The sequence below is a fragment of the Antechinus flavipes genome, chromosome 3, assembly GCF_016432865.1.
Source record: "Antechinus flavipes isolate AdamAnt ecotype Samford, QLD, Australia chromosome 3, AdamAnt_v2, whole genome shotgun sequence".
NCBI lineage: Eukaryota > Metazoa > Chordata > Mammalia > Dasyuromorphia > Dasyuridae > Antechinus > Antechinus flavipes.
The window spans coordinates 170,958,845-171,030,933 of NC_067400.1; positions in this window are offsets into that span (position 1 = coordinate 170,958,845).

The window sequence follows — 72,089 nt, forward strand, 5'->3', positions numbered from 1 at the left end:
TAATTGAGCCAGAGTTCTTTTCAAAAGCACATTAGGATGTAGGCAATAGAATTCCAATTGCTATATAAATATCTTTGATCTCACCTTTGAAAATTAGGTCCATGGGTTACAATTCCTACTTATCTGATGAGGAGAGAATAATACCAGAAATCATATAACAGGCCAGTTACAAACTGGCTGATTTGGAAACTTTTTTGGGGGGAAAGATTTATACTTAGCAAGCTGCTCCCCCCAGTGATAGGGGCTAATTTTAGTACAAATGATACTCTGACAAATAGCTGATCATATTAATGTTATATTTTAGGTGATTGTTCTGGTGGATGGCTCTGTTTTACTACATGATTCCTGATCCCTTAAACTTGTTTCATTTTCTTATTTTTTAAATTTCTCTTTTCCTAATTCTATTTTCCATGTTCTTTTTTTAAGTTTAGAACTAAGCCAAAGGAACTAATTGGAGCAAAAGATATTAGAGAAATAGTTATTGAGTTCCTGTGTGCAGGAGAAATAAAGATATATAAGATATGTTCCATGTCCTCAAGAGTCTTGCAATATAGTTAAGAATATAAGACATACATGTATGAAGTGTTAAATAACAATATAAGAATTAGAAGTAACTATATAAGGTCACTGAATAAGTGAATGAATGAATGAAAAGGTATTTAAGTGCTTATTCTCTGTAGGGCACAGTGCCCAGAAAGCACCTGGGATACAAATAAAAGCAAGGAAGGTAGTCTCTGTCTTCAAAGATCATATATTCTAATGTAATGGGGTCTATGGAGTGTTCAGAGAGGATTAGCATCTCTGATGTGAAAGCTTGCTAATCCCTTTTCAAGGCTCTCCATCTCCTTTGGCGTATACCTGTCACCCAACTCACCCGTGCCTCCCAGAAGCTGTAGCATGTGCAGTAGTCACACCTTGGTTTAAAAAAAAAATCAGCAGAGGGGAAGATTTTGGGAAGATGGTGGAGTAGGTTTTCATATTTGACGTAGGGAGACGGCAGTGATTCTGAAGCCTTTTTGAGCTAAGAGTGCTCTTATTTGTCAATGATTGCAAAAGTCCTCTGGCCTAGAGTGTTAGAATGTGAGGGGAAAATAGAAATAAAAAAAAAAAAGTCACCAATCACCACCTCAACAAGATCCTGTGTGGAAAATACATAGGAATATTATTGCTAAAATCTGAAACCCCCAGATCAAAGAGAAAAATTTGGAAAAAAAAAAAAAACCAACAAGAAAAAAATTCAAATATACTGGAGCTACAATTAAAATTATACAGATTATGTGTATAGTAATAAAAGCCATAATAAAAGATCTTAGGCCTTATAATCACATCTACTGTAATCAAAAGAACTAGACCTGTGCTTAAAAATATCATATTCAGCAAAATTATATATAATATTGAATGAGGAAAAAATTTACATTTAACTAATTTGCAGATTTTCAGGACTTTCAATAAAATTTGAACTCAATAGAAAATTTATCATATAAGAATCAATATCAAAAATCAATTTCAAGGAATTTAATATGGACAAATTGTTTATTTTTTTTAACATTGGAAATGTAAACTTTATTTTAAGATTAACATCAGCAATAGATAATCTCAAAAGAAAGATTTGGGGCAGAGTTAAAGTTTAAAAAAAAGTAATTGTGTTATTCATATGAAGTGCTGAAGAAGAATAGACATAAAGGCATTAGAGAGAAGAGGGCTTGTAGTTTTGAAAACCTACTCACATTGGGAATGAGTTAAATAGGCAACACAATATGTATACCATAATGGGTAGTATCCTCCAAAATCCATAAGAGTGTAGGAATGATCAGACAGGGAAGCAACGGGTGAGGGAAGAAAACAAAGGAGGGATCCATGGGTGGGGGGGAGGTTAAGTAAATAGCAAGGCAAGTTAAGAAGCAGAATTAAAATAGAGTCAGCAGGGACGGGAAAAGATATGTATGGGGGTGTATGTATGTGTGTGTATATGTGTATCTATCTATCTATATCCTTAACTGTAACCTGCTTGGGGGACATAGGGGAATGAAAAGGAGGGAAAAAAGAATAAAGTAAAGCAGAGAACAGCAGCAGAGAACAAAAGAACAATTTATAAGGAAGTAAAGAAAAGATGGACACTCATAAATATAATTTTTTCTACTAATATATATTTTCTTGAACTTGTAATTCATTGTTATATATTTTGAATCCTCCTTTTTTTAAAATTATAACTTTTTATTGACAGAACATATGCCTGGGTAATTTTTTACATTATCCCTTGCACTCACTTCTGTTCTGACTTTTCTCTTCCCTCCTTCCACCCCCTCCCCTAGATGGCAAGCAGTCTTATACATGTTAAATATGTTATAGCATATTCTAGATACAATGTATGTGTGCAGAACCAAACAGTTCTCTTGTTACACAGGGAGAATTTTTTGAATCCTCCTTGATGTTCTGCTGGACACTTGGCAATGTTCTCTTTTGTTTTGTTTTATATTCCTTTTCAATTTTTCTTTTGTTCTTGTTTTGTTTTAAATAAAATAATTTTTAAAAAATTCAGCAGATGGACTAAAACAAGGTTGAAAGTAATCAATAGGTCTCAAACCCCTCAGTGAATTAGGGGGTGTCTACACAAGCATTTGAAGACTTCCTTTCAGAATGAGCAGAAAGGGCCATTTGTTTTAACCTCCATGAAGCAGTCTTAGACTACCTTGCCCAAAACATTCTTTTCTGGCAACCTGTCCCCTACATATGTGATCTTTTTTTCTATTAGATTAGAATTATTGTTTTGTCCTTTGTTTTTAGAGAACCAATGACATCATGGGGTGATGTCTTGATTGGTATGTCCAAAATCTATAAAGAAATAAGAGGGTAGAGATGGTCAGACAGGGGAGCAAAGGGTGAGTTTTTTTAGTTTTTTTTTTTTTTAAATAGAGGTTCTTTTGAAAAGTCTTGGGAAAATTGATTTGAGAGCATATGTAACATGAATTAGAATGGGAAAGAAGCTGGAAATCAGTGATGAGATTATTACACCAATGCTGATATGAAGAAATGTGGGCTTAAAATAAGACATTAATAGTGAAAATGGAAAAAAAAATGAAGATTAAAGACATCATGTATCAAGAATCCATAGGATTTGGTGACTGGATACGAGAAGAAAGGGAAGAGTCTAAAATGACCGTTTCCAGCTGAAGCATAGCTGACATACTCTAATTTAATTGCAAGGATGCTTGACAGGAGGAAACAAGACCACAGTGAAGGGGAAATCATGCCCCCATTCTCCATAATGTGTAGTGGGGGCAGCTGTCAAAACAAGCTCCTGTAAATTAGGAAAGAGTTTTTCATGAAACAGACACATCAGATCCTACTATCAAAACACTGCCCTTGGGTAGATGGGGAATAAATTGACAAGCTTACTGAAGAAGCAAACTGGGAAAGAGGAAGCAGTTATTATCGTGCAGCTAGAAAAGATGATTCACCTACTGATGCTTCCTCTCCCTGAGATGGCAGAGAGTCAATAAAGTCTAGTGGGAGGAAAGCCCAGATATTATTGACCCGATTTGATTTCTTAACTCTCCTCTTTTAGGGCAAGTTATTATTGAGAAATAAGGTTAATTGTTCAAGGAGAAATACTTGTAGGACTCAATCAATGACTTTTGTACTTGCATATTGTCTTCACTCATTTTGTTTGCTTAAGTCAGCCTGTGTCACTTCGTTGGAACTGGTCTATTCAAGTTGGGTCTCAGTCGCAACGTCTTGGCTTTGTGTTTCATGTCTTACCAGAGTATAGGTCAGAAATTTGTTTATCTGTAAGTCTGCAAATAGCCAGAGGAAACTAAAGAAAAGTCCTCAAAAAGTCATATCAACGGAAATTATTGCTCTTGAGAACTGGTCCCAAACTAAACTGGTTTGCCTCTTGCCTGAGTCCAAAAAGTTCACTTGTCCCTTTTCATGCTTCCATTGTCCCAAAGACCAAGCTCTACGTCCAACCCAGAACATAAGCTCCTACTATGACTCCTTTGGCTTCTGAGTGTTGGTCATTCACCTTATCTTACACAGAATCAAACCCACCACATTGCTTCCCAGGCAGTCTCATGTAATACCACTACTCATACCTCCTTCTTCCCTCCCAAACTCTACTTTTAAATTCTAGTTCTGAGACCAGTATGCTAATCAATACTGCCAGTCCTGGAAAGAATGAGTCAATCAATACCATGTGATCAACTACCAATTACCATCACTCTAACTTTCCTACGGAAAATACTTCTCACTGACCACCAGTCCTTTAAATGCATCATATTTCACTATTAGAATGAAAACTCCTTGAAAGCAGGAACTGTATTGCTCTCTTTTATCTGTATAGTTTTTCACCTATTCAGAGTTTTTAGCAAAACTTCCAGCACTACTAACATTTGTGCTCATATGAATCAATAGCAGATATCAGATGCATCGTATCCTAAAAGGTTCTTTGTTATGTTTCTAATCCATGCCTCAGGTATATAGTAAAAATCTTCAGGTTTATAAATAGCTGCCTTAGCAAATGTTTATTTCTAAGTGCCTACATTGATAAAAAAAAAAAAAAAGAAAATGGAAAACATAACAAATTAAGTTCACATCTAAAGGCTGTAAGAAAGGAACAAAATATCAATCCTAAAGAAAGTATGAAAATAAGATTATAAAAGAAGAGAAATAAATAGAATAGAAAAGGAATGGAAACTTAAATGATAGACAAAATCAGGAGCTTTTTCATTAAAGGATCAAGAAATTCAACAAACCATTAGGGAATTTAATTTTTAAAAATAAAAAAGAAAATGTAAATCAGCAAATAAAAATGAAAAAGGACAGCTCAGACAAGCACAAATGAAATTAAGAATGCTATTAGGGAATACTATATATAGTTATTAAATTAGATAACTTAAAGGAAATAGATGATTATCTCTAGAAATACAAATTTGAAACACTGACAGCAAAGGAAATTAATAATTTAAATGAATCCATTTCAAAGGAATAAATAAGGCAAAGAATTGCCCTACCAAAACAAAACAAACACCTGGCCCACCTAGATATATAACAGAGCTCTTTAAATTTTCCAAGAACAAATAATGCCTCTGTTAATGTGGGCCAATTAGAGAAAGCTGGAACATTATGGAACAATATGGTGTTAATTTTAAAGCCACATAAAGGTGGCAGGTAAAAAATTAGAATTCTAGATCAATCTCTTTCATGAACATAGATGCAAAAATACTTGATAAAGTATCAACCAAATGTTTGACACAATGACTCATTAAGAAAATCATTCATCAAGACCAGGCAGGGTTTGTACCATATATGACCAAGAAAATACACACACACACACGTAAAAACACATACAAACACACACACACTCACACACACACACACACACACACACACACACACACAAAAACAACAGTGAATCTAAAAATAAGTATATAATTCAAAACTTTAAGGAAAAAAAGATTTTAGAAATGAATTAGGAAAAAGCCTTCAATAAAATCAAAGATTTATTTATGCTTAAAAAAAAAAACAACTACTAACAAGAATAACTATAAAGAAATTTTTCTTAATGTAATAAAAAGGCAGGAGTCGACATAATATGTAATAGAGAAACAATTTTCTCTCAGTAAAATTAAGTTCAATTAAAACATGCCTATTCTCTCTGGTTTTATTTTATTTTAAATGGTGTTGGAAATTTTAGCAAGAAAGCTAGGAAGACCAAATTGAAGAAATTACAATAAGAAATGAGTTCAAAATAAAATTCTTTGCAGATGACTTCATAATATATCTAGAAAATCTGATCATTTCATCCAAAAAAAATTGCTAGAGATTAGTTCTGCCAGTTGCAGATTTCAGGATACAATATTAACCCAGAAAAATTTACATCCTTATTTACTACTAATAAGAAACAGAACATTTTCTTTTTTTAATTATTATTATTATAACTTTTTATTGACAGTACATACGTATGGGTAATTTTTTACAACATTATCCCTTGCACTCACTTCTGTTCTGACTTTTCCCTTCCCTCCCTTGACCCCTTCCCCTAGATGTCAGGCAGTCTTATACATGTTAAATATGTTATAGTATATCCTAAATACAACATATGTGTACAGAACCAAACAGTTCTCTTGTTGCATAGGAAGAATTGGATTCAGAAGGTTAAGATAACATGGGAAAAAGAACAAAACTCCAAACAGTTCACACTCATTTCCCAGTGTTCCTTCTCTGGGTATAGCTGATTCTGTCCATCATTGATCAATTGGAACTGAATTAGGTCTTCTCTTTGTTGAAGATATCCATTTCCATCAGAATATATCCTCATACAGTATTGTTGTTGAAGTGTATAATGATCTCCTAGTTCTGCTCATTTCACAATCATCAGTTCATCTAAGTCTTTCCAAGCCTCTCTGTATTCATCCTGCTGGTCATCAGAACATTTTCTTTATAAAAAAAACTTTTATAATAACAAAAAACTAAAATATATCTTAGAATTAGCTTATTTGTGAAATATAAAGGACCTATATAAGCTACTATAAAATTATGATGAACAAACTCAAGAAAAATCTTAAAGTGGACATTTAACATTCATCAATGGGTTGGTTAAATTGACATAGGAAAAATTACAATTCTTCACAAATTAACATATATATTTATTGTAATGCTAACAAGAAGCTTCTTTATAGAACTACACAAAATATAATGAAATTTATGTGGAAACACAAGTGGGCAAGAATGTCAAAGAGCATCCTGAGCAGAAAAACGGATGAAAATGATTTTGTACTCCTCTAAGTTTTAAGCTCTATACAAAGTAGTTGTGTTCAAAATTATCTGTTACTAGTAAGACAACAGAGAAATAAATCAAGAGAAAAGAATAAACATTCAATCAAATGTACTCAAAAGTTTGACATTAGATAAATATGTAGAAAATAAAAATTGAAGAAATAGTTCTCTAATTGATCAATAAATATTTTATTACTTCCAGTTACATGTTAGATACTGTGTTAAGTTTTGGGGATACAAAGATCAAGATAAAAAGAAGCAATACAAGGATACTCTCAAGGTTTTGCTAAAGAACTTTGAATCAATTGCGTGACATGGGAGACACTGGTAAAGGACAATCCAGTATTGTGTGCCCACATCAGAGAAGGCACTGTGCTCTATGAGTAAAGCAGAATTGCAGTCACTCAAAAGAAATATGAGACGCTCAAATTTAGAAACATCTCCACTTTCAAAATATCAACAATAAGGGGAATTTTTAGGGACAAGATAGTTGTGCTTGAGTGCACAAAAATAAAAATAAACAAGTTCTGAACAGCAAAAAAGTAAATGTGGTGTAGCAAGTAGAGCTATGGACTTAGAAACTTAGGAAGTTCTGATTTTAAATACTATTTCAAATACTTCCTAGATATGTGACCCTGAGTAAGTCACATTTAACCCCTGAAGTTCTTAGTTTCTTTATCTGTATAATTAAGAATTTGGACTTGATGTCATCTAAAGTCATTTTCAGTTCTAATTCTATGATATGTTTTTTTTTTTAATTCATGTTCTGAATTTTTAAAAAATATTTATGGATAATATGACTGATAAAAAATTGATATTAAATATACTTGAAGAACTGTTTAAAAGTCAATATATAAATGGCTCATAGTTCACAAATGGATAGTCAAAGATTTGAATAAATTTTAAAGAGCAACTATAAATTGATTAATAATAGCTTTTTATTTTCAAAATACATGCAAAGATAGTTTTCAACATTCATCCTTGCAAAACCTTGTGTTCCAAACTTTTTCCCCTCCTTTCATCCCCCTCCCCTAGACAAGTAATCAAATATATGTTAAATACATGTAGCTCCTCTCTATATATTTCCACATAGAAACAGAAATTGTTAATAATCACTTGTGAATATGTTCAAACTCATTAATAAAGAGATGTTAATTAAAACATCTTTTAAATTCTACTTCAGAACAATCAAATTGACAAAATAAATAGAAGATAAAAGCAATCAAACTCTGTTTTGGACTTCTGCAGGAACAGGTACCTTCATTCATTGCTGGTAAAATTGCAAATTTGTAGACTTAAGAGAACAAACTCATAATGGTACAAAAATAAACATATTTCACTCAGTAATTCCATTATTAGAAAGTTAACCTGAAAGTGGTTTCAAACACCTAAAAAAGCTATTTGTTCAAAGATTTCTCTCTCTCTCTCTCTTTGTCTCTATGTATGTATGTATTTGCAAGAAAAACTAAATCCTGAAAATAGATTAAATAAGCAGCAACAGTTAAATAATTTATGGCATATTGATGTAATGGAATACTGTCCTGCAATTAAGACAAGTATGAGAAATAAATTTGTAAATTAAGTCAGGATAATCGGCACAAGACTCTTCTCATTGATGAACTTGTCCTTACAATGCAGAAAATATATTTAATATGTTTACATAAAAACAAATGGGAATTAATGAATAAATTACTCTGGTGAAGATATAGAGATAGTGACTAAAATATTATTATGACACTTTAATTCAAATATAAATAATTACTATGCAAGTTTAGGCAGTCAAATTGTGTTCAATTTATATTTTAACATTATTATTGACTATAATAATAGTTAATATTCATATAGTGCTTCAAATTCTGTCAATAAGCATTTATTAAGAATTTGTTATGTACAAGGCACTGTGTTATGGTTTTACATTAGCTCTATCAGTTTCTTGGGGCAACTGGGTGGCACAATTGCTGGAGTGTCTGGCCTGGAATCAGGAAGAATCATCCTTAAGAGTTCAAATCTGGCCTGAGATATTTCCTAGTTGTATGACCCTAGACGAGTCACTTACCCCAATTTGCTTCAGTTGCTCATCTGGAAAATAAGCTGAAGAAGGAAATGGCAAACTTAAGAAAACCCTAAATGGGATCACAAAAAGTCAACAATGACAACAACAAAATAGCATTTTTTCCTATCCTTTATAAATCTGTCTTTATTACAGTCACATCATACACAATGTTACTGTACATCAAGATATATAGTGATGACAGGGGCGTGAAATTGTGTTCCCTTTAATCTGTAAAATTAACACTCTAAAATTGTGTACCCTTTGATCTGTAAAGAAGGGACATTCCAGGCTCAGGCCCTCCTGGAAAGCATATTTCCACAGACTCCGGAGAGTCTATGAGAGAGAACATATCCTCCTGACTGGCCTTTTCTAAGGCAAATCACTCCACTGATACCCTTTTCAGGAAATTCCAAATTCCAGAAGCCTTCAAAAGTGATTTCCCATTCAATTGGTAATCTAGGCCTGGGGACTTTGGCTTTCTTTTCAACCTGAAACCAGAGCCTCAAGACTCCCTATTAAAGGGCAATTTTAAACTCATTTCTTTGCAGAATGTCCAAAACAGGATTACGTCTTGTCCCTTGGTATAGCTGCCTGTCAGAACTCTGCCCTCTGAGAAGACATTCTCTTCTCAATGCCAGCCTCCATATCCCTAATAGAACTTTGCCACTAGAGAAGTCAGTTTTTCTAACAAAGCTGACTTCTCATTCAACAATAAACTTCCATTTTTGCAACCTAAAACTCTTTGGGTTCATGAATTCTTTCACAAAGAACCTGGAAAGGGGATTTCCACAACTCTCTGACTGTCACTAGAACCCCATCAGTGATACTGGCCTCTTAATTGTTCCACAAACAAGACACTGTTTTTTGGTTCCATCATTTTCTCTGACCCTCCTCCATGACTGGAATGATCTTAGTTCCTTATCTATGCACAGGCTTTCCTAGTTTCCTTTAAATCTCAATTAAAACACCATCTTTTCCAGAAAGCCTTTTCTGTTTCCTCTTAATTCTATTGCCTTCCCTCTCTAAACATTTTTTAAATCCTGTATGCAATTTGTTTGTATGTACTCATTTACTTGTCATCTTCCCCATTAGAAGTTACTAGAGAGCAGGAAATGCCTTTTACCTCTTTTTGTACCTGACACATAGTAGACACTTAATAAATATCTGTTAACCAACTAATACTGGGGATTCAAAGAAAAGCAAAAAACCTCATTCTGGCCCTCAAGGACTTCCCACTCTAATGGTGGAGGACCACACACACACAAAAAAAAATGGTAAATAAAGATAGATAGATAGATAGATATGGAAAGTTTGCAAAGTACTTTTCATAAATTATTTCATTTACAAATGTATTTTCTTTTAAAACCCCAATAATCACTTTTTAATTTAATTTAAACTACCTCAGCAGAGTCCATCATTTTCAGGACTTGGATCTCCAGTATTTTGGGCCAGGTAGCAGTATGACATTGAAGGAAAGAAGAGAAGAAGGAGACAATCTTCTTATCTGTTCTACTTCTCTTAATCTTTTTGCATTTTTCTCTCTTCCTCTTCCACTCCATTTTTTTGAGCTGCCAGATTCTCCATCACTGCTTTTGTTTTGTTTCCTTTTATAAATAGATTGGAAAGATGGGAGAAGTACTTTGATAAGTCTAATGCTTTCAAGAGCAGTTTGCTGAGTTTCTAGCATCAAGGTCACTTGCAATTAAAAAACAAACAAACAATCATCTCATCACTTCCTATCCTCTTATCCCCTTCTTGAAGGTCAGTATTCTCTTAGATTCTTGTGCCTTTATCCTATTACATCAACTAGAGTGGGCAATTAATACAAGTAATTTGTCTACCAGCTGAAAATTAGCATATATATATATATATATAAGAAATCTATTTTCCTTTGCTTTGTTGTTTTTATTTTTAGATTTGTAGTCTATCAGAGTCAACTATAATCTCTCTGTGTATGCATTGACATTTAAAAATAGTAACAAAATCTTTTCTGGTAATATTTTTGCTATTTGACCGGGTAAGTTGCTTTCTGATTTTTAAATTTTATTTGTCTTTTAATGATTTCAGCAATCTTAGAATCTTGGATACTATTTTTAATTTTTAAAAAAGGAAGAAAGAAAAATATGCCTAAAAATAAACTTTCTTCACCAAACCAAATCTGATTGCCCTCTAGAGGACTCTACCTCAGACTTCATCTGGCAATTAAATTCTTTAAAAAGATTGGAAACTGGACAAATGAAGAATAAAGGAAAATTTCAGGATCTTCCTTCCCCTAAATGTCTACTTTTTCAATATAATAGAAAATAATCCAGGGAAAATTAATTCAACTCACCTAAATATAAAAAAAGTATATAATTAATAGATTTTGTTTTCTTCCCCCTAAAATGAAAAAAAGAGGTGATCAGTTAAGATAAATTGAAGACAATGACAATAAACCAAAAAATGGAAAAGTTTCTTTGGTTCTTCTGATTCTAAGGTGCTTTGCTTTTTGATTTTTATTGACTTAAAATTGAAATCTCAAGATTTTATTTTACTAGCAGTTTACAAAAAGTCTGTTGCCTTTCTCTGTCCCTTTCTCTGGTTTAAAATTATATATCTCTATATATTTTAAATTTATTTTAATTTAATTAATCAATTAAATTAAAATTACATATAGCTCTCTAAAGACACATCTACATCTAAATTCTATGATATCTTATAATTTCTATTTAAAGGTCTTTGTAATCCATGGCTATGTTATTTCTCAAAACTATTCCTTGAGTTAGGTCAATATTCTCCACATTTGACAGAGAAAATAACAAAAAGGAATAATAATCACATAAAGGGCTATTAATGAGAATCAATGAGCAGAAATAACAGTCACAAAGAATAGAAAGGAATAACAGATAAAATGTTTGGAAAGATAAGTGGACTTTGGGTTAGCTAGGTGGCACAATGGATAGAGTACCAGCCCTGAAATCAGGAGGACCTGAGTTCAAATATGGTCAAATAGTGGGATTTATTAAGTTGAAGGAAGTGGGGAAATGGCTATCATGATCAGACCTACACTTTAAGAAGAGAGTGGATTGCAGTTTGTTATGTGGATTAATGGGTCATTGCCATGGTCTAAACAAGAAGTGGTGAGGGCCTGAATTAGGTTGGTGGCTATATGAATAAGGAGAAGGGGGCAGATACAAGAGACATGTAGAAGTAGAAATTATGATTTGGCATTTGCCTGGATATGTGGGATGAGGATGAGAAAGGAATTGAGCATGATACCCAAGTTGCAAAGATGATTGCGCTCTAAACAGAAGAGAGAAATGGGGGGGGGGGGCAGATCCCTCGCTGTGACCTACCCAAAACTAGCTCTTACTCACCAGTCACTGTCTCAGAGAATAAAGTTTGCAATCTAAGAGGCACCTATTTGGGTGATTTCAGGGATAGGGATGAGTAACTGGTGGTGAGAGGTTCCTGATGACATTTTCTCAGTTGCTATTGTGGATGCTTGGGTCCCTGTTAGTTTATAACTTCTTGAGGAACCCCCACCTGGTACCAAAGTGAGTAGGTTGGGAGCTTTGTGAAGGGAAATGAAGTGGGAGGGTGCTGAAGACTATTGCACAATTAATTATTAAGGAGGAGGATGTTATTAAATCCATCTTGCCAATTTCCAATTGTTTGATCACACACCCTTCCAGTCGTATCATGGTTTTCTTAGGGTTATGCCATAGCAGTTCCTCCCATGAGATTAGAGCCCTCATTTTGGAGATTTTTGCTTTGTAATATCAAGAGACTATTTCTACGTCGGCAAAATAAAATGGTTTGTTTGAATAATATTCCAAAAATTAAAAAATAACAGTTTTAAGGAGTTAGGAAGGAAGAGGAGAGGGTACAAAATAGAAAAAAAAAATAGGATAGAGCTGAAAGGGACTCTGAGAAGCCATCTAGTCCAATTCATTTTATTAAATAATCCATTGTAACTTTGGTCTCTCCATTGAATTTTTGTCAAGAGCAAGAACTATTCAAGCAGTCATGTTTTTGTTTGTTTCTCACTTTCCCCAACACTGTTTCTGTTCTAAAGGGATAGCACCAAATTGTAGGAACATCGATGCCCCTAAAGTCAAGAAAACTTCTCCCTTTCATGCTATGGCCTTCTCTCTGAGTATTTAGTCTGGACCTCATTCTTCAGGTCTATCTCTCACCCAGTGGCTACCAAAAGTATAAGCAGATGCTAATTATAAAGTAGCCTCCCTCTATATGTTAGTAAGGAATTATTCAAAAATGGAAAACTTTCATGATTCAAGGGATTAAACCCCAATATTCTGATACTTCTCTGGTGAGTGGTGGATATTTGGGGAAAGATCTTAGGCACCCTTCAAATGGCACACACAAGACAACTATCTACTCTATCTATCCATGGAGTCATTCCAAGAAAAGATTACAAAGAACAAACTGGAAATTTGAAATCTATATGAATAATTCTTTGCAATGTAAAAACCTTTTTTCCCCCCCTAGAAACTTCATCTAACTATGCTTTGGAGAGATGGGGGAAGAAGGTGAGGGGATTGAGTCACTACCTGTCTGGCTGGAATCCATACCACTACCCTAAAAGGGTTGGACTTTAAATCCCACTATAGTCTGCAGATATTTATAGTTTTAAGTGCTTCTTGGAATGTGCATTAGCACTGCTGAAACACTTACAAATATTTACTATTGACTTATTTGTGCCTGCATGATTAGAGCTTCCCAGGCTTCTGTGTGAATGCTTAATTTCACATGTTAAATAATTAAAAGTACTGGTAAACAATTTAAGAAACTTAATTTGAAAGTGCTTTTTTTTTTAACTCAAGTTTGAAGGAATAAAGTTTAAAAAAATTGTTTTCCCTTTAACTTTGCATCCATTCCTCCCCCACATAAATGAAGTATTTGTCACCAAGGTGGTTTGAAGGAAAAGTTTTGAGCAGATTCCAGAGGAAGAAATAGAAATTCTAAATTCTAAATTCCCAGTAATAGGAAAATTATTGAGTAATTGTAGATCCCATAAAAGCAAAGAAATATAAAAAATAGAGGTGATAGGATCAATATAAAAGAAAATTACTGCTATGTAATTAGGAATATTCAGATTGAAGAAAATACATTTAAAATTTAATTATCAGGGTCACTTGACAATTGTGTCAATATGTAGTTTTATCTTCTTATGTTAGTGTACATAGAAGGAGACCTGGAAAGTCATTGTGCTTAGTTCTACCATTTTAGTGGGTGATATCCATTATGGAGCCCATCACAATCTGAATAACTGTCTCCCATAAAGGAGGTAGTGGAAGTAAGTGAGCAAGAGCAGTCCATAGCTGTAGCCATCTGAAAACAAGCATACTCTCTTCCATTAAGCTAAAATATTGTGAGATTTTTTTTTCTGAAACCCAAGTCCTTCATCTGATATGTCTTTTATGTAGTGTTGTGAACTCTGACATTGACCTTGAATAGTTAATTCTACTCATTCTCTCACCTCCTACTGATTCTGTAAAGTCAGTTGTGTTACGGAATTAACATACTTCCTCCCTTCCCAGATGGTACATTTGATAACTTGATCTTTGATTTCAATGGATATGAAGATAGCTTACCTCTCTAACTCTGGTCCTTTATGAAAAAAATTTCCCTACTCACTTTCATCTGTTCTTATGTCAATATACTATACCCTGTCAAGGCTAAAAGAAACCCTTGCTTATTGTGAATAATATACTGAACTTGAATTCTCAGAAGTCTATAGGTGGATTCTACAGAGTGATGATATTACTCTGTACTATTCATTGGGCAGGTAGATCTCCAGCATAGTGAGTTTATAAAGCTGGAGATTTTTGTCAGTTGTAATAGAATAGGACTGGTACAACAAGAGCTGGAAAGAGATGGAGAATGAATGAAAATAATATCTAAACAATGCTGTTGGCCAAAGACCAGGCTGGCATGATGCAAAAAAGAGCCAACATTTTGAAATCTTGAAGTTCTGGTTCTTAAAAAGATAACCATCATCAATCACTATGCTGAGATAAAGAGAAATGTAACTAAAGATAAACTGTTCAAAAATATTCTTTTACACTTTGTCATGATGTCCTCCTAATATGTTGAGTGCACAAGGGAAATGAATAGGAATTTGCTTCAAAATTTCCTTTGAAAGAAACAGGATGGGCACTCATATAGGTATGGGAAGCAAAGTACCTTTGCTACCTAATTGAATTCCTTATTATTTTTCTGTTCCCTTTCACTAAATACTTTTTGCTCAGAAACTGGAAATTGAGTGGATTCCTATCAGTTGGGAAATGGCTGAATAAGTTATGATATATGAATGTAATGGAATATTATTGGTCTATAAGAAATGATGAGCAGGCTGATTTCAGAAAGGCCTGGAAAGACTTACATGAACTAACATAAGTGAAGTGAGCAGAACCAGGAGAACATTATACACAGTAGCAACAATATTATGTGATGATCAACTATGATGGAGTTGGCTCTTTTCAACAATGCAGCAATTCAAGAGAAGTACAGTTGGATTGGAAAATGCTATCCACATCCAAAGTGAGAATCATGGTGACTGAGTGTGAATAAAAGGATAGTATTTTCAACTTAAAAAAAAATTGTTGGCTTATTTGTTTTTTTCTTTCTCGTGTTTTTTTTCCCTCTTGTCTGAATTTTTTGCACAACATGACAAATATGGAAATATGTTTAAAAGGATTACACATATTTAACCTTTATCAAATTGTTTGCTCAGTCTTGGGGAGGAAGGAGATTAAGGATGAGGGAGAAAAATCTGGAACACAAAGTCTTACAAAAAAGGAAAACTATCTTTATATGTATTTGGAAAAAAAATACTATTAAGAAAAATAAAGTTATTGCTCTAAATTAATATGTCATCTGATTTCTCTTGGCATATGATTAGTCAGCCAATAAATATTTATCAAGTCTGTACTTTGTTCATCAATAGTTTTGAATACAGACTTATACCCACAAGAGTATCATGAATATAAGAGTTGCTAAGGAGAAGATCACATCACGAAAAGATCACATCAAGGGGACCCTGGGCTACGAATGTGATCATCATTGTCTCACTGGGATGAAATTAGGGAATCTTTCCATATTTTATATGGTAATCATCCAATAATATAAGAATTGATCAAGACTAATATGAGTTGGAATTGTAATACTATGTGATAAAGAATCGTCTTCTCTTTTATCCATCTAGTGAGCTGGTCATTCTCCACTTTACTTTTATAGTGGAGGACTAGTCTGGAGCAAGGCCTTCTCTAGATAAGGTTGCTTCATTAGTATACTGGTTTTTTGGTTCATTATTTCTCCCAAAAAGATTCCCCTGAAATTTGGTTTGCTGACATGGGATGTTTTCCTTTTGATTTCTATTAAAGCAATGTCCTTCTGGTAACAGCATCTACTGTTTTCTTTACAGAAGTAATAGTTTTTCTAGTCACTCCATGGCTGCTATTGTTGCTTCAGTAACTGCTTTCATACAGACTAAACAGGTGTCAAATCAAGAATAAAAAAATTATTCCTTATTCCTAAAGTATAATTTTTGAATCATGTACTCCAAACATTTATCTTTTTTTAAGTTTGAATTTTTTTTAACTATTCTGCTTGCTTTTAAACATTCCCAAGATCTTTGGTTACTAAATAAGATATTCAGTCCATAAAAATACAAATAAGATATTGCTATTCATAATGAGTTAACATTTATATAGCACTTTAAGGTTTGCAGAGAACTCTATAGATGTTATCACATGTGAACCTCAGATCCCTGTCAGGTAGATGTCATTTTTATCACCATTTTCCTTATTAAAGGATTATTAATTATTATTAATATTATTAATGATTCTGAGAGGTTAAGTAACTTGTCCATGACTACAGAGCTAGTAAATGTCTGAGGGAGGATTAAAATTCACTTCTTGATGCCAGGTTCAGAATTCTCTCACTTATATTATCTACACATCATTTCTATTTCACAAGACACACTATGGCTAATGTATAATTAAAATAGAGACTTGAATATCCATGAAAAAGAACAGAAATCTACAAAACATATTTGCCTAGAGCTATAATAGTAATATATTAGCTGTCCCCGTTCCTAAAATGATCTTTCAATTTTCCTCTCCCAATTTTCTTCTTTACTACTTACTTGTGTTAGTGATAGAGTTGGATTACTACTACTATTATTAATAATGATAGAATAATAACAATGATAACTGACATTTATATAGTGCTTTAAAGATTGTAGAAAGTTTTGTGTACACTATTTCATTTGAATCTGAAAACAACTCTTGTTAGGTTTTTACTACAAAGATTATTTCTATTTGACAAAGGAGGAAACTGAGATTCAGTGATGTGTACATGGTCATAAAGCTAGTTAATCAACCAGGAATGTGCTGGAGCCAGCTTGAACTGACTTTAATTGTTAAATTCTCATTATATGCATTTACACTTCAGAAATGGGCAGATGCTACAAATCAGGATTTGATTTATTGTTTTATTGTTATATGGACTTAATAAAGTGATGAAGAAAATGCTAATAGCTAGTTTAAGAGATTAAACTTAAAAATGTATCATAAACATGGGTGGAAAGGGGAGAGGAAATTTGGTTGTTAAATATTTACTAGTACATCCCTGAAGTCAACACTAGATCAGACTGTGCTACATATTCCATTCAGTCATACACTTGATCCATCTTATCAAATGCCCTGACCCCATCCAAGTAACCCCACTAACTCTTGTCCTTCCCATCACAGTAATAAAATTAATGTTGTTATTGTTTATTTCTTCTGGAAAGAACATATCAATCACTTGTCCTGTCAACCAACTAACCAATCCTTATTCCCTGGCTAAAACTTCTTTCCCTGGCAAACATTCCTCTACATCTGTATTTTCTCTCCTATTCAGTTCTAATCAAATCTAATCCCTCTGTTCAAATCCTTTAGGACAGGAATTATCTCAATTTTGTTTGTTTTTTGGACCTTGGCATAGTACCTGGAACAGAGTATATTTTTCATTCTTCAATGAAGTGTAATAAGAAGAACATGAACACAGGATTTTCTTATTGGCTATTCGACCAATTTTAGGTTCTATCCATTGTGACATTTTGCTTCATCAAAGAGCCTCTTCCCCTGTCCCAGTTCATGGATATGAGCTATATATCTTTTAAGTTGTTATTCTTATCTTTTTTTTAAGCTCCTGATTTATTATAGTGCAATAGACCAAAACCTACCTCTAACTGTGCACGTTTAGATTTAAGAAATTTTCAGTGCAGTAGTATTGGAACTATTCTGCATAGGCTTAGAGTATTTTTTGACTGAATAAAATTCTAAGCTAGTATACATACATTGTTTGAGAAATTCAGGTTAAACTGTTGCTAAATCTTTGATGTAATCTTTAATGCTAAATTTGAGGAAAGAGTTCCACACAAAACTTCCCCTCTTGTCTTAAAATTTTATTTCCATTTCCTCATTCACATCTATGAACTAGATTATAGCTTTATTTTAGTCTATTTAGGCCCTAGTAGCCTTAATACATTAAAGATGTTTTAATGACTTAAAAAAGAGAATTGCTTCCATAAATACTTAATTCTTTCTCAGAAAGAAAAAGGATCAATTATTAGCAGGATTCTTTCTATGAACACTTGCACAGATACCAAAAGTCTTTTGAGCTCAGATTGTTTGACCTTGTATATCTCCTAGACCTTTGAAACAAAAAGCTCATAAGCATTAGTCCATTAAATCTTCTACAGTCATTCTTTTAAGAGCAGGAAAATAGGAAGCATAATAGACATAAAAACAAAACAAAACAAAGCCAGATGCAGCACATGAAGGGCTCATGGCTTCATGGTGATCAGGTGAGAGGAAGGGCCCCGGGGGGACTTTATCTGGAAGCCCACAGCATTTCATCCTCCTCACTCAAAAATCACCAAAAAGAATGAAGTTGAGTTCTTCCTTGGAATCTTTTATATGTATACTCAGTTGTGGCTCAGCAGCCTGTAATATATAGGACTTGTTTTCATTGGTTGCAGAATATTTGCCCATAATCTGAAACAGTGATTACATACCATCACACATTTCCAAAAGCAGAATCCTAAACTTTCCTCATGAATTGACACTTCACAGAGATCATATATTCCAGGAGAACTGAGCTTTTGTTGGCCAGTTACCCATTATGGATACATTGAAACTTTAGTTCAAATACAAAGAAGAATATCCTTGTTCATTTTTTTTTTTTAGAGATGGGGGATTGGAAGGGAACAATTTTAATTTTCCTTCCCTGATCTCCTCCTTAGTAGCAAATAAGAGCTTGTGTTTCAGAGATTTGACATTCACAAAGGACATAGAAAACAGTTCACTGTGCATCCAGTTAATCAGATTATCAAAAGGTATTTATCAAGCAACTACTATGTGCCAGGATTATGCTAGGCATTGAAGAAGCAGAGAATAAAAGAATCCCTATTTACAATATCCTACTCTAATGAAGAAAGACAAATGTTATATGGACATATATTTATGTATCCGTGCACACAGTATGTATACATACACATATAAACATAAATATACATCTACCATAAATGTTGTTGTGCAGTTGTTTTCAGTCATGTCTGAGTCTTCAAGAGCCTAAACTATATATATATAGTTTAGGAGGGACAACCTTTAAAAATTGAGCAGAGGGTGAAGGGAAAGGAATCCTAAAAGACTTCATGTAGAAAACTCTGCATCTTGAAAGAAGGGACTCTCAAGTGAAATTGAGGAACTATACTCCAGGCAAGTGGAACAGACTGTGAAGGCAGAATGATCAAACAAGAGATGTCAGGTGTGAAGAACAGAGAAAAGGTCAGTTTGACTAGATGGCAGAGAGCAGGAATGGAAATAATGTCCTGTAAGGCTAAGAAGATAGACTGGGATCAGATTATTTAGGACTTTTTAAAAAAACTAAACAAAGCAGTTTGTATTTTATCCTCCAGGCAATAGGAAGCCACTAAGTTGACTAAATAGGGAAGTCATATGGTCAGATCTGCACTTAAGAAAAATAACCTTGGCAACGGTGTGTAGGATGAAGTAGAGTGGTAAAGTATTTGAGGCAGGAAAACCTATTAAGAAGCTGTTTTAATAACCTAGGCAAGAGGAAATGAGAGGTTGAATTAAGGTAGTAGTCATGTAAGTAGAGAGACAGGCTTAAAAAAACAACTAGCATCAAACATCTAAAACATTAGTGAGCTTGGAGAAGAAAAAAAAAGACCATTTAATATGGTTATTCCTTTCATTTCCTAGCTTGCATTATTTTCCCTCAATCACTGTTAAATTGACCCAATCTTAATCAGCATAAAGTAAAATGAACAGAACCAAGAGAACATTGTATACAGTAAGAGCAATATAACTTTAAGCATGACTTTGAGCAAATAAGTCATTTTCACTATTATTAATACCAAAATTAACTATAAAGGACATGTGAAGAAAGACACGATCTGCATACAGAGGAAGAACTGATAAATAGAAGTGTGTATAGAAAAATTTCACATACTTATATTTATTTGTGGCTAATTGTGAAGGGGGAAGGAAAGGGAAGAAAAGAATAAATTTACATGATAACTTTATTATTTTCTTTAAAAGGGATAGCAAGTTTTACACAATAATTTGTAATTTCATATGCAATTATCTTTTTATTAGACCGTTATAAAAATGCTTGTGTTATCCCATAAGTTTAAAAAAATATTTTTTAAAGAATTTTTTTTAAAAATAGAAGTGAATAAGACTTCATTCCAAAGCACTGATATCCAAAGGGGCCCAATTCCTCTCTGGAAGTCACTCTTGGGTCTTTGCAAGCCCTTATCAATTCACTACAGCTACTATCCCCCAGGATTCTCCCCTCAGTACCTACTGGGGAAAGTGCTAGACCTCCCCATCTCCTAGCATAACTGTACTCATGACACACCATTCTTCATTTTCCACTCAACTGTTTTTGTCCCAGGTTAAAACATTAGTGATACTAGGGTACATTTGAGAGACTTAATATAACACACAGATCGAAAACATCAGAAATAGAAAGCTCTGCTTTCATTATCCAATTTTACTCTGCCATAAAATGTCACACCACTCATGACATCACCTCTGGGGGGAAGGGGAAAAAGAAGGAAGATTTCTGTTTCACTCTACCAAAGTCCCATCTCTAATATAGAGTAGATGATTTGACCTTGGTCTGATATCCAAAGATTTTCACATAAGGAGTTTCAATTTTATTTAAATTTAGTGGCTCATTACATTTCCGTTTCTTATTATATATATATAGAATAGATGTTGTAGCAACTCAGTAAGCTTGAAATTGTTGTTCTTAAGCATGATATCTAACATGACACCTACATCCTCCTTTTTCTCTGGGCTGGTTTATTCATCCCAACATGAATTCATGTTTGTAGGTCTAGGGTATTTTCCAGGAAAGGAATTAGTACTCACTCTCAGAGTCCTAAAGGTAACCATGGTATGGTTAGATATATTTGGCTACTATACATCCCTATGTTCCTGAGTCCCCACTGATATGCTTCCCATTTTCACAAATTAGTCTTAATAGTATCAATAACTCCTAATTATGAAATATTACTAAAGAAAAAAGAAAGTAACATTTACTGAATAAAAGGCAAAAAAAAGCACAGATAATTAAAAATAAGAATCCTCTAATAAACCTAGGTCATACTCAACACCAAAGGACACAGTGTTGGTAGTGGGAAGAATGAGCACAAACTTAGAGAAATCTAAAAATCAGTCACATACATAAAGAAACCCATGGATCTAATACAAATTGACTTTGAACTTCAGGCCTGGAAACCCAGTGGTATGTTTTAGGAAATAGTTTTTATTACGCATTATATTCTCTTCTAAGACTCCTCTCTCCTGCTGAATTAAACCTCATCTGTTCATCTTGGACCACTAAAACAGCATACTTTTAATAAAATAATAGTTCTAAGCCTAGATCTGCTCCCTTGGCTGGGTATTAAGGTAGTCTTTGCCTATTTCACTGACAAACAGTTTCTATAAGCCAAAGGATTACAAAGCTCCTTGGTTATGCTTTCTGGGCTCTGGTCAGTTTCCTCTCTAACCAAAGAGAGAAGTAGGGGGAAACAGTCAAGCCCTTGAGGGACTTCTCCTTTTAAGTGGCAGGGGATAGTCTCCCTTCTACTTCTAGCTCTGTTTTTAGCTATTTTTCAGGTTTTTGTTATACTTTACCACTTTTCTGATCTCTTTTTATCTGGTTCCTTTTGTGAGCTTCTCCTAGCTAACTTCTCATGTTCCCTAATTGCCTCAAATCAGCAGTTTTTCCATGAATAGTGATCCACTTCTAAATCAATTGAGAGACCCCAGATCACAGTTCTATCAGGTATAACACAAACAATAACAGAATATATTTTCCCCAATGTCCCCAAGCCATTCCTTCATTTGTAATTTTCAGTTGTGTCCTTTAAATATCTGAAAATATCATTGTAGCCAATCCTGTTTTTAATAAGTACATATGTCTTTGAGAGGCATGCATTTACTCAAATCCTCCCAAAAAAAATCTATTTTTCTCTCCTCTTAAAGGAGATACAAATGGAGAATCTTAAAGACTGTGTTCTCTTCAAGTTATTTTTATTTATACTCCTCATGCAAATGCTCTTTTCTGTGCCTTTCAGTAAATAAACTATGTGTTTATACCCATTTCCTCTGATAGCCATTTCCCTCCTTTTTTGTGTGCTTTATTTAATAAATTTATTTTCCCCAGTAACATGTAAAACAATTTTTTACATTTGTTTTTAAAACTTTGAGTTCCAGGTTTTCTCTCTCTTCCCCCTCCCACCTTGAGAAGGCACATGTGAAACTACACAAAACATTTCCATCAAAATCATGTTGTGGGGCAGTGGATAGAGCACCAGCCCTGAATTTAGGAGGACCTGAGTTCAGATCTGATCTCAGACACTTAACACTTCTTAGCTGCATGACCTCGGGCAAGTCACTTAACCCCAATTGCCTCAGCAAATAAAATTAAAAAAAATTTTTTTAAAGTATGCTTCCATCTGTATTCAGACCCAATCAGTTCTTTCTCTGGGTATGAACAGCATTTTTCATCATAAGATCTTCAGAGTAGTCTTGGATTATATTATTGTTGAGAATAGCAAAGTCATTCACATCTGATCATTCCACAATAATGCTATTACTTTGTTCAAAGCACATTTCATTTTGTATGAGTTTTGTATGAGGACTTTCCAAATTTTTCTGATAGCATCCTGCTCATCATTTCCCATAGAACAATAATTTTCCATCATAATCACATGCCACAATTTATTCAGCCATTCCCCAACTGATAGTCATCCCTTCAATTTCCAACTCTTTCCCCTGAGAAAAGAACTGTTATAAAAATTTTTGTATGTATAAGTCCTTTTCCTTTTTCCCCTTCCCTTTTTAAGATTAGAATTGAGAAGAGGATTTCTGCTACACTCAGTCCTTTTCAACATCATATTTCTGATTGTGTTTCTGTAATTGTGTTTTAACTGATAAATTCTATATCTATTGATAAATGTAATCAGGTTAATATCTCTAGGTTAAATCTGAAATCCAGCTTCTCTGTTTTATTATTCTTCAAGGCAGTCAAATTAGCCTCAATGAATTAGTTTGTCATTCTGGGGTAGAGACAGACTTGTGATAAATAGATCAAGTTATCACTGTAATATTGATCAGGCCCAGATGGTGACAGCCCAGAATCCCAAACCCAAGAACTTTAGGAATGGCAATGTATCCATTCCAGTGCCCACAGCTGTCAACTCCTGGGGACAACACCCTTACAGGTGCTGTGAACATAGAAGACCCAGGAAGGAAAATTCTTGTCACTAAAGTCTTTGGCATTGTCAAATGGTTCAACATAAGAAATTGATGTGATTTTATTTTATCAATAGAAATGATTTTGAAGAAGAGACATCTGTTTCCCTACTGAACCCTAAGGTCCAAAGGACCTTACCTTCCATAAGTGTATTCTCAGCACTTTTCTACTTGTATTCTCAGTACAGTGTTTTACATATGCTAAACATTTAATAAATGCTGCATTCATTCATTCACTTATTTAAAAGCTGTTTCTGGATTCTGGAATAGAGACATGTGTTTCAAGAAACACAGATAGCATTCCTAGAAATGCCCAACAGAAAGAACACAGGATGGTAAAATGGAAAAAAAAAATGTTAGAAGACCAGGATTTGACTCTCAAGTTAATTAATACCTATGTATTATAAAGAGTGGGGGCAAAATCAGAACTATGGGTAGTGCTTGATTCCATTTAGTACCAAGGACCAGGCTATGTGTTGTAAAGTTTTCACCCCAGCAGTTGTATACTACCTAATACTGTAGGAGGCTCTGGGGTATCAGTCACAGTCCTAAGGGTCTCTTTTTAGGTTCTATGGTATTAGCTTTGATTTGCCCTTTTGGCTCTGCCTCTCATGATTGATAGCCTAGATTCTCTCTTGCTGACTAAGGTTAATATGAAAAATCCAAATAGATCATGACTCAGTTCAGTCATCATTCCATTCCTAAAAACATATTCCCTCTGTTTTCTACTTTGCTGCTTCATTAAGGGACTTTACAAAGGCATAAACATAAACAGTACTTTAATAATAATTTTAGATATTAATTATATGCCTAGGTGGAGCTTGGTGGTGCTGTGGATAAAGTGGTGGGTCTGGAGTGAAGAAGACTTTTCTGACTTCGTATACTTACTAACTCTGTGACACCTTGTTTGCCTCAGTTTCCTCATCTGTAAAATGAGCTGGAGAAAAAAATGGCAAACTACCTCAGTATCTTTGCCAAGAAAACTCCAAATAGGGTTACAAAAACGTAGGGCATGACTGAAAAAACAAGTGAATAACAACAAAAATATGTGAGACAAAGACAAACAGATACTAAGAGAGAGAGAAAGAAAGAGAGACAGCGACAGAGAGACAGAGACAGAGAAGGGAGGCAGAAAAGAGACAGGGAGAGAGAAAGAGAGAGAGAGAGACACACAGAGAGAGACAGAGGGAGAGAAAGAAACAGAAAGAGAGAGAGAAAAAGAGAGAAGGGAGGCAGAAAAGAGACAGAGAGAGAAAGAGAGAGAGAGAGAAGAGAGAGAGAGGAAGGCAGAAAAGAGACAGAGAGACAGAGACAGACAGAGAGAGAGAGAGAGAGAGCAGAAAAGAGACAGAGATAGAGGCGGAGAGACGGAAAGAGAGAAAGAGAGACAGAGACAGAGAAGGGAGTCAGAAGAGACAGTGAAAGAGAAAGAGAGAGAGAGAAACAGAAAGAGAGAGAGAGAAAGAAAGAAGGGAGACAGAAAAAAGACAGAAAGAGAAAGAGGGAGAGAGAGAGAAGGAGGCAGAGAGAGAGAGAAAGAGAAAGAGGGAGAGAGAGAAGGAAGGCAGAAAAGAGACAGAGAGACACAGAGAGAGAGACAGAGACAGACAGAGAGAAAAAGAAACAGAGAGACAGAGAGAGAAAGAAAGAAGGGAGACAGAAAAGAGACAGAGATAGAGGCAGAGAGACGGAGAGAGAGAAAGAGAGAGACAGAGACAGAGAAGGGAGTCAGAAAAGAGACAGTGAAAGAGAGAGAGAGAAAGAAAGAAGGGAGACAGAAAAGAGACAGAAAGAGAAAGAGGGAGAGAGAGAGAGAAGGAGGCAGAGAGAGAGAGAAAGAGAAAGAGGGAGAGAGAGAAGGAAGGCAGAAAAGAGACAGAGAGACACAGAGAGAGACAGAGACAGACAGAGAGAAAAAGAAACAGAGAGACAGAGAGAGAGAGAAAGAGAGAGAGAAGCAGAAAAGAGACAGAGAGAGAGGCAGAGACAAAGAGACAGAGAGCAGAGGGAGACTCTCTGCAGGAGCAGGAATTACAAGCCCAAAAAAACACAATTTGAGTGCCCAAATTCAAACTGTCACTGCTGATGGGAATATCAAGTATCAAACACTCATGAGGCCTTATGTGGCTCCTGTTTCATTGTTGTTTATTTGAATCATGTCTAACTCTTTATGATCTCATTTGGGGTTCTCTTGGCAAAGACAGAGAAGTGGTTTGCCATTTCCTTCTCCAGCTCATTTTACAGATGAGGAAACTGAGGCAAACAGGATTAAGTGACTTGCCCAGGATGATGCAGCTAGTAAGTATCTGTGACCAAATTTGTCCAACAAAGAAGAGTCTTCCTGCTAGCTGCCCCCCCCACACAAAAAAAAAAAAAAAAAAGGCCTGCAGCACCTGGTATTCTCAGTCAGTCTCCCAACCAAGTACTCTCCAGAACCAACCCCGCTCAGCTTCCGAGATCAGACGAGTACAATGTGGAACGGCCGTGTTACACTGCTTCTTCCCATTCATTCATCTCTGCTTTGATCCCAACTCTGCTCAATGCTGTACTTGTTAATAAAAGTAGATTGGGCTTGATCTAAGGGTCCATGGAGTGAAATAAACACACACACATATATGTACACCGTGTAGATGTGTGTGGTGTGAAGCCATATATATGTAAATGATATAAGTGTTTGCACACATGTGTATTTGTAATTTAGTTATGGTGGTTATATACAACCAACACATACAAAATACACCATGTATGAATGTATATACAAATATACACATACATATACAACACTATATATGTATGTATATATGCACTAATTTAAGCACATTTCCATGCTATTTTATAAATAAATTTCATGCTTTTATATAAAAATATATAAAAATAAATACAGTGAAATGTATTTTGGAATTCCTGAAAGTTTCAGGAATAGAATGAGTGAAGCCTGTAATTCATGTCTACCTTAGACTATAAGAATGACAGCATGAGGGGGCAGCTGGGTGGCGCAGTGGATAGAGCACCAGAGGCCCTGAGTTCAAATATGCCCTCAGACACTTAACACTTCCTAGTATGTGACCCTGGGAAAGTCACTTAATCCCAATTGCTTCAACAACAACAACAACAAAAAAAAGATGCCAACATGGGGATTAAATCACTATCTGGTTAGGCTATTCATGACAAACAGAGATTGCAAAACATAATCTAGGCTACCACTCATAAAGAGCAAAGGGACAAGTCACAATTGCTGACAAATCTAGGAGAGAGGCCTTGGAAACTGAGGCTGATAACCCAGATAATTTGAGGTGTTCAGTAGTTCACATAACAGCTGGGTGAGAACTTTGTTGCTTTCCCCACTGTCCCACACAAATATTAAGCAACAGAGTTGTGATTCAAAGCCAAGTCTCCTGACACCAAATTCAATGTTCTTTCAGTCACACTGTTGCCCGTGTACTTTGTGAAGTAAATAGGATCATTCCTAAGAATGGGGTATATGGGGAGGGGGGGGGGTGTCTGGGAAGCCATGTTTCAGTACAGAGCTTTGTAATTGGTCGTGTTGAATGAGCTCATTCTGCTTCCTGTCCCTCAGGAGAGATAAGCAGCCGAGAGCACCACAGCATGACAGGTAGGCAGAAAGACTGAAGAACAAGTGTGAAAACTGTGCTGGAAAGGACGGGAGCAAAGAGCATCAGAAATTCCCCTCTCCTGGCTTCCCACCTCCTCAAAGAGAGAAGCTCCCTAAGGGAGTTTCCTACTTGTGCTTGGGACACAACTTCCTCTCCTTCAGCTCCCTATGCCTTCACTGCTTGTCCCTGGACTTGGCTTATGCCCACAGGCATAACCTGGTTAGTACGGTTTATCAAAACAGTCGAGGGGCAGCCAGGTGGCGCAGTGGATAGAGCACTGGTCCTGAAGTCAGGAGGACCCAGGTTCAAATCTGGTCTCAGACACTTAACACTTCCTATGTGTGTGTGTGACCCTGGGGGGCAAGTCACTTATCCCCAATTACCTCAGCCAAAAAAAACAAAAAACGAAAACAGTGTAAAGACAAGAGGTAGGTTGCAATCACCGCTTGGTTTCTCCTCTAGTGCCCTTCAAAATACTAAGGCCAGCTCCGCCTCTCACCCTGCAGCTGACATCTCCTTGGTCATGCTTCCTTCTTGTCTCATGTGCCAAATTCCTCTTCCATTACAAAAAGCTACAGGCAAATTTCTGACCTCCTCCATCCTCTGTGTGAACAGGTAGGGGTGACAGAACAAGGAGTTATTATACCTGTGTGATTCGAGACAAATCCTAATTACCCCTTTAAATCTCAGTTTCTTCATCTACAAAATAAAATTATTGAATAAGATAAAGCCTAAGATTCTTCCAATTCTATGATATATATTACTTATATCCATACATATATGTACATATATCCATATATGTGTGTATGTATATGTGTATAAACATACACACACATATACAATATAGGAACAGCTAGGTTATACAATGAAGAGAGCATGAGGTTGAAGTCCAGAAGGGTCATCTTCATTGTTCAAATCTCGCTTCAGTCATTTGCTAGCTTTGTAACTTGGGCAAGTCATTTAACCCTGTTTGCCTCAGTTTCCTCATCTGTAAAACAAGCCAAAGAAGGAAATGGAAAAATATTGCAGTATCATCACCAAGAAAATCCCAAATAGGGTCATGAAGAGTCATCTAAAAACATCTAAACAACACTTATTTGTGTGTGTGTGTGTGTGTGTGTGTATAATTGTGTATGTGTGTATATGTACATATAAAAAACTTAATGACCATAAGATTTATATATATGGTCATTAAGCTCTTTCTTGGTCCAAACTTTATGATACTATACTAAATAAATACTAAAACTCAAGGTGAATAAATTCTGAAGTCTCATCCCTTCTCTAAGACTTAATTAGCTTCTATTCCCATTATCTCCCAACATACTCTTCCTGCTCACCACCCAAATCAATTTAATGGAAGATGGACTAACCTCATTTCTTCTGACTTTCCAGCTTCATTGTCAACCAGGACAGAAATATATGAACACTCCAACTGTTCCTTGAATCCTAAATGGGGATTGCAAATATTATTATCCCCATTTTACAGATGGAAAAACGGACACTGAAAGCGGTTAAGTGATTTGCCATGGATTACACAGCTAGTAAATGTATGAGGAAGATTGTGAATTCAGGTTTCTTGGACACCAAATGCAGCATACAATGCATTCCAACTTGTAGATGCCTCAGGAATGCAGCAGGACATTGGATTGGCTTATCCCAAGGCCAAGGACCAAGAAATTAGCTTTATTTTAATCCTCATTTCAGTGATGTAAAAATTAAGTGGATTTTAGCTTCCTTCTGGCACAGAATTTTTTAAAAATTTATTATCAAGAGTATAAGTTTTTCTGAGCAATTCAAGAAATAAACCAAGGAAATTATTTTCTTCTATTCTTCAAATTAGAATTAACCATGGTTTGCATAAAATTTAATCATTTATTACTTTATTTGTGTTTTGTAGTTTTCTTGTGCAACACCAGAGTACCCTTAAGGAAAAGAAACATCTGTCCATAATGTTTTATTTAAAAAATTAATAATTGTATGGTAATGTAGTTTATATTATTATAATGAAAAATTAAAATATGATTTAGGGGACTAGATAAAGTCAATATACACAAAATCTCAAGAAAAATAAATCATCTTATAATAATTAGTTCACTTAATTGTTCCTTCTAATTTTTAAAATTAAAAAAAATCCATTAGATGAAAAATTAGAAAAAAATTGGTTGCAAATTTTACAATTTCAAAAATAGCATAAGATATAATTTTGCTATCAGATGTGGGGCCCTCTCTTATTATCATATATAATTCTAGAAATATTAGTGATAGAAGAAACAAAAGAAAGTTCTAAACTTTAGCAAAGGAGACAATATTATATTTTCAGACAGCATGATGGCTTAATAAAAATCTGAGGAAATGATAGAAAAAATTCCATTTAAAAGTAAAATATATAGAATATCTGAGAGTCGATCTCCCAAGATACCTACAAGATTTAGATAAATACCATTTTAAATACTTTACTTAAATAAAGGAAGATCAGATTAGCAAGGATTACAAAAGACAAAAATAGTAGAAGGGTCTATAGAAAGACAGATATTTTAATGAACTGTTGGGTGATGCTCTGAGTTGGTCCAGCCATTCTGGAAAAGTTTGAAATTATTCTAGAAAATTCAATAAAGTGAACATAAACTTTTTGACCCAGAGTTACCACTACTGGGCATATATCCCAAGGAGATGAAAGACAGACAGAAAGTCATAAGTACAAAAATATTTATAGCAGCAATGCTTTTTGTGGTAACAAAGGACTGAAAGTAAAGTGGGTGCTCATCGATTTGGGGGTGGATTAACAAATTGTGGTATGTGAATGTAATGGAATATTATTTTACCACAAGAAATGATGAATATGAAGAATTCAGAAAAACTAAGGAAGGTTGAACAAAATCCAGTTAAAACCAAGAAAAAACAATAAATATATTATTATTCTTTATGAAAGTATATTACAAAACAATAAAATACCAAAGATATTATATATAAAATAAAATAATTTTAAAAATTAAAACAACAATAATGTAATACCATAAACATTTAAACAACACTGCAAAACACTTTGCAAAAAATAGGAAGAGAATGCACATCTATTAAGTACGTACTATATGGCAGGTACACTGTATTAATAGCCTTACACATATATTATTTCATTTTATCCTCATAACAACCCTGTGAGATAGGTGTTATAATGATTTCCATTTTACAGTGAAAGAAATTGATACAAAAAATAGTTAAATGACTTGCCCAGAGTCAAGCAGCTAGTTAGTCTGAGGTTAGATTTTTAAATTTTTTAATTCAGCTCTTCCTGATTTCTGACCCAGTGCTCTATCCTCTGTACCATAATAATATATTCTCAAAAATGGGAGGAATGCTACACTGAAAAATAATAGAATTCTGTTCAATACAATAACTAGTCTTGATTTCATAGGACTAGCAGCAAAATATGACAACTTTCCATTGGCAAAATTGTGGCGGATTACAGGTGAAGAATGTGATAAATATGGCCACTTTTTGTTTTGTTTCCTTAATTATAAGTCACAGTTACAAGGGAATATTCTATGAAGGTACAAGGAAGAGGATTTTGAATGTGACAATATTTTTATTTCAATAATTTTTTTAAAAAATGAAACAAGTAAGACAATTGGAAGAATATTCATTGCTCATATTTAGCCTATACCCAACATAGTAAAAATTATATAGCCTAAATTAATTTATGGTAGCTATATAGTATAATGGACAGAGTGCTGGCTATAGTTCAGACATGGCTGTAGATACTTACTAGCTATGTCACCCTGGGCAAGTCACTTAATTTGTTGAAGCAGCTTTCTGGTGGCTTCAGGACAACTAACTACTTGGTCATCTAAGGGCATAAACTTGACTACTGTCCTATGGTTATGCAAATTACTGCCCTATATCCTACCCTATCAAATACATTCATTTCCAGGGATGGGGTTGCTGGTTCATCTGATCTAAGTTCTGTCTTCTTGTTGAGTCTCTTTTTATCGATGGCTAAGTAAACCTCCTTTTATTAACTGTTGAATGCCCTATAAATGTTTCACTTTCTTCTATAATCAGACTTAAATTACCAGAAGCCCAGCCTGAATCAAGCTTTTCCTGTATACCTTGCTTCAAATTTTACTGTATTTGCATCCTTCTAGTTGCTCAGCTTGGAAACCTTAATCATCATTAACTGTTCTCTTTCCCTTAATTCTCATCTTTAAATGGCACTTAACCATGTCTAAACAATTCTATAGCCACAATATCTTTCACATCCATGTACTCACCTGTACTCACAGTTTCTATCCTAATTTAGACCCTCTTGCCTGGACTATAGCAATAGCTCCTAACTGGGAGACCAGTGCCTCTTCACTACAATCTATCCTCTATACCAAAGTTTCTTAACCTATACGTCACAGCCCCCTATGTGATCATGTAACTGAATGTGGGGGTCACAAAATTATGACTTATTATCAGTAAATGTTTGATTTATATACCTATTTTATATGCCTGTATACCCAGAATTGTATAAAATTTATTTGGGCTAAAAGGGATTGTAAGTGGAAAAACTTTTTTTTTTTCTCAATAGTGTTTTATTTTTCCAATTACTTGTAAAGACAATTTTCAAATTCACTTTTGTAATGTTTTGTATTCCATTTTTTCCTCCCTGCTTTACCCTCCCTCCAAGAGAGCAAGAAATCTGATTTACATTATACTCGTACAATCTCTTTAAACATATTTTCATCTTTATCATGTTGTGAAAGAAAAATCAGAACAAAAGGGAAAACCATAAGAAAGAAAAAGCAAATAAAAAATAGGTGAAAATAGTGTACTTTGATCCTACTTTTAACTCCATTGTTCTCTCTCTGGTTGCGGGGGCATTTTCCATTCCTGGTCTACTGAAATTGTCTTGGATAACTTCTACACAACTGCTAACTCATATTCTTAAAGCACATATCTAACCAAGTTACCTTCCTATTAAAATTTTTTCAGTGGATCCCTATTGACTCTAGGATAAAATTCACATTCATTAGCCTAGCACACAAAGCAAAGCCTTCTCTATCTGCTCGCATATTCCTTTCTAGTCTTACTTCATATTGTTGTCCTTCTATACCACACCACTTCTATACCCTATACCACAATAAAGTAGTGATATGTCACAATATTACTTCTTAAAAGTTTAAGAACTGATTGGCCTTCAAATCTGATTTGATAAATCTATGCCTTTTTAGCTCAATCTAGCAGAATTTTTAATGGTTTTATAAAAATAATAGAAAACTTGATTCTGATACATTCAACAAAGGCATTGTAATTATCTGGTCACTTCACTTTTGATTTTTTCAAATTTATTCTATCCAGTTGGAAAATGAGTTCTTCATAAAGTCAGGTATTGTATTCTTGATCAATACTATATGAGTTCATATTTATGCATTATTTTCCTCCTAAATTTTACTATTAGACATGCTATCTATTTTTCAATGTGTGACTTTTCCCCCTTCTTTTCCAAGGGATCTCATTTTAGGGTATATCTTATTTAGGGAGAACAAAATGATATTTGGTCAGTCATTTTAAAATTTGTGTTGTAATACTAAAAAAATGGTTGCTTACATGTAATTCTCTCCATTTCAGACCCTGGAATACTAAGCACTTTTTAAAAGTTTTTACTAAACATAACAAAATCAGTAAATGCAAACTTGGTTCTTAGGCTGATTGGTTATCAGTTTATATTTCTTCTTTCAATGAACCATTTTGGTAGATTTCATTTAAATTACAAGCCCCAGATCATGTTATTTCAACCTGGTAGATTTTGCTTCTTTTGAGTCTCCTTAGCTTTGGAAACAATGCGTAGGGGGACTATTAGACTGAGTTCCTTGAAAGCAGAGACTGTAGTTGCCTGTGTATCTCCAGTGCTTAGCTGAGTGTCTGGCACAGAGTAAGCACTAAGTAAATGTTGGCTAACTTGGCTCAACTTGACTTGAAGTCAGGGCTATATGAAGGAAATTCTAGAGATCAATTCATTGAAACTCCAGGTTTCCACAATCTTTCTCTGACACAAAGCCCAGGGCAAAAGATTTGCCCTTTTCTCTTATACACTCCCACTTAAATAATTGTTTCATTTATAACATTAGTATTGGAATTACTAGTAAGACCAAATTTAATTAGGTAATGGGAATTTGGGTTTGCCAGTGGAGGATTTGTCCTTTTCTCTTATACACTCCCACTTAAATAATTGTTTCATTTATAACATTAGTATTGGAATTACTAGTAAGACCAAATTTAATTAGGTAATGGGAATTTGGGTTTGCCAGTGGAGGAACACCCTGACATTCTGGGAAATCCCTAACTTTCCCATGGGTCTTCCCCAGCTCCTCCCAGACTCATAATGTCAACCTATGATTTGGACTACCTCCAGAAGACACAGACACTTTAGAGCTGCTGAATAGTTCCCTTCCCATCAGATTGATTATTGCCTGAATAAAAGAATAATAAACTTAGAGCTGGAATGACCTTAGGAGTTATCTAATCCAAGCCGAGACTCAGCGAGGCTAAATAATGTCTATTATTATTTTCATTGCATTACACAAACATTTTTAGTGGGGAGCAAAGTTGAGGTGTTATGTCCACCTCACCTCAGCCCCATTTCTTGATTTTTTTGGTTTAGTTTAGTTCTTATTAATCTTTGTGGAGATTTACTTGCACATAGTGTCCTCCTCATGGCTGCTTTGGAGCAAAAAAGCACAGGACTATATTCATTCACCCGTGCCCACTGTTTTATCACTCAGCCTAAGAGGAAAATTGTTTTGAGTGGATTTTCTCAGTCCAGGAGATGGAAGCAACCAAGACAGTGGAATAACCTGGAGAAGCACATAAAAATAATATTTCTCCATATAGCATAAAAATCAAGTTCAAGGACAATGTCTTGAACTCCTCTGCAAGTTTCTAACAGGTTAAGCCTGAGCAACAGTTCTGTGGGATTTTATCTTTTGGAGTTTCAGTAGAGTTAGACTCAACCATCATCAGCCAGCTAGAAAGCTCAGAATTATAGACTACTTTTTGATCTGGAATTTCTGCCTAAGGCAGAAGATGGAACTGAGGTTCTGCTCTGTTCCTCAAATAGCCACAAAAATACTGTTCATTTGAACTTGCTTCTTGTCTAGCTTCCTGGGAGTCAGAAGTCCTTGACTATCCCTTAATCCTGGAATGTCAGTCCTAGGCAAAAGTCCCTTCATCAATTAGTCCTGAATTTATTACCCAGAACTGGATGGTAAGCAACAGAATTGCCAATTGATACTGGTTCCAATAGCCTACACAGTTTCTTCTTTATTATGGATCTGGAACCTCCTCTTGTTCTGCAGCACAACTTTTCCCTATTTTTGAGGCATATTTCTTGGCCAGATTCTTTCTCTAGTATCCACAGACTTTTCTATCTCACTTTACCAGTCTGGGCTAGAAAAATGCTTCACTGTAATTTTTCCCCCTGGATTTCCTGTGCGGGATTTGATCTAGTGTGTTTTTTAGATCTCTGATCTGTTTGAAGGAATTCGGGGAGGAGGGCAGTTTGCTATATTTATTCCTGTTTTCTCACAATTTTGATTCTACCTTCTCCTTGGGACACTCTTGAGATAAAATTTAAAGGTGATACCCCACCCAATTTCTTATTCTTCCTAGACAAATTATAGAATCAGGAGAAAGATGCTATCTGTAACCATAGAAAGAAGTAATCAATAGAAGTTTATAGTAAAATATTGTTGTTGTCTTTCATTTTCAAATTTCTGCTCTCTCTATTTCTCTGTCTCTTTCCGATTCTTTCTTTGTCTTTGTGTGTGTGTGTGTGTGTTTGTGTGTGTCTCCTGTGTGTGTTTGTGTGTATGTGTATCTCCTTTTCTTGTTTGCTCATTCTTCCATCCTACTTGTTAACTTCAGACTTTATATTAGGATCAGAATCTACATACTTCTGAATGGAATGTCTGGGGTAGTCCTCCTGCTCCTTTTGGGGATATTGAGATGTTGTTTTATTCTATGACCTCAGGAACAACTTAGGCTGGGGACCTATAAGCATTCAGTGTTTCCAATTTGATTCAGGCAAAAGAACTAACCCCGACATTTCAGAGAGAGAGAGAGAGAGAGAGAGAGAGAGAGAGAGAGAGAGAGAGAGAGAAGAAGAGAGAGAGAGAGAAGAAGAGAAGGAGAGAGAGGGCAGGGGAAGGGAGAGATGGAGAGAGAAAGAGATGGAGAGAGAGAGAAAGAGAGAGAGAGAAAGAGAGCCCCTATATAGATATACAAACATATATGTATGTATGTATTATAAGAATAGGGATTCTCAGATACTAACTTGGAAGAAGAAAATGAGTCCAAAACATCCACAAAGCCTGAAAGAAAAACATGGTTTGGGCACAAATTCAAGTAGAAGAGTTGAAGTAAGAGTTTTTCAAAGCGAATTTAATGTTTTTTACACAACACTTTAAGGTTGCCAATGCACTGTACATACTCTATCTCATGAGAATGCTAGAAGAAAAAAGCTTGTCATAAGAGTCACAAATTGCCAAAGCAACAAACTCCCAGAAAATTAGAATAGACCAAATAAAAGTCAACAAGTCTATAAGATGCCAGTCTATATCAAAAGAGTGGGAAAGTAGAATAAAATGTATCTCATATTTCATAGCAAAAATAACTGACCTGGAAAACAGATCAAAGAGAAATAATTTAAGAAACATTGGGCTATGAAAGCCATAGCTAAAAAAGAAGAAGAATCTGTATATCTTATTTCAGCAAATCTTAAATGAAAACTGCCCAGAAAATTTCAGAACCAAAGGGAAAAATGGAAATGGAAAGAATATATTTACCTCCTGAGGAAAACTCTAAAATGAAAGCTCCCAGGAACATTGGAGCTAAAATCCAGAGCTGCTAAGTCAAAAAAAAAAAAAAAAAAAGTACTGTGAGCAGCCAGAAAGAAAGAATTCAAGTACTAAGAAACCATCTATGATCATATACTATTTAGCACCCACCATTATGAAGAAACTGGGGGGTAAAGTGAATAGAATGCCAAACCTGGAGTCAGGAAGAGTCATCTGGCTTCAGATGACTTCCTAGCTGTATGATCCTGGGTGAGTCACTTAGCCCTGTTTGCCTCAGTTTTCTTATCAGTAAAATGAGCTGAAGAAAATAGAAAACCACTCCAGTATCTTTGCCAAGAAATTCCCATATAATAGAACTATGACAATAGGCTATAAAACTGTGCATACCCTTTGATGCTGTAGTCTCATCACTGCTACTATATCCCAATGAAAACATAAAAGAGAGGAAAAGATCCACATATACAAAAATATTTGTAGCAGCTCTTTTTTTGGAGTGTCAAAGAATTGGAAATTGAGTGGATGGAGAATAGTTAAATGAGTTGTGGTATATGAATGTAATGAAATATTATTGTTCTACAAGAAATGATGAGCAGACTGATTTCAGAAAAGTCTCAAAAAATTTACAATAACTGATACTAAGTGAAGTGAGCAGAGCTAAGAGAACATTGTACACAACAACAAGATTATGTCATGATCAATTGTGACGGACTTGACTCTTTTCAACAATGTGATGATTAAAGGCAATTCCAATAGATTTGGAATGTTAAATGCTATCTGCATCCCCAGAGAGAACTATGAAGGCAGAATGTAGATTGAAGCAAAGTATTTTCACTTTTTGTTTGTTTTCTTTCAAGTTGTTTTTTCCTTCCTTTTGATCTGATTTTTCTTACACAACATGACAAATTGGATTGCTTATTGTCTTGGGGAGGTGGGAGGGAAGAGAGAGAAGAATAAAAATTTGAAACATAAAATCTTACATAAGTGAATGCTGAAAAATAATTTTCCTGTATCATTATAAAGGGTCATTTTTGCTATTGTTGCCCAATCTTTTCAGTCCCATTTGATATTTCTTGCCAGAAATATTGGAGTGGTTTGCCATTTCCTTCTCCAGTTCATTTTACTGATGAGAAAACTGAGGCAAACAGGGCTGAGTGACTCACCCAGGATTGTATAGTAAATGCCTGAGGTCATATTTGCATTGGGGATAAGTCTTTCTAGGCCCTTACCTATCCCAAAGCTATGATATGTAAATGTAACAGGTGGGGCAGGCTAGATGATATAGTAGATAAAGCACTGCCGGTTCAATCCAAAATATATAAGTAATCTAATTAGAAAGAAGACCTAAGAGTTCTTTTGCTGTGTTTTGATGATCCCAAAAGAAGAATAGAAAGGGAAGGGGAGAAGAATACACAAGGGGTGAGGAGGAAAAAGAGAGGAAAGTTAGGGGAAATTATTTCACATAAGCAGGATGCACAGAGACATCCATATAAACAAGAAGTAAAGAATAGGGGAGCAGCTGACATTTGAATCTCATTCTAATTTAAATTAATCAAAAAATATACAAAGATATAGAACTATATTCAACAGAGAAACAGGAGTGAAAGGAGAAAAGAGAGAAAGGAGAATAAAAGGGAGGATAGGTTAAGGGAGAGATTAGTCCTAAGCAAAACAATTCTAAACAAATAGAAAAAAAATCTATATATTTTTTGAGGTGGCAAAAAATTGGAAACTGGAAGGATGCCCATCAATTTGGGAATGGTTGGACGAGTTATGGTATAGAATGCTATGATGCTATAAGAAATGATAGAAAGATGGTTTCAGAGAATTCTAGGAAGCTTTTATTAACTGATGCAGAGTGAAGTGAGAATAACCAGCAGAACAAGTTATACAATGATATTTTTGAGATAAATAACTTTGAAAGACCTAGAAACTCCATTAAGTATAATAACCCACCATGATTCCAGAGAACTAATGATAAAATATGCTACCCATCTCCTGATAGGGAGTTGAATGACTCAGTGCAAACAGAAACATATTTGGAGAGGTGAAGGAGAGCATATAGAAAATTAAGAAATTTGTTTGTTTAATTATACATGTTTTCAATAAAAATGTTTTGTTTTACTTTCTTTCTCAATTGGGGTGGAGATGGTGGGAGGAATAGAAAATGGATTTTTGTTGAAAAGAAATTTAAAAAGAGTAACCCTAAGGTAAAAAAAAAAAATGAGTTCGAGCCTTGTAGAGAGAAGGTATTCCCTGAACAGCATATATTTGGGAGGGAGAAATAGATCATCCACATTCTGCTAGTTCTAATTAGATCCTAATACTTTAGTTTAGACTTTAAAATTATGTTTTGTGACCACATCATTTTCTAATTTCTTTCCATTGCAATCACAAAACATCTTTTTGCTTTTTACTCCGAAAATTTTGCTGCAGAGTTCTATAAAAGCTAATATGTTTAAGTCCCAGAGCACTGTTTCTACTCATACCATTATTCACATTTCTGACTAGTTAAAAAGGGGAGGGAAAAGGAGCTCAAAATACAATTTTGAGTATAACAATTAGATAATCTACCTGTTTCATAATAAATCTACCCTTCATGTGTCAGATAGATAATTCACTAGTTTACTGCTTCCCCTCCCACATAATTTTTCCTCATTCCATCACAGTCCATTATTCTAAACTAATTCATTGGCCCTTTGTCAGACAGACCAAGCCTGCATTATTCTGTGTTGATCTCTTTGACCTTCTATTTCATGTACTCTACCAAGATTAAATGCAATTGCTTATATCATTTATGATGCTTTTTAATTTCTTTGCTTTATGCTAGCTACAGGGCTGTATGATTCAGGAATTCAGGATTCAGGAATAAGATGTATGAAATGTTTCCTCCTCATTTAATCTTAGTAGAAAATCATAACTTTTTCAAGGTATTATGAAGATGAAAGCAGAATGTTGTAGATATTTTGCTGAACGTTGAATCAGGTATACCTGAGTTCAAATACCACATCTGACATTTGCTAGTTATGTGATCTTGAGTAGTCAGTTAATTTCTTCAAACTTAAGGTAACTCTCTAAGACTTCCTTCCTAAGTTAAAGAAGTTACAATATGTATTGTTCTATTAGAAATGATGAGAAGGTTGATTATAGAATACCCTGGAAAAACTTACATTCAGTGATGCTAAGCAAAGTGAGAATAACGAAAAGAACATTGTACACAGTAACAAAAAGATTATAATCAACTGTGATGGACGTGGCTCTTTTTCAACAGTGAAGTGATTCAAGGCAATTCCAAAAGACTTGAGATGGAAAATGTATTCCATATCCAGAGAGAGAACTATGAAGACTTACTATAGATGAAAGCATAGTATTTTCACCTTTATGTTGTTATTGTTTGTTTGTTTGTTTGTTTTCCCTTTCTCATGTTTTCTTTTCCTCTTTTTATCTAATCTTTCTTGCACAGCATGATGAACATGAAAATTTAGAATTTAGAAGAATTGTCTAAGGGAGAGGAGAAGGAGAGGAAAAATTTGGAGCTCAAAGTTTCCAAAAATGAATGTTAAACCTATCTTTGCATGTATTTGGAAAAATAAAAAGCTATTTTTAAAAGCGTGCATATTAGAAGCAGTTCCCTTGCTAAGTAAATAATAGATTCTTAATGTATTGAAATATATAAACAAATAGAATAGCATATCATTTATCCAGAGAGCAACATCATAGGACAGTAGTATTTAGAGTTTGTCCCATCCTCAGAGTCAAGAGGATCAGGGTCAAGTGCACTTCTGATCATAATAACCTTCCCGAAGTCATTTTTTAATGATTGACATACCTTTATCCTATCAAACCCTCACTATTCTGATGATTTGGAACCACAGTTTATTTCCATTTCTTTCAAACCAAATCCTTGCCCAGGGTCCCACTCTACAACTCACTTTTTCTACCATGCTCTTTGTAATGCCTGATCATTGGTAACAAATCTTAAACTTTTTTCATTTTTACCCCTTCCACATTTTTACGTTCTCTGAAACCCAGATCCTTCTTGATGATACAGCTTCCTTGGCCATGCTTTTTCTTTCTTTTTTTTCCTTTTTCTTAATAGCTTTTTATTTTCCAACATACAAAGATAGTTTTCAACATTTACCTTAGCAAAACCTTGTGTTCCAAATTTTTCTTAATCTCTTCTCCATTTCTCTCTCCCCACAACAGTAACCTGACACAGATTAAATATGTATAATTTTTCTAAGCATATTTCCATATTCTTCATGTTGCACAAGAAAAATCAGTTCAAAAGAAAAAAAACAAGAGGAAGAAAAAATAACCAAATAAAACAACAAAAATAAGGTGAAAACATTATGCTTTAATCCACATTCAATCTCCATAGTTCTCTCTCTGGCTGCAAATGGCACTTTCTACCACAAGTCTATTGGAATTTTGTCCACCCTTTTCCAACACTGTTAGCACTTTCCCTGGTACCCTCCAAATCACTGGGTCAGAATGTGGGAGACTCAGAATATTTTTTGCTTCCCATTTTTACTTCCAACTACTTTCTCTACAGGCATCATGATGCTTCCTCTTTCTTTGAGGTTCCATATTTAATAAATTCATATTTAAAATCTAATAAAGATCCTAGTAGTTGCTATCTACTTACTACCTCCAGGATATCCTCTTTTCTTTGTCAGTGAAGACACTACTTGGTTCAGTCTTCTCCTCCCCCAAGTCTTGCCTTCATACAAAAGTACTTCAACATCCCTAATGTTATTACCATAAACTCTCTAACTTCACAGTTCCTTAACTTACTCTTTTCCCTTGATCTACTCCTTCAGTCCACACTGGATCTTACCATTACCCATTTTCATGTTCATGAACTATGATATTCCTTTATTTGATCATAAGCTGATGTCATTTCTTGAGCAATATGTTTCTTGAAAGAAGTGGGAAAGAGAGAGATCTTTGCCTTAGACTAATTCTAATCCTGATACTATTCCTTATCCTCACTCTGACCTCCAAACCCTTCATTCTTTCCCATCCTGGCACTGGTAATATACTCTATGCTCTCTCATCATGACCCCTTGATGAATCACTTTAACTAATAGATATGCATGTATGTATCTAGACCTTGTGTGTATATGTATATATGTAATTGTATATATACTTGTATGTGTGCATTTATTAGAAAAAGGAGAAAAGATAGGGTTCTACAGCAGGAAAGAGAAGTTACAAATTCAGGAAATTTTTGTCAGAGTAAAATAATTTAAAATATAATTTAAAGGAAACTAACTATCTGAAACTGAGCAGTTCAGAAACTTTCTACTCTTACTTTTAACTAAAGTTCCCCAGGACTAGTTCAGTTCATCATGATTCTCTTTCAGTTTGGAGTACCCACTCTTTAATGAACTCCAAACATGAACTAATTTTCCTTCCCGATATACATCCATCAAGTTATTCTTTACCCATATGGATTATTTGCCGATTTATAACCCTAGACTTACTCTTTACCCTCCTTTGGAAAGGTAAAGGAGGTGTGGAGGAGGTTGAACCTTGATTTAATTATGTGGGAAGTCCCAATGAAGAAATTGCCTTTACTACCCACTCATTTAGTTTATTAAATATCTCCCCTCCTCCCGCTCTCTACCAATGCAAATCTGTAACTAATGCACCATTTATTGTCTTGGAGAGTTCCTTGGGGGGAACTGAAAGATTAAATAACTTATTTAGAGCCACACAGCAAATAAAAACTAAAGAGAGAACCTAATTGAGTCTATCTGCCCATCAGATCTATGCTTTTTAATGCCTAGGCTTTGTCAACTCTCATTCTCACCATATTACCCATAATCATTTCTTTAATTAAGAATCTTCCAGCTTACCTACACCAAAACCAAAACTAGGTTGGCATCCATGTTTGAGAAGGATTTTTTAAAACTAAACAGATAAATTTATATTTTATCCTAAAGACAATGGAGAGGCACTGGGATTTATTGAGTAGGAGACTGATGTGGTTAGATCTGTGCTTAAGAAAAATAATTTAGAAACTGTTTGGAGCATAGAATGAAAACAGACAAAGAAAGAAAAGCAATTAGTAGACTTGAAATAATCTAAGTGAGAAGTGGTAAGGATCTGAATTAAGGTAGTAATTATCTGAGTAGAGAAAAGAAGTCAGACGACCCATAGAAAATTGGTCAAAGGATATAAACATGTTATTTTCATAGGCAGGAAAGCAAGATGGCCATATGGGGGGAAAATTATCCTGATCACTGATACTCTGAGAAATACAAAATTAAAACAACTTTAAGATTCTATTTCCATTATATTTTTTTAGTTAAATTTATTTTTAATAGTATTTTATCATTCCAATTTCATTCAAAGATAGTTTTTAACCTTTTTTAATTGAGTTGTAAATTTTTCTCCCTCTTCTCTCCTTTCCCTAAAATGGTAAGCAATTTGATATAGGTTATATATATGCAAACATGTAAAACATATTTCCATATTAGTCATATTGTGAAAGAAGAAACAGATTCAAAAGAAAAAAAAGAAAATAATAAGGAAAGTGAAAATAACTTGTTTTGATCTGCATTCAGGGACAATCAATTCTTTCTCTGGATATGGATAGCATTTTCCATTGTAGTAATATTTCCATGTAGCACTACATTCCATCATTGTAGTAATGAGGAGAGTTGTCATTCATAATTGATCTTCACACAATGTTGTTGATACAGTGTATAATGCTCTCCTGGTTCTACTCATTTAAGTTTGCATCAGGTCATGTAAATCTTTCCAGGTTTTTTTTTTTTTTTTAATCTGCCTGATCATCATTTCTTATAGCATCATAATATTCTATTATATTCATCTACTATGGCTTGTTTAACCATTCCCCAATCAATGAGCATCCCCTCAATTTCCTTTTTTTTTTTTTTTTTTTTTTTTTTGCTATCACAAAATAAGCTGCTGTAAATATTTTGATACATGAAGGTTCTTTTTTCTTTTTTATGATTTCTTTGGGATAGTAGTACAAACCCATAATATTTAAAGAAATTAAATAAAGGAAAATTACAATTGTCAGAGAGGAGACATACTAAATGCACTATTGGTGAAGTTCTGAATTGATTCAGCCATTCTGAAAAATGCTTTGGGTCTATACCTCCAAAAGTCACTTTTTACCCGGTGGTATCACTACTAAGCCTACCTCAAAGAGATCAGAGTAGGAGAGAAAGGTGCCATCTGTACAAAAATATTTATAATATCATTTTTTATTATAGTAATGATTGGAAACTGAGAGATTATCAGTCGGGGCAAAGATTGACAAATTATAAAACATGGATGTAATCACATTTTTTTGTGTGTTGTAAGGACGAAAGTGATAGTTTCAGAAAAATCTGGAAAGAACTGTACAAACTGAGGCAGAATAAAGTGAGCTGAAGTAGGAAAAATATGCATATAAATATGTATACATATGCATACACACACATACATATATGTATATATATACAATGATTACAATTCCGTAAAGAAAAAACTTGAAATTTTTAAGAACTCTGATCTAAGCAGAGACCAACCATGATTAATGATTAATGAGAAAATATTCTTCCTAACTTTTAACAAAGAGGTGATGGACTATAGTTGCACAATGAGACATATGATTTCAGATATACCTGATGTGTAAGTTTGTTTTATTTGACTATACTTGTTTGTTACAAAGTAAAGCTTTTGAAGGAGGTTGAGTCTGGTAGAAAATAAGAGTGCTGGTGATAGTGGTACCCCCACAAAAAAGAGACATTAGATATGAGAGATGTTATGGGGGCAGCAAGAATTGGCAACTTTTTGCATATATAAAGTGAAACATTAAGCAGTTGAAGATGACTCTAAAGTAATAAACCTGGAAGACTAAAAGAGTAATGGTATTTGTTCAAGAAAATATATAATTTTGGAAGAGGAGAGGACTTGGAGAAGGATATAATGAGTTCTACAGTGGAAAACTTGAATTTGACATGTTTTCAAAACATACAGTTTGAAATGTCTAGTGCACATTTGTCATGTTTCCTGTACAATTTTTACTTTGTAACTTTACACTCTGCTCCAATCAACCATGTGTTTCTCTTTTGCCTTTTAGATAAATATCAACGTCAGTTGATATCAATCAATCAACCATTCAGAAATACTAGTATTCAAATAGGACTCAAAGTTCTATGATATTACCAGAGAAATTTTGATGCTTAAAAGAAGTACTCCATTTCCTAAAGATATCACAACCCTTTCACTTCTTGTTCAGTTATGGACCCAGCTCAAAATCTATCTGAGATATATGTACTGATGGATGTGTGTGTGTGTGAAATACATGTATATATATACGTGTGTGTGTGTGTGAAATATATATGTGTGAATTAATATGATGGGTACATTTTATAGATATCTGTGTATATATGTATGTATGTATTTTATATATGTACACATAGTGTGGATTATCTATGCAAATACATGTTATTGCCTGCACAAATCATTTTTCCATTCACTTGTTTTGACCTGTGTATAGCATTACTGTGAGTATGGATTTTAAGAGGATTTTAAGATTTTAAATGGTGTGGGGCTTGATAGAGCATGACACAGTGGAGAAAGCATTGATCCTGGAGTCAGAAAACCTTGTTTCCTACTATCAGTCTGACCTAGTCACAACCATCTTGGGTCTCAGTTTCCTCATCTGCAAAATGGGGGAGGAGATTGGACTGATGACCTCTGAGGTCCTTTTAAGCTCTATGTTTATGATCTTATGATGTAATCAGCATGAAACAGAAGTATTTAAGGAGATGTTATCATTCATAGGGAGGCTCTCTTTTATGTTTACTCAGTATTATCTCATTTATTTTATGTATATAGGAATTGTTTGATCTTTGCCTTTGTAGGCACAGTGTCTTGTGCCTATTACATAGTGCTTATGGATTTATCCATTGTTTGGCTAGTATCCTCTAAAATAGTGGGAAATACCGTCGGTAAATAAATGTTTCTCTGTTTCATGCCTCACTTGACATTAATATTCAGACAGTTGCTGAAGAAAGTTATCTTAGTTGTTACATCTATGAAGTAATCTTATATTATTTTGACATTTATGGAGATATCTTGTAGGAGGGATAAATTATGGGTAACATTTTCCTCTCCCAAATGAAATACTTTTTTTATAATCAACAATAAAAAAGTTCAGTAGAATTTTGTAATGTATACATCTTTCAGATAATTGTGAAAGATATAAAGTTGTAGTCTGATGTAGAATATTGTTTCCAAAGCCTTCTGTCCCCTCCTCAAATCCTTACAAATGTGCCTCCAAGGTATTTGTAAATTATTCTTATAAAATTTTTATAGATGAATAAGTATGCATATGACTTAATTTTTATTCATCTCTCATGTATTATAAAGGTTGAATTTTTTTCCCATGGCTTTCTCTTTCAGAAACCTTGAGAATTGATCACTCAAGCAGGGGTCCTCAAACTATGGCCCAGGCCAGATGCGACAGCTGAGGACGGTTATCCCCCATGGCTATGAAGTTTCTTTATTTAAAGGCCCACAAAACAAAGATTTTGTTTTTACTATCGTCTGGGCCTCCAACAATCTGAGGGACAGTGAACTGACTCGCTATTTAAAAAGTTTGAGGACCCTCCAATGCTCTCAAACCTGTATTATCTCTACCACAGATTTCTTCTGTATATACCTGGGCTAGTCCAGAAGTTTTACCACATTTTTTCTTCAGTAATATTTCTATTTTCTCATATGTAGCATCTGGATCTTTGGCATTCGAATCAAAATGTGGTGATTCTAGGAGTTTCTCATAAAGGAGTTTCTTAGAAAAATATTTACAGGCATTTTTCATTTTTCTTCCTTTTCTTCTTCCATTTTCATCTTTAAATACTTTTGAGATAACTCTTTTTATATCATTTCCTCTCTAGGTTTTCTTTAAACTGGCTTTTTAGTCATTGTATTTCATAGTTTTATGTATTGATATAATTCATCAACTTCTGCCAGATTCTTTCAAAAGTCTCTTTTTTTTGTCAATTCACAAAAATACTAGTTTGCTCTTTCCTTCTTCCAATGAAACAGAGGCAAATGACCCTTGCCTGGGGTCACACAGCTAGTAAGTCTTTACTAGCTTCAGGTCTTCCCAACTCCTCAGGACCAGCACTCAAACTTCTGAGTCATCTAGCTGTTCCTTCCATAAATAAGTCTTAAAATTAATTCATGTTATAAGCGGTGTTATTTTGGGGTGCAAACCCAAAGGCTGAAAACTGATTATTTGCTAAGTTATACCTGTTCCCCTAATATTTGATTTCCTTTGGTTCACTGTCTTTAGGAAATGTTTATAATCAGTGCTGTTCATTCCTCCATCTTTAGCATCTTTTCCCAAAAGATGGTGAGAATCGGAGGTTGGAAGTAGACAGGGTCTGGGTGCTTTCACTTGAAGAATGATAAAATTTCCCACTGGGAAGAGGAGCATAGGTGTTTCAGAGTGAAAGACAGCCAAGAGATATTGACTGAGATGTTTTGGATAGCCATCAAATTATGCACAGAGAAAGAAAGCAAATATGGATCTTCTAACCTTGTGATGGGAAATGGTAGAGGGCGGTAGCTGGTGCAAATTAACAGAGTATGACTTCTACAATGACACTAAGATGGGGTGGTGATGAGAGCAGAAAAAATAGGTGTCTTTCAGCTGTTTATGCCTACAGCTCTTGCCAAGCAAGAAAAGCCCTACTATTTCTTAGTTTTTGACTAAGTTATTGATGGTTGAAAATTGTATGCTTAAATTTTCTCTAATTCCTATGTTATTTTTGTTGTTGTGGAGCAATCAAGAGTTAAGTGACTTGGCCCAGAGTCACATGGCTAGTAAGTGTCAAGTGTATGAGGCCTTCAAGCTCAGGTCCTCCAGACACTAGGATCAGTGCTCTATCCACTGAATCACCTAGCTGCCTCTAATTCCTATTTACTAAGAGCATACTTAATCTTTAATCTGTATGATCCAGTGCTTAGACTATAGTGCTTAATGCTATCATTAAGGGTTGGCAATTAGGAACTCAAAAAGGAAAAGAGATTTCAATTCCTTCAGTATCTGCTATTTAGGAATTTATAGTCAAAGAAAAAGAGAGAATTTATTGATTACTGAGCAGAAAGAATACTTTCCTCAGAATGTCCTTGGGAATTAAAACAAATCACTAATGACAATGGCAAATGGCTGGGGTGAATTAAGTAATGCTGTTTCTGGATCTCTAAAGGGAAGTGGTCAGAGGAATGGTTAGAAAGCTGCACCCCAAAGGAGGGTTAAATGTCAATACATAATCAGCAATTGTTTCCATGATCATATTTTTGCAAATGTTCATCATGAATCCTTGCAAAATGAAATTATCAAATACATGTGATATGTTTCTTGTTAACTTTAGTCCCAAAAAAACAAATTAACTCTATTTCTTTATCACTAGAGAAGCAAATAAGAGGAAGTTTCTCTCTAAGGAGAACCTGTGAACCATCTTTCCATTTATTCACAACTTCCTTTTTCTGTTAATTTCATTTATAGTGAGAATATCAATAATTAATAACATATAGTCAGCAAATAAAATCTCACATTTAAACTACTAATAGTAGTTCATGTCTATAAATATTCTAAAAATTATTCTTAACACAATTTGCATTCTTTTCTGATTCTGTCTCCATCACTACAAGTGCCTAATGGAGATGCATAACACTGAGGGCATTCATTGCTATTGATAAAGTTATAATCAGTGGTCTTAAAATGATGCTTGAGGGCAAGAAGTGTTTTTCTTTATGCAGGTATCTGTATTTGCACAATGTCTGGCAGTAAGTGCTTAATAAATGTTCTATCTATTTATCTCCTTCTAACCTTTTCCCCAATAGTTCCTTTTTCTTTACCTGACAAACTGTTTCGCTCAGGAATTAGAAATTGAATGGATGTCCATCAGTTGGGAAATGGTTAAATAAATTATGGTATATTAATGTAATGGAATATTATTGTTCTATAAAAAATGATGAGCATACTGATTTCAGAAAAAGGTTAAAAAAATTTACATGAGCTAATGCTGAATGAAGTATGTAGAATAAGGAGAACATTGTACATAATAACAGCAAGATTATGTCATGATCAACTGTGATGGACTTGACCTTTCAGTGACTGAAGACAATTCAGATAGTTTTGTGATGAAAAATGCCATCTACAACCAGAAAGAGAACTTTGGAAACTTAATGTTGATCAAAGCATAATATTTTTACCTTTGTTTGTTATTTTTTCTTTCTCATAGTTTTTCCCCTTTTGGTCTAATTTTTCTTATACAATATGACAAACATGGAAATATGTTTTAAAATATTGCATATGTTTTACCTATATCTGCTTGCTTTCTTGGGGAGAAGAAAGGTAAGGGAGGAAAGGAGAAAAAATTGGAATACAGTATTACAAAAATGAATGTTGAAAATTATCTTTATATGTATTTGGAAAAATAAAATACTATTGAGGGAAAAAATGTGCTGCTTTTGGTTTTATTGTTTGGGTCATTGCTTCTTTCCCTTGTTATGTCTGAATCTTTGCAAAAGAATTTTTGTTATGGTTGATAATATCCTAACTACTTTTTCCTTGTTACTTCCTATTCATGTTAATTGTCTCATGGTCCTTGGGAATGAATTTCCTAGCTTTAAGTGTGACAATCTGCTTAAACCTCTGCAACTATTTCACACCTTTCTCTGACAATGTCCTATCCCAGTCTGATCCCCATTGTCTTATATAGGACAAGAGAATATGTCAAAGCCCACTAAAATTTGTCTGTAAGAAAGACTCTGCTGTCGCATCCTACTGATAAGGTCTAATAAGAAGAGCTGCAGTTTGCTCAGGGAGAGGCTTCATACCTCATAGTTCACCCAGAAACTATCAACAGAGCTGGGAATGTTGTTGTTGTTGTGAATATGTAGATAAAGTAGGAGGAAAAGGAGGAGGAAGAATGCAGTTGCCATAGATGGAAACCACCTGCTCTCTTATTAATGAGATGTTAACCCTTTGCCAAGCTTGCTAAAGGTAATTTCTTGTTAACAAAGTTCACACACACACACACACACACACACACATACACACACACACACACCCTTAACTGTTCCTTTGATAAATACCACAAGTTTGTCCTCCAAAGCCTATGAACATCAGATGCTGCTGATACTGATGCTTTCAAGGTACTGGAGAAGGAGGAACCCTAGGGAAGAAGTTTGAACTGGCCTGCAACTGTTAACATATTAATATAATTGTTGCTAAGTGTTAAACTCTGTTTTTATGGTGTTCTTTGCTAAAATTTGTTTCTATCTTGATAGATTGCAAATGCTGTCAATTTCCTCTAATTTAATATCCCCCATATTTGGCCATCTGGTTATGATTCAAACACAAACTAGGCATTTGTGATGGCATTGATAAGATAGGAGCACCTTGGTTTGGCTTCTTTGACTCATTTTTTACATTAAGGTCTCAGGCTTTCTTCCTGTGCCTGAACTCAGACTTCAATTGCATGAATTCTTCACCCAAGTCCAGATCCATAGGATTAGTTCAGCTGGGCCACAATCATTCCAATTTAACATTATCTTCATTAATATTAGTAATAAGTAGTTATATGTCTAAAGGTTTACAAAGCACTTTCCTTATAACCACCCTGGGAGATATCTTATCTTGATCCGATATGAGAAATCTTTCTCTAACCAATCTGTTAGATATTCAAGGTATTTTGCTAGGCTTAGAACATACAAAGACAATGAAATCTTCCCTGCCCTCAACTAGATTATCTTCTACTGAAACGTATTGTTGTTTGTCCTTTGTTTTCAAAGAGGACTAATGACATCATAGAGGATATCTTAATTCGTGTGTAAATTGGATTTAAATGAGGCAGAGTTGCTCAAAGTTGTCAACATTAATCTCTCTTCCAGAGTCATCAGAGACTAGTGGCAAGACAAAGTCAAGACAACTGGCAGTGGCCCAGGACATAGTGAATGACTCTGGCATCTTCAATGTCAGACCAAGCTTTAAGCATTCCACAGCACCTGCTTCAGGCATCTTCATGGCCAGTGAGAAAAAATATTCTCATTCACCCATATTATCAGAGAAGTCTTCACATACCTGGGGCAGACATCCTCCCCACTCACTGATGGAGTGGAGGTCTGTTGGTTATACTTAACCTAGTTTAGCCTATCTGCTGAGATGTTTTACCAGGGTAAGGCTGCTGTGCATGCTACAACTTCTAAGAGCCATAGGTGATAAGTTGAATGCCAAGTAGACATCAAAAGTAGATGAGCAGCCCTGAAAAGAAATTGACAAATCCTCACACTAGAGGAACTAATCTTCCATGCACATCCCATCTATCCCAACTGAATATAGCAATATGTAATGAGATAAGAAATATGAGAGAAATTTTTCTCCTGATTATTTTTTTTGCTCTGCACCATTTTATACAAGTCTTTCCAACTTATTCTGATTCTTCACAATCATCAATTCTTAGAGTATAATAATATCCCATTGCATTCATATGTCATAGTTTATTCAGCTTTTCTCAATCAATAGGGAGTCACCTTTCTTGTTTTGCTATTCCAGAATGTCTCTTTACAAATATTTTTGTAGATTTGGAACTTTTCTCTTTATCCTTGAAATCCTAAGGGAATATACTTAATGGTCTTGATGGATGTCCTCTGCTTAAGAAAAACATTATAACAAACACTATGGAAAGTACAATAGTAAACTAATCAGAAAAAAGAGGATCCTTGGGAGGAAACAAAGGACTAGTTGACATGAAATAAAAATTTGTAGTAGATCTAGCTCACAGAATTCAATAGCATAAGAATAGAAGTAGAGAAGGAAAATAATTTGGGGTAACTCAGGAGTCTGACAAGGCATGAGGGATAATAGGATGAGAAAGTGAGGGATTCCAGGTTAGAGGACTAAGCATTATTGAAATAGTTCACTACTCTATTAACAGTAGGAAAGCAATGTCAGAGTACAAGTGATGGCCTAGGAGACTATAGGAAGGAATAGATTGGGAACTGACAGTTGCAATGAGAATAAAGACTAGATTTATGAATGAAGAAGAAAAGGAGAGGTGAAAAGACAAGTGATTCCGAGCAGAAAGGGGAATTTCAAAGCTTAAAATCATGGAAGATGCAGAATTATGGATGACTAAAATTTAAGCTTTGTTCATGTGGCTGAGATAGAGAATAAGTGCAGATCTTGGGAGCTGAGAAAAACAAGGTGTTTAAAGGAATGTTGACATTTATATCGATGTCCCCAATTATTTGGGTAGAGAGGAATGAAGACTAAGCTAAATACTGAACTCCTTGAAAAAGTAAAGAGAATGACCAGGGTTTGGATAATTGACCACAGCATGATTCTGCAGAAGTTGATATAGATGGATAGACTGAACATCAAAAAGGGGGGAGAGAGAGAGAGAGAGAGAGAGAGAGAGGTTTGTTAAGTGATGGTGACAGAGCTAGAAATAGCAGTAACAAACAAAGACTATTTCTATTCTTTTTCCTCACCCAGTGTGTATGCGTGGTGGAGGAAGAAAAGATATGATAGAAGGTGTATCTTGAAATCCAGAAGATGGCTAGAAATACAATGTCTTCTGAGGCAAATTGGGGAAGGACAAGAAAATGAAAGGAGTGTGAAAGAAAATGAAGTAGATTTGATAAATATAGGATACCATGGAAGAATATTCTCACAAAACACGGTAGGGACTTAGGAAAGATAAAGTTGAAATGAATGCAGATGAGTGAGTATAGATAGTTTACAAAGGAAAAGAGTCTTGTACAACTAGAAATTACCTCTGAATCAAGGATTTGAAGAAGTTAGGATTTGCTAGTCAGAGGAAATGGAACTACTACACAGGACTTCAACTTTCAAGCATCCTATGATGCTGGAGGGCAATTTATTCTCTTTCAAACATCAAGATGGAAAGGAATAATGTACAATCAGAAGATCCTCTGAATGTTGACTGGGAGGAAACATGGTAAATGAGCCTATGATCTTTTCCAGGTATCTTCTGCTACAATTAAACAAAAACAATCAAAAAAGGTGGTTCAGTGGAGAGTATACTAGTCCTGGATTGATTCAAGAAGACCTAGTTCAAATGTGACCTCAGACACTAACCGTGTGATTTTGGCAAGTTGTTTTAAGTTGACTCAGTTTCCTCATCTGTAAAGTGAGCTAGAGAAGGAAATGATAATCACTCCAATACCTTTGCAAAAAAAAAAAAGCCTCCAAATGGGGTCATGAAGAGTTGGACACAACTGAAAATTATTCAACAACAGCAAAATAACCTCAGGTAAAAGTGATGCTCTTTTAGACATGTATATAATTCAGTATTTTCCCCAATCTTCCCCCCAATCTTCAGAACTATTTTATGAGACTTTAACTTTCCTACTTAATAAATATTCCCTTTAAATAGTGAGGAAGAATTGATATTTGTGAAAGGCTGTGAAGTTGGGAGTTAATGTAAGTGCCAAGTTTTTATTATTAATAATAACATTTTGAGTACTTGGAATTTGTGGCCATTCTTGGTGGCATTTTAATTAAGTTTCTAATTTTACCACAAAAGGGGCAAAAGGAGATTATTTTTATCTCTAAAACCTTCAGTAATGCTGGGCTGCTTAGCTACCAAGGCATTTGCTGGGAAGGCTGGGCTTTGGCTAAAGATATCTATTCAATAGCTCATTTCATCAGTTTTCTAAGTGGATTGGAGAAAATGTTTCTCCTTTTGTATTCTCTTTTGCTATATTGCTCCTTCAGGTGCTTTGCTTTACAAAAGAAAGATTACCTAGCCAGAAATATTAGAATCTTGCTAACTCTTATGAGACTTCAGTGGCTCCCTCTTGTCTCTAAAATAAAATGCAGACTTTTACAGATTTTAAAGTTGTCTAGTCATTGACCTGCCTACTGTTCCTTATACATGATTTTCCATCTCCCACCTCTATGTCTGCACAGACTGGAATGTACTCTCTCTCCTTATCTCCATCTCTGAGAATTCCTAGCTTCCTCAAAAGCTCAATTCAAGGGCAATCTTCCCGTAGGATTCTTACTGTTGCTAGTTGCTAATATCCTTCTCCTTGTATATATGCTTTGTATTTCATTTTCTCAGTATATGTTTTTTCACTTCTCATCCAAATCCAGATAATAGAATGTTAAGTTCCTTGAGGGCAGGGACTAATTTTGTGTTTTCTCTTTGTATCCCAAGTGTATAGCAGAGAACTCACAGATTAGATTTCTCAGGTGCCATTTCCCCAGGATAAAGGGACTCTATGAATACATATTCCTAAAGCTATACCTCACAATCCACCACCAATACATTTACATCTAATAACTAGCTAATTTACACAATTTTTAAAAAAATATTCATCTAGGTGTCCTAGTGTTGAGAGAGATGAGCCTAGAATCAGGGAGATCTGAGTTAAAGTACTGCTTCAAACATGTACTAGCATTGTGGCTCTGGACAAGTCACTTAATTTCTGTCTCAGACTCAGCACTTCAATCCCTTGGCCCCAGCAGTGTTATAATTTTTAAAGAGCAAAATGGACTTTGCATCATGCTTTTACATAGCTTTTCCATAAATCAATGACCTTCATCTAAAATTGTTATCACTTCACTTATCCATCAAGATTTCATGACTGTCATCTGTGAGAATGTCTCACTATCAGAAATTTTAGTTTTCCTTGACCTGATTTTAAGAGTCTTCTCAACCTCTGACACCAGTTTACCCTAGTGAACTGGTACAACAAATGACTTAGAAAATATTGTCAAGAATTTAGTTTTCACTCATTTTCTTAAGGAAATAAATCACAAATTGTTTTCTGCTATCCAGCAATTAGGTAGTACAGTGTATATAAAGTGTTGATCCTGGAGTCAGGAAGACCTGAGTTCAAACTTTTCAGACACTTACTAGCTGTGTGACTCTAGGCAAATTGGCTTCAGTTTCCTCATTTGTTTTTGTTTTTTTTTTAATAACTTTTTATTGATAGAACTCATGCCAGGGTATTTTTTACATTATCCCTTGCATTCACTTCTGTTCCGATTTTTCCCCTCCCTTCCTCCACCCCCTCCCGCAGATGGCAAGCAATCCTTTACATGTTGAATAGCAGTTTCCTCATTTGTAAAAGGGAATAATAATGTCGCTTAACTTCCAAGATTATTGTGAGAATCAAATGAGATGAAATTTGTAAAGTAGCACAGTACCTGGTACATGATAAGTACTATATGGGTGTTAGTTATTATTATTATTAGGAGATGACAATGTAGGCACAAAATTTTTGGTAGTTCAACAACATAGTCCAGAAAAGAAGGTTACCTCCACCCATAGAATATCCATAGCAAGCAGAAACACCAAAGGAAACACTGCCAGTAGTACTCAATTCACTACAGCTATACTGCTATACCAGACTCATGTCTCTCCTCCAAACACACTACACAGTTCTGCCAAGTTAGTGTTATAAAGACTAATTTCCAAAAACCATCATTGGAAGCCTTGCTTGTCCTGGCTTGTACTTGTCTATTGCAGACAAATCTATTATGGGATAGAAACTAGTTCAATGATTCTCAAAAATGCCTCTCTAATAAGGAAACATGTTTTACATGACTTGACATGCATAATCAATATCATATTGCTTGCCTTCTCAAGGGATAGAAGGGAAGGAGAGAATTTGGAATATACATGTAGTTTGTTATCAAAATGTGCATACCCTTTGCCCAGCAGTATTTCTAGTGGGCTTATATCCTAAAAAGATCTTAAAGAAGGGAAAGGGACCTGTATGTGCAAAAATGTTTGTGGCAGAATATGAATTCTTTGTAGTGGCAAGAAACTGGAAACTGAATGGATGCCCTTCAGTTGGAGAATGGCTGAATAAGTTATGGTATATGAATGTTATGGAATATTATTGTTCTGTAAGAAACGATCAAGAGAATGATTTCAGAGAAACCTGGAGAGACTTACATGAACTGATGCTGAATGAAACAAGCAATTTCATTGCTCATCGTACACAGCAATATCAGTATTACAGGATGCTCAATTCTGATAAATGTGGCTCTTTTCAACAATGAGATGATTGATGCCAGTTCCAATAATCTTGTGATGAAGAGAGCCATCTACATCCCGAGAGAGAACTGTGGGAACTGAGTGTGGATCACAACATAGCATTCTCACTCTTTTTGTTGTTATTCGCTTACATCTTGTTTTCTTACTCATTTACTTTCTTTTTTTTTTTTTGATCTGATTTTTCCTGTGCAGCAAGAAAATTGAATAAATATCTTTATACACAATGGATTTAACATATATTTTAACATGGTTAACATATATTGGATTGCTTGCCATCTAGGGAAGAAAGTGGGGGAGAACAGAGGGAAAAATTTGAAACAACATTTTGCAAGGATCAACGTTGAAAAATTATCCATGCATATGTTTTAAAAGTAAAATGCTGTAATTTAAAAAAGAAAATAAATAAAAACAATACATATAAATAGAAAATATTTAATGAAATAAAATATATTAATGGCACAATGTGCCATTAATGGGCTCAGAATTTCACTGTATGCTATGAAGCATATGAGATTTACATGTGTCATGGGAATTAATCTTTCAATAGCATATGTAAACCTGAGTCCCAGGATTCTCCCAGAGCATACTGCCCTTCCACATAACAAAGAATAATAATATGTTTTAGCAAAAAAAAAAAAAAAAAAGGTTTTTTTTTATTTTTAAAAATTTTCAACAGTATTTTGTTTTCCAAATACATGTAAAAGTAGTTTTCAACATTCATTTTTGTAAGACTTTGTGTTCCAGATTTTTCTCCCTCCCTCTCTAATCTGCCCCTTTCCCAAGACAGCAAGCAATTTCATATATGTTAAATATGTATAATTCTTTTTTTTAAGTTAAAAATTATGCTTCAGTCTTTATTCAGACACTATCAGTTCTTTTTCTGGGTATGGATACCATATTTCATCATAAGTTCTTCAGAGTTGTCTTAGATCATTATATTCCTAAGATTAGCTAAGTCACTCACACTGATCATCTTACAATATTTCTATTACTTTGCACACAGTACATTTCATTTTGCATCAGCTCATGGAAGTCTTTTCCAGGTTTTTTCTGAGAACATCCTGATTACCATTTCTTATACCACAATAGTATATCACTACAATTTCATTCAATACTCGTGCACCATAATTTATTCAGCCATTCCCCAATTGATAGATCTTCCCTCAATTTTCACTTCTTTTCCCACAGGAAAGATATGCTTTAAACATCTTTGTCTGTCTTCTGGGATACACATTTAGCAGTAGTATTACTTAGGTCAAAGGGTATATACCTTTATATAATAGCTATATAATAGTTTTATAGCTCTTTGGGCACAGTTCCTTATTGTACCACAGTATGGTTGAGTCAGTTCCACCAAAAGTAAATCAATGTCTTTCCCTCCTCATATTCCCTCTAACGTTTGTCACTTCCTTCCTACTATGAGTCAATGCAATAAGTATGAGGTATTACCTCAGAATTGTGTGTGTGTGTGTGTTTTTTTTTAGTAATAACTTTTTATTTTCAAAACATATGTATAGTTTTCAACATTCACCCTTGAAAAACCTTGTTCCAAATATTTTTCTCCCTCCCTTCCCACTACCCCTTCCCTAGATAGCAATGTTAAACATGTGCAATTCTTCTATACATATTTCCACAATTATCATGCTTCACAAGAAAAAATCAGATCGCAAAGAAAAAATTGAGAAAGAAAAAAAAATCAAGCAAACAATAACAAAAAAGTGAAATACTATGTTGTAATCTATATTCAGTCTCCACAAGTCTCCCTCTGAATGCAGGTGGCTTTCTCCATCACAAGTCTATTGGAATTGGCCTGAATCATTTCAATATTGAAATGAGTCCATCAGAACTGATCATCCCATAATCTTGTAGGTGCTGTGTACAATGTTCTCTTGGTTCTACTTACTTCACTCAGCATCAGTTCATGTAAGTCTCTCCAGGTCTTTCTGAAATCTTCTTGTTGATCGTTTCTTATAGAACAATAATATTTCATAATATTCATATATCATAATTTACTCAGCCACTCCCCAACTGATCCCACTCTGTTTCCAATTGTTGCCACTACAAAAAGGGTTGCTACAAATGTTTTTGCACATGTGGGTCCCTTTCCCTCATTTAACATCTTTTAAGATACAGTAGAAACTCTGCAGGATCAAAGGGTATATACAGTTTGATAGCCCTTTCAGCATAGTTCCAAATTGCTCTCCAGAATAGTTGGATCAGTTCACAACTTCACCAACAATGCATTAGTGTCCCAATTTTCCAACATCCTTTCCAACATTTATCATTATCTTTTTCTGTCATCTTAGCCAATCTGAGAGGTGTGTAGTGGTTCCTCAGAATCGTCTTAATTTGCATTTCCCTGATCAATAGTGATTTAGAGCATCTTTTCAAATGACAAGAAATGACTTTAATTTCTTTTTATGAAAATTGTCTGTTCATACCCTTTAATTATTTATCAATTGGAGAATGGTTTGTATTCTTATAAATTTGAGTCAATTCTCTATATAGTTTAGAAATGAGGCCTTTATCAGAACCCTTGGATATAAATTTTTTTCCACCAGTTTTCTGCTTTCCTTCTAATCTTGTCTGCGTTGGTTTTGTTTATACAAAACCTTTTTAATTTAATGTAATCAAAATTATTCATTTTATATTTCATAATGCATAGTTCAATTCTTTTAAACATATACTTTTTTTTAAAAGAACAACTGGAATAATGTATTCCTTGACATTGTCTCTGGACTTCTTTCTCTCAAAGGAAGAGGGGGAGGCACATACTTTTCATCTTCCTTTTATGTATGGTGTTCCCTCACTAGAATGCAAGTTCTTTGAAGTCAATGATTGATTTTATTTTGGTTATATTAATATTATCAGTGCTTAGCCCAATAGCTGGCTCTTAGTGGAGGCTTAATAAATGTTTATTGACTTCTTAATGTTAATCTGCAGCTTTCTTTTTTTTTAATTTTAGTGAGACTAAACTTAATTATTGTCTAAAAAAATGAAAATACTAGTTATGAAGAAAATCTTATTGTTTCCTCATGGTCAGATTAAAAACAATTTCTCACTTAGATATTATGGCACTCAATTGTAGAATATCATCATTATATTGCTTTAAATGAAATAAAAGGTAAACCGAGAATCCTCTAGTCTACCTATGAATGCAATGTACAAGAATAAGTACCACAATCTTTTTTTTTCTAAATGTCAGGTTACAAAACTGCCTCAAAACATTGCAATTGGGCCTGATGCAAATATCATGTTGGGTTAATTTAATATTACAAATTCTCAAGTCAATCCTTTTATATCTCTTCTCTTTTTTTAATTAAAGCTTTTTAATTTTTAAAACATAGGCACGACATTAACCCTTGCAAACCCTTCCAAATTTTTCCCACCTTTCCCCAACCCCTTCCCTAGATGACAAGTAATTCAATATATGTTAAACATGGTAAAAATATGTTAAATCCAATATATGCATACATATTTATACAATTATCTTGCTACCAAGAAAAACAAATCAAAAAGGAAAAAGAAAAAAGAAAAAATGCAATCAAACAACAAAAAGAGTGAAAATGCTATGTTGTGATCCACACTCAGTCCCCACAGTCCTCTCTTTGGGTGTAGATGGCGCTCTTCATCACAAGATCATTGAAACTGACCTGGATCATCTCATTGTTGAAAAGAACCTGTCAGAATTGATCATAGTATAATCTTCTTGTTGCTATGTACAAAGATTCCTGATGCTGCTCATTTCACTAAGCATTAATTCATATGTCTCTTCAAGCCTCTCTGAGATCATCCTGACCTGAAGCTTTCTGCCCCCACCATTCAGTTATGTTTTCTTTTTTGTTTTACCTAAACATATTTACCTAAAAGTAATTTAACTAACATATTAAATTGAAGCTTTTGTTGCAAAAAAAAAGTAAGTCAACCATATACTTGATCTTTAATTTTGATTTCTTTTTTTTGTAATTTGTAAAATTTGCACAATTATATTATCTCTAAAAGATCTTCAATGATTGGATTAAATATAATAATTAAAAGCAAAATTGTTGCAACAAAATTTGCATGTAAACAACATGATTACATGATGATAAAATGTGATGGACTTGGCTCTTTTCAACAATGAAGTGATTCAGGCCAATTCCAATAGACTGTGATGGAGAGAGTCATTTGCATCCAGAGGGAGGACAGTGGGAACTTGATCACAACATAGAATTTTCACCTTTGTTATTGTTGTTTGCTTGCTTACTTGTTTTATTCTTTCTCATTTTTTCCTTTTGATCTGATTTTTCTTATGCAGAATGATAAATGTGAAAATATATTTAGAAGAATTGCACATGTTTAGCCCATATTGGATTACTTGCTATCTAGGAGAGGAATCAGGAAAGGAGAGAAGGAAAAAAATTTAGAACACAGGGTTTTGCAAGGGTGGATGCTGAAAATTATCTTTGCATGTATTTTGAAAAATAAAAAGCTATTATTATAAAAAAATTACATGTAATATCTTTGTTCTACCACTATCCTCTCCATAACTAAAGAGACTTATTGGAGGAAGAGGAGGAAGCAACTAAATTTGGCTATTGAGAGGTGCCATATATCGCTTTTCCACCAGCAATGAGGACTGCTGAAGTCAAAGAGCCAGCAGACTGGAATGGTAGGAGCTTTTTTGTCTATAGCCTACCATGGAATCCATGGGCAAAATACAAAAAAAAAAAAAATACTGGATATAAAAGCTTCCATATATATGGTTTCAATCCCATGCCCTGTGCATCAGAAGGAGGAGCTAAGTCCTTGGCTCAGAGTTTCCAAGTCTTCATCTAATGACCCGCTAATGTAAGTGTGAATAAAATATCAGTTGGAAATTGTATTGTATAGTGTGTACTCTTTTCCCCAATTATAAAAGGAAGGCTATAGGGAAGCTAAACAAAATGAACATTAATTTTCCTAGAACTCCTTGGGGCAGCCTTTGTATGAGAGAAGTAATTGTTTTTATTATATATGGCTTATTAGTATGGCTCTATTGCTGCTATGCCAAAAGAAAAACATAATTGAAAAAATTCTGTCTTTTGCTGTGAAGAATGGCTTCATTATGCCAATATCAAAATATATTTAAAAGAATTGTACATGTTTAACCTATATCAGACTGTTTGTTGTCTTGGAGAGAGGGCAAGGTAAAGTAGGGAGAGAGAAAAATTTGGAACACTAAGTTTTACAAAAATGAATGTTGAAAGTTATCTTAACATGTATTTGGAAAAACAAAATACTATTTAGAAAATGTTTTAAAAAGAAAAAGAAAATGTGCCTTCTCCGGATCACTGTCTACTAGAGGTTTTAAACCTTCCTTGTAAAATATGATTTGACTTGTTCCAAAAGTGTTCTCAAGGGCAGAATTTTCTGGAATTAAAGTCTTATTAAGAAGAGTTTCTTACAACTTTCCATGGGACAACAAATATATTGCCTGAGACAAGTAGTATAATAAAAGTGTCCTGGGGCTGGAGGGTGGAAACCCAAGTTCAAATTCAACCACCGACACTTAAAAATTATGTGATCTTGAACAAGTCACTTAACCTATATAGTAATTGTTTTTAGTCTTGAATTTAACTGCCTTAATAACTGCCTTAGTTTCCTCAATGTAAAGCTGGATAACGAGGTTATTGTAGTGATCGAATTAGAACTATAAAATGGGAAACAAGATTGTTAGGATGATCATATTAGATAGTCTGTATATGCTTTGCAAAGTGTCTGTCACATATTTAATACTATACAAATGCTCATTATTATTATTGTCCCTAATCCTGATTCTGCTAAAAGGTATAGATTTTGAGCTGTTTCAGTGGTAACTCATTGGTTCATCAGCATCAGAGGTTTTAGAAAGGAATCCATAACTCTCTTCTGAATGTCAGTACTAGAGAGAAAGCTTTATCAATGTTAGGAGAGGGTTCCCCTTCTTGATTAGTTAAATTCCCTTCTTTTCTGATCAGGTCCCAGCTATTATTAGCTATATGCAGAGTCGGGAAAAGAAAAGCTAAGGAAAACATTGGAAAGAGCATACTGGAATAAAGACACAGGTTCGTCCATTTCTGCCCTACCATGTCCTGCTTGTAACATAAGACATCCCCTGTTTGGCACTTTTTTTTTTTCTGGTGCAGGGAAATTGAACTCAGATACCAAGGATCATATGAGTGACTTTTCAGGCAATCTATAGGACACACCATTCCCCCCACCCCGCCCCCTATTTCTTAATCTGTAGAATGAAAAAACAAAATTGATTCTATGAGAGGAGACAGTGGAAAGTGTTGCAACCAAAAGCAGAAGATCCTGGTTAAAAAATGTGGTTCTGCCACATCCTATTTAGAAATAAGACTGTACTTGGACAGATCATTTCTTTCCAGACATCATTTTCTCCAAATGCAAAATGAAAGAGCTAGACACAATTACCTCAAAGGTTCTTTCCATCTCAAAGTTATATTCATATACTCTAATCTCCGTGTATGATTTTTAAAAATGTGTTCTGGGTCCTGCTTCTGGAACTGCACTACTTTTCACGGTGAACCACATGCAGATACATGGGTGATTTGAATCTACCTCAAAGACCACATATTCCCTGAAGCAAGTGTGAGACTTCTGAAGTTAATCTTTAGAATTTGGTCCCAGATGTGTTTCTCTGCCTCCTCACCTATTACTAACTTTTGTCATCTTTCTCCATTCTAATAGAAGTTACTGTTCACTCAATATTTTAAACCTTCCTCCCACTTACCTTTCTCTGGTAATTTTCTAAATTTTGGGATCTCTGGTGTATTACACACACACACACACACACACACACACACACACACACACACACACACAAAGTTCTAGTGCCTGGAGGCACTTGTGTTGATGTGCTCAAGAGGAGAGTCAGCAAAAACCAAAACAAAAGAAAACAAAACCCACACTTTCCAATGTTTGGGGATTTCTTTTCTTCCTTCTCCATCCTTTCCCTAAAGCACAATACCAAGGGGGTGTGGTCCATCCTACAATTCCATTGTATGGTTTTAAAATCTCATAAATATTTTAGACATACATTTATAAGACAGCAATTTCCACTTACAATAAAAAGTGGTGCCTTTCATAGCACATGTACCCTCTTTTTCCTATCTGTCAGACAAGAATTACAGAAGCTACTATATGTCCAGCTTTGTCATCCAGATTTGCTTGAAGAACTCTAATAAGTGGAATCCTCTGGAGGCAATTCATTCTACTTTTTGGATCCCCTCATTTTAAGATTTTTCCCTCACATCTAGCTTAATTTGTCTCTGTACAATCATCCATTGATCCGTCTGTTATCTAAAACTAACCCAAATAAATCTAATCCAAAAGGAAAAGTTTTAATGTCTCTAAATACTTAAAGACAATTTTCATATTCTTTCCTTGTCTTTCCTATGCTAAATATTTCTAGTTTGTTCAATCTGTTTTCATGTGGCATGATCTTTTTTTAATAGTATTTTATTTTTCCAAATACATGCAAAAATAGTTTTCAACATTAAAACTCTATATTCCAAATTTTTCTCAATCCCTCCCCACCCCAGCTGTACAATATAGATTAAACATGTGCAATTCTTTCAAACATATTTCCATATTCATCATGCTGTGCAAAAAAAAAAAATCAGATTAAAAAGGAAAAACACACACACACATAAAAAGCAAACAACAAAAGGTGAAAATATTATGCTTTTATCCACATTCAGTCTCCAAAGTTTTCTCTGTGGATGGGATGGTACTTTCCCTCCTAAGTCTATTGGAATTGCCTAGAATCATCACATTGTTGTGAAGACCCAAGTCCATCACAGTTGATCATCACATAATCTTTATCTGTTACTATATACAATTTTCTTTTGGTTCTGCTCACTTAACTCAGCATCGGTTCATGTAAGTCTTTCCAGGCTTTTCTGAAATCAGCCTGCTCATCATTGCTTATAAAACAATAATATTCCATTACATTCATATAGCATAACTTTTCCCTAACTGATGGGCATCCATTCAGTTTCTAGTTCTTTGGATGTGCCATGATTTTAAGGATCTTCACCCTCCTGGTTATCTTCCTTTTTAGTTCATCAGTGTTCTTCCTAAAATTTGATCCAAACACAAGGTTATAGATATTGTCTGACCTAGGCAGAGCATAGAAAAACAGTCACTTCCCCATTTCTAAATATCTTGTCTGTCAATGCAGCTAAAGATTGTATCAGTTTGTTTTGCAGTCATGTATTGAGCTTGTAGTCTACCAAGCCTTCCTCAGAAGAACTACTGTTTAGCCACACTTCCTCCATCTTCTACATGTGATGATTTTTGAGCCCAAAGAAAAAAGATTATATTTATCCCTACTGAAAGAAAAGATTATTTATAACTGTCAGCTTTACAAATCTTCTTTAATGAAAAATTACTTTCTCTCAATCAAGCTTGGATGGGGATAGATCTTTTTGTCTAGATTGCCCAAGGCTGGGAGTGGTCTGAATAGAGGAATAGTCTCTCTGTCCAGGAGTGATATGATGTCACTCTCAGCCCTTCACTGGAGTAAATTCACATCTCTTTGTGAAGTCCAATTCTCATTAATTGTTAACCAATCAAAGTTAATTGCCACGCTTAGGAACACTCTTCCAAGGGCATCTAAGCTGTGAGCCTGCTACCATTAGTATTCTGGGCATTTGAAAGTGCCATTGACTTTTTATTTTAAATGCTAGCATTATTAATAATATGCTCAAATTGCCCAAAAATTGTCTCTCAGATTTTTAAAATACTACACTACTAAATTTCATCTTCTTAGATTTAACTTAATATTCTAGTTTTCAAGCTCTTCTTAGATCCTTACTGTCATGTTAGCTATCTCATTGTAGAATTAAGTATTTGCAAGGCAGAAATGTCTAATAGGATAGTAAATTTTGTAGATCAACTGTGATTCAGGCTCACTCTTACCTACCTCCTTGAAACCCAAAACTTTGGGGTCTATGAATGGAGTTGAATGAGGGTTAAGGGAGTAGCTGACCCCAAACCAGCCATTATCTCTCTGTATAATATTGTCTCCACCACAAAGAAAAATCTAAAATCTGAATAAAGCCTGGATGTGGCTCTTGCACTGGCTTTCTCAAAAGGAGATAATAAGGTATCCACATTCACATATGTACACTATAAAATATGGATATTGGGTATGGAACAATCTTTATCTTCTCCACTGCAGAAAATGCTCAAGATACAATAAAACCCATGAACAAAGACAAGAATTGGAGTCAATAAATATTTGGTGATCAGGTTGGGTTCAAAAGGTTTAAAAGGAGACCCCAAAAGATTGAGTTTGCACACCAGTGTTGTCAGGTATCTCAAAAGAATTTGCAGGCTTGAGCCCATCTCCAAATCAAGTGGCAAAGTTTATTGTAATTGTAATGCCAATTGAAGCAGGCTAAGTTTCAAAAGGACTTATCAAGGAACCAAGAGAAAAGATAGATTTATGGGACAAAGTTAGACCAGAGCTTCATATTATTTATATGCTAATTTTATGGTTTATAGGTAGGTTTGAGAGATGGTATATTCATTGTTGTCTCAGGAACTTGGTTATCACTGACCAACAGATTATCTATCTGACAGTCAATAATGTTTGTAGGATTGTAATAAGGCCAGAAGACTTCATAATCATTGACAACCAGATTGTTAGAACAATAGTACTACTCTAAGGTCCCAGGGCCTCAGGATCACTGACTAAAGCCAGAAGACTTTACAATCATTGATCGATTGTTAGAACAGAAGCACTCTAAGGTGAGGGGACCTCCTAACTGCTAGAAGCTATATCCCATCAATGTGACTTTAATCCTCCAGCTGCAGGACAATCCTCTTTGTTTTGTCAACAGCTTGCTGTTAAAGAAATCTCCTTCTGCTTGATTCTCAAAATCCAACTCTTAATCCCTTCAAAACCAGAGAATTCGATTGCTCAAACTCAAAATTATGCACAAAGCAGTCCCCAAGTCTGGAAATGCCCATATTCGGGATTGCTCATCTCTCACCTTTTCTTAGAACAGAAAACAGAAAGCTAGAAGGAGAGATCCAGGAAATGAAAGTTCAGAAACTCCCCTCCCAAGAACAGCAAAACAAATATTTTTGCAAGTTGTCTTTTTCTGCCTTTGGTGTTGACAACAAGGGAGGAGAGAGAAGAAACATATCGCTTCAGTATGGTCTATAAAAAAAAAAAAAAATTCAATACATTTCACAACTTATTTTTATGAGGAGACAACAAGAGAGTAGCCCTTCACAAACTCTTTTCAACCTCTGAAAAGCAATGAGCTTCTATAGTAAGGTTCATTCAGTTACAGAATCAACATGATTTAGGCAGAGAGGAAAGTCATCAAATTGATAATAGGTTCTGTGAATAAAGCCCTGGTCACATATCCATAGTCAAATATCAAATATAGCTACAGCGATGGATATTTTTGCATAATTGAAAATTTGCATCATTATTTTTCTTCCTTAAAAGGTAAAGTCCAATTTGGGTGGGGGAGAGGAAGAAGCCAGAAATAAGTGATCAAAAGACACCAATAAAACAAATTTAAAATAGTCTCTAGCCATCCTCAGCAAAAGCTGAAGGTCTATTGGGGTTAAAAGACTGAAGCTGGAGGGAGAAGGCCTACAGATACAAAATAGACTTTATTTAACTAACAAAGAGTTAGAGGCTTGAATGCCTTGTTTGCATATGAAGAGGCCAGAAAGACAACGAACTTATCTCCCTGTATAGACAGTATTATGCCTTTGTCCCCATCACTCATCTACATATGATTCCCAAAGGAGTATGGGAAGAGAGAATGAAGGAACAAATCAAAACTAAACACCCTAAGGTAAAGGGGAGTGACTACTGAGAGAATGGACTTTTGAAATAGGAAAATTTTATCAGTAGAAGCAGGAAAGCTAACAACCCACATTACAGCTAGAACTTCAAGAGAGCCAAAGGAAAGCACCTTCTGCTGACTTTAAGCTATAGATTTCTTCCCTACTTAAAGACATTATAACTAAAAAATATATGCTAACAGTACTATGGAGTGACTTTGAGTGTGGGAGGTTGTTCAGCAGACATCTTATCAATAGCCAAAAGCCCCTGTTCCAAAAAATAAATATCTACCCATCTGATATGGTGACTAGCTCAGCCTTGTAGCAACTCCCCAGTAATAAAGGAGTCTGTCAAGACTGACTGAGAACCACTACTGTCAGCTCTGAAAACAAATGACCAAAGAGCCATAGAGATCACTCTTAACTCTGAAAATATCAAAGAGCTCACAAAGGTTATCATAACCACAGTTAGCTCTGAAAAATAAAATAAAAACCAAAAGCTACCAGTAGGCATAAACAAAAAGTTTTCTTTATTCTGTTTGAGCAGAGGAACTAGACACATGTGCCAGGACCTCTTCTGATACCTAGGAGACCAGCTTTAGTGTGGGCAAATCTCAAGACATATACTAGTGACTACACAATGAGAGGTAGCCCTGACAATGAAGTGTAGCAACAACTAGAGAAGTTTGATTCGTGGCAAGACTTCATGACTAGAATATTGTGTCTGAAAATAACTGTCAAGTTCAGGGATCACCTTGTGCTGGTATGAAACAATTTTGAGATTTTGCTGTGGCTGAGTTCATCCAGGAGGTGATTATTTTTACACCAAACTCAATGCACAGCTTATTTTCTGAGCCTTAGCTGTAGAAAAAAAAGAGTATCTCCTAATAGAAGTAACAAGAGAGGGGTAGTCTTGGCATGGACACTGCCCAGCAGCAAAATAACCCAGTTCAGGAATAGCAGAACATGGTAATGAAGGGTTCTCAACCCTTGCCCCCAGAATTTCCTCTCCTCAAAAGATAGATATGGGGGAGATGATGGGTCAGAGTCCAAGCTCTACTCAAAATTGCATATCTAGTAAGCAATGCAGAACAATAAAATCCTTATCTGTTACTCCTTTTTTGTCTCTGGTAAAAGCCCCATCTTGTATCTTGACTTCTTACCTATGTCCTTCCCTGAACTGAAATATTCTGGCTCCTCCCTTATCTGTATCTAGGCTGCCTATTGATTGAAGTCCCAAAATTTCAGTATATAAAGCTCTCCCAATGTTTTCTAATTACCAGACTCTCTCAGAGTTTGATCTTTTTGCATTAAAAAAGTTTTTTGTGACCACAAGAGAATCTCTTTGGATTCTTTCAAAGCAACATGGAACTGTAACTTTCAGACATTTCAGTGAAGAGCCCATATAGCCAGCTGAGTCACAAGTCCAATACCAACAATATGTAATGCCAGAGAAACTGAGGCAGGAGAGAGATTAGAGAGTTTTTAATATTTTATTAATGGGAGAGTAAGATTGACTGGACAGGACTCTCATCTCAAATTATCCAGTCAGACAGAGATAAAGATATACTGGGACCAAGGAATTCATGTTGGTCCCAGGTCTGGAGGACACTATCATCTCAAAGAATACAGCGTCCAGCATCCACCGCCAGCCGCCATTCTCCAGCAATGAATGGAGAATCTCTAACCTTTATATGCCTTTTAGAGACAAAGAAGAGGGAAAGAGTAGGAAAGAGCGGGAAAGCCCAGTTGGAAAAGGCTGTGAATCAAAAAGGAACCCAGAGACAGGATGTCTGAATACCCAGAGATAAAGATGTTAGTGAAATACCTTGGAATGTTTTAGAGGGATGTTGACAGAAGATAATCAGGAAGTCTACTCTCTTGTTTACCTTGCTAATTTATAACCTGAGGGCGAATAATCCTTAGTTTTCAGAGGGGGATTTACAACTAAAGAGATTGAGACAGAACAGTTAAGGAAACTGAGACAAGGGAAACTCGTACAGGGAAACTGAGTCAGGACAGTTAAAGAGAACTGTGGCATAACAAATATACCCTGTGAAGAGCCAGGTCAGCCCATGTGAACAGAGGAATAATTCACAACAATGGACGAGAGAGAGAGAGAGAGAGAGAGAGAGAGAGAGAGAGAAATAGAGAGAGAGACAGAGACAGAGACAGAGAGAAAGGACATTGAGACTCTGTAGTTCTGTAGTTGTGACTTAGCCATTGGTGTTCCTTCCTTATATATCTTATTCTCATTCTAATTTCTTGCTCATGGACATTATTACCACTACCACCTTTAAGTATATTTTTAAAAGAATATTGCAGTAGATACAAATGCAGATGATGCAGTTGATACAGTACTAGCCCTGAAATCAGGAGGACCTGAGTTCAAATATGACTTCAGACACTTAACACTTCCTAGTTGTGTGACCCTGGGCAAGTTACTTAACCCCAATTGCCTCAAGAAAAAAAAAAAGAATATTGCCCTGGTGTTGGGGGAAATGCTTTGTAACTATCAATCTTGCTATGCCTTTACCAAAGACCTGAATATAGTAGCTTCATGAGAGGAAGGCACACAGGAAAGGGCTCAAGAACTAGGGAGTAGGAAAATAATTATGTACTGTGGGTTATCGCATGCAAACCTGAAAGGCAAAGTCACTGCCCAACTTTCCAGTTATAGTGAGTTGTAATAGTGCTGAGAGGATATTATATTTAAATATAACTCTGGTAAACATTTTATAAAGGTATAATGGGGTAAAAGAAATATTTGCCAGGTCTAATCCAAAATATGTGAATTGAAGACTTCTGAAAGCCCCACCATCCTAAAATGTTTTTTCTCATAGGGCCCTGAAAATTCTCTCATTAGAAAGAATACTTTGATTGAAAGAATTATATCTTCAGAAAGTTTCTATTAAGGTGTACATGTTTCCTGACAGGGATGACTCAGTAATTTACATTAGCTAATACATTTTTGCAGATTAATTTCTCTCATTAATTAGCTTGTTAACCCTAGTACGGTAATGTTTGTGAGAAAGGATAGAGAACAATTCAATGCTAATGGCTGAGATCAGGAAAAGTTTCAGGCATTGTCATTTCAAGGAGAGGAAAGACTATTATTACATAATGCAGCACAAGGGACCCAAATTTTCCATATCCCAGGACACAGGGGTGGACAGAGCATGGCCTGAATGTCCTGATATGCATTAGAGTAAGAATCATCATTATCAGTAATGATGCTAGATCCAATGTGAGCTGGGATATCTGGATACACCTGATCTAAGCTCTATTCTCCCAGGATCTTCTTACTTCAATAAACTTCAGACATCTCAATGATATTTCTTTGACTACAACTAAGAAAATTCATCAGGAGGAGAAATTTGGAGGAGATAGGAATGATAGAAGCATAGTTGGGGTCTTTCTTGAAATGTTTGGGAAGAAACAACCACCAATAAAGGGAACTTGTCCTAGGGAGGAAGTTTCTCTCTGCACTCACTCTCACAACTCACACCTCGACTGGTAAATTAGTGACTATTTTCAGAATTCTAAGAGATAACCTAGTCCATAATTATTTTCCTACATCCTCAGTTCATGAGCCCCCACAGTGTGCTTCAATGAAGCTAGTATCAATTAGGTCTTTAGCAAAGTCATAGGAAGATTGATGATTTCAATGCTGATTGTTGAAAAGGAGAAAAAGGAGAAGAAACTAAAGAAGAAACATTATCATATTTTTTTGCCACTGTATAATAAGAACCAATGAATCATTAATACTTGCAGATTAAACTTTTTATTTGTGTTGTCTTTTACTATTAGACTGAGCTTTTTTGAAAGTACAGACGATCTTATTTTTCTATTCATATCTTCAGGAATCAGCAATAAAGATTTTTGTGGGGAGTAGCTAGGTGGTGCAGTGGGTAAAATGCTGGGTCTAAAATCAGAAAGATCCATCTTCAAGATTTCGTATCTGACCTCAGTAACTTACTAGTTGTGTAACCCTTGGCAAGTCACTTAATTTCCCCCCCACCCCCTCTCCTTTTTTTATTCTTCATGTGTAAAATGAACTGAAAGAAATGGCAAACCACTCCAGTATTTTTACCAAGAATACCCCAAAGGGGATGGTCAAGAACTCTTCAGGCCTGAACAACAAAAAGACTTTTTTTTTTTTTTTACTTATTTATACATTCTTTCTTTCTTTCTTTCTAGTATCATTGTGACTCTCCCCAATTCTTCCTCTCACTCCTTCCTCCTCACCCCCAAAATAAAACAATTCTAGCTTGTAATAAACAAGTATAGTAACACAAAATAAATCCATACTTTGGCCATCCAGTAAGTATATCTCAATTTGCACTTCTTAATTGATTACTTCCCTACCAAGAAATAGAAGCACGATCATTAATCTACTGGATTATGATTGGTCATTGTATTGATCATAGATGTTAAGTCTTTTCCAATTGTTTTCCTTTACAGAACTTCAGTCATATAAAATAGTCTTCTAGTTTTGCTTACTCACTCTGTACCAGATCATACAAGTTTCTCTGAATACATCATGCTTGTCATTTTTTGAAATGCAATAACAATTTGTTCAGCCATTCTGCTATTGATGAATGAGGATGATATTTAAAGCTTTTTACTATAGCTAAGGGGAAAAGGATACTTAAATGTTATAAAATAGCTGTACTCATCTTTCTCTAATTACAATGTGTCCCAGTTTCTATGCCAGAGTATTTTCTGGCCCGGGTATAAAGGTAGGTTCTTAATTCTTAGCAAATATCTGGTTCTCCACTTGGGAACTGACAACCTCCCTAGTTTATTATTGTTCTTCCATTTCTTTTGTTTGTCCTACATGTCATCTCGCTTGAAATTTCTAGCTTTAACACAGTGCATCTGATGTCTAAGTCCTTGGCTACAAGTCCTGGTTTACAGTGACTATATTAATCTCATTTTACTCTGAGTCCTTCTTCCTGTTTCTAAACTTGTAGGTTTTATCTTCTTCATGTTTTATCTTTCCTGTTACCTAACTTTCAAGTGTGCTCTTTCATGGCCACAGAGACACCTCTGTTTGTATCTTCTGGTTATAAACATGACCTTCTGTTGCATTTTTTCCCTCTAAAATAGCATTTCAAATGTTGGCTTAATAATAACAATGCCTACTTATATAACTTTAAGATTTGTAAGATAGTTTCCCCATAATAATTTTGTGGGATAGGTATCCCTACTTTGTGGATGAAGAAATTGAGCAGAGAAGTTAAATGACTTGACAATGATCACATGACTAGTATCAGAACTAATATTTGAAACCAGTAGTCTTGTGATTCTATTATGATCTACTAGCATTCTAAATTAGAATGCAAATAATTTCAACTTGAAGAGGAAAATCGGTGTTTTTTATTTTGCTTTGTTTTCCATAAAAGCTCTAGTAAAACACTAAATGAGGGGGTCTAGACCAATAAATGGTTTGTTAGAAAGATATTGAAAGTTGGCAATTGTCAATGTTGTGAAATTACCGATGCATATAACTTCTAAATAAAAAGCTATTAAAATTTAAAAAAAAAAAAAGAAAGAAAGATATTCTGTTAGGAGTGAAAGTTTGATTCCAATAAAGAGAAGAGAAATCTTTAGCAGAAGAATGATTTCAAGATGCTAAAGGCAAGCTCTAGGTTTTGCAATTTTGACTAGGGTTGACCCTGGCATGATGTGAATCACAAAAAAGATAAGTTCATATTTTGATTTAAAAAAAGACATTTTATAATAACTAGAAATAATGACCCACAGAGCCTGAATTGTTTTGTTTTGGTTTTTTTAGGTTACATGTTCTCCAATATTCATTATTAGCATTATTTTGTGCACTTTTTCTGTGACACTATTAAAGACAGTGAGATGATAAAACTTTTTTTTAAGCTACTGGTAGAAACCTGAATCAAAAGGTATGCACAGTTTGATAGCTTTTTGAGTATAGTTCCAAATTGCTCTCCAGAATGGCTGGATCCATTCAATTTCACCAACAGCATATTAGTGTCCCAGTTTTTCCCACATTCCCTCCAACA